General features: G+C 46.6%; 1 protein-coding gene across 1 annotated transcript; it reads left to right on the plus strand.

The window, feature by feature from the left end:
- The first annotated feature begins 829 nt into the window (after nt 1-829).
- LOC146177388 (endothelin-converting enzyme 2-like) lies at nt 830-44,377 on the plus strand. The gene is made up of 5 exons (XM_084581543.1): nt 830-904; nt 4,565-4,740; nt 7,139-8,204; nt 15,450-15,881; nt 44,189-44,377. The coding sequence occupies exons 1-5, from the start codon at nt 830-832 to the stop codon at nt 44,375-44,377; spliced, it is 1,938 nt and encodes a 645-aa protein (XP_084437669.1).
- The last annotated feature ends 27,712 nt before the right edge of the window (nt 44,378-72,089 follow it).

Here is a 72,089-nt window from a genome sequence, read left to right on the forward strand (position 1 = left end):
CAATAAAGCGATGTTGGCGACAACCCAACCTCGTGTTTTCATTGGTATTTACGTTGCATGGCATCTAATCTTTAAAATATTCACCAGAAAAAGCATCGCCCGTGGCGGTGGTGATAGGGCGCCATGTATTCTCTCAATTGCATCTGCGAACGTGATCAAGCAGCGCAGCCGTCATGGTGGTGCTGTAGCCCTTTAACACTACGCATGTATCACGACTGCCACAATCACGCCGCTATTGAAGGGATTATCGACATGACAGAAAGGAAACTGAAAGCTTGTTATACCGATTCCTGTGCATTATAACGAAACCCTCATTTTCCTTTAACGCAGTCTCGGTGGGTGAGCCTAATATCGCGATGAGATGCTTAGGCAACCTTTTAAACCTAAATTCCTGTACCAGGCACAGCTGCCTTAGCGCTTTACTTAATCACATGCTCTATGATTACTAAAGCTACAATTCACTGTTTCTTCACAGAGGTGGCTACTATTAAAGAAATTACCGAATGCGAGATTCTGAAATCCTACAATTTTGAATCTTTGCAACTCAGTTGTAGAAATCATTCTGGAAGCTTAAGACTCAAGGTCGCTATTGTATGCATAGGCTGCGAGCACGAGTTAGGACCCCTGCTTCCATGACTGCGGCATCATCCTACAGAGAACGCTCACCATCAGCTTGTTTTTGCAGGAGGTCAATAAAGCCGACCAGCAAGAGCAGCCTGCAGATCCGGGTGCCTGCGCTTCCGCAGGGACGTCCCCACAGCGCAAGCAGTCTACGGCCCGTCGGTCACGTGCGACATCAGTACAGTCCACTGCGTCGAAGGCAGCCAGCATGCAGATGAAGGAGGATTCCATAAAGGCACTGAACGAGCTGCTGACCGCAGGCAAAGAACCCGCATCCAACAAGGTTAGCTGATTTTGTTTGTGGAAGAGCGTGAATAGGGCGAGGGACAGAAGAAAGAGTAGACGACGCGGGCACTTGCTACCAACTGAAGGTTTACTTGAAAACTCATGAAGTAATAAGGAGAAAACACGCAAAACAATACATCAAGGATCAGGCTGCAAAAAAAAGCACTTATCAATTAACGTTATCTCGTTATTCTGTAACGTAATGGACGCCACACACGTGTCCGGGTTCTTAGATATGCAGTAAGCTTCAAAAATCTTCCTTTCTATCTGGTTTTTGCTGCAATATTGGATTGCTTGGTTCTTGGGCGGAAACGTGTGGTCTGTAGTGCATAAGAAACTGGAGACAGCATCGTTCAAGAGAGAAAGTTGTCATTGCTCTGTGTCACACGCAGGTGTCGTGTACAGGGTTCCTTTGGCATGTGGAAAGATATATTATGGTCCAACCGGGAGGTGTATAAATATCAGACTGAAAGTGGACGAAACTTCTCTTGCTGTGAAACAATCCACCTCTTATAACCTCTTGGTGTACTGTCGTGACTGCAATGAAGTAGTAGGCGAATATGTCTACTTAGGACAGGTAGTAACCGCAGATCCGGACCATGAAAAGGAAATAACAAGAAGAATAAAGTTGAGATGAGCGCATTTGGCAAGCACTCCAGACTATGACTAGCAGCTTACCGGTATCGCTAAGGAGGAAAGTATATAACAGTTGCATCTTACCTGTACCCACCTATGGGGCTCAAACGTGGAGGCTAACCAAGAGAGTTCTACTTAAGTTGAGGACAATCCAGAGGGCTATGGAACGAAAAATGGTAGGGGCAACATTAAGAGATAGGAAGCGTGCAGAGTGGGTCAGAGAAATAACTGAAGTTACCGACATTCTAGTGGAATTTAAGAAGAAGAAATGGGCATGGGCAGGACATGTAGTGCGAAGAGAGGATAACCGATGATCGCTTAGGGTAACAAACTGGATTCCAAGGGAAGGAATGCGTAGCACTGGGCGGCAGAAAGTTAGGTGGGCGGATGAGGTTAAGAAGTTCGCAGGGGTGAAGTGGATGCAGCTAGCACAGAACCGGGCTAAGTAGAGAAATATGGAAGAGGCCTTCGCCGTGCCGTGGGTATAGTCAGGCTGATGATGATAATGACTGCAATGATCTTAAAGATAAACCTTGCATGCCTGACTTTCATAACACAATTCAATACTGCAGAAACAACCAGATAGGCGGAGAGATTGTCGAAGCTTCATCATCATCAGCCTGAATACACCCACTGTAGGACGAAGGCCTCTCCCGTATTTGTCCAAGGGAAGCTTACTGCAAAGCTAAGAACCGGTACACGCGTGTAGCAAAAGCATCCGATAGGTTAAAGGATAATGAGAGAGCCTTCATTGATAAGTGCTTTTTTTTGCAGCGTAATCATTGGTGTTTTGGTCTGCGCGTTTTCTCCTTATATCGTTAGTGTTTTTCAATAAATCTACAGTTGTTAGAAAGCGCCCTTTGTTTTCTACTCTTTCTTCTTTCCGTTGTCTCGTTCGCGCTATTCCACAAAGAGAACTACTTCCAACTCGCCCAATACTGCTACTGTTGAAGGTGAGCTGACATTTGGCCGGTCGGGCACTTTGGAGCACCAAAACTGCGCCAAGAGTTTTTATTGCCATGGGTTGATGAAGACCTTCGCTAATGCAGTCGAAAAGAAGAAAGGAGGGAAGCGACTGTATGTTTTTTTCGGGAATGATGGTTAAAATTCCAGGCCTGGCGAATCGCTTGATTGGGCCTAGTTGTATGGCCTAACTAGAGTAACAAAGTTTGCAAAGTCTAACTGCGACTATCTGCGCTATTCGGACAGGCCGCCACAAATAGTGGCGCCTCAGCCACAAATGGCAAGCTAACAGTGATGTAGCAGCAGATCACATGGAAAGCAGTAAATCTTCATTAGCGAGGCTTCATGTAACCACTGCCATCGTGCTGTTCAAACAAGTAGCAGAAAACGGTCTTACAAACACGGTTGAAGCGCGGTGACTCTAGCGTTTATTCCCTCTCAAAAAAGGTAGCAGAAAACGGTCTTACAAACACGGTTGAAGCGCGCTGACTCTAGCGTTTATTCCCTCTCAAAAAAGGTAATACCTGGCTGAAAGAAAGCTGTGTATGATAGCCAGTGATAAACGAGGATCCCGTATATGGCATGAGCCTGGAAAATTAGGCTCAACACAATCATATACATTTTTGTTTAGAAAAACCCCAGGCTATCAGGATGCGATTTTTACCTGCTGTGACAGTTTTGGTGGTGGCAATTCACTGCCTCGCAGCAACAATTTAAGACAGGCAGGAGGGCTAGATATTTTACGATGAAGTTGAAAGAACATGAAGTTGTAATAGACAATGATAGTAATGATGTTAAGATTTTATAAGTTATTCTTGTGAGTTTTTAAGTGCAAACAATCTGAAGTTGCTAGTAAGAAGTCAGTATAATTGGCAGCACCCTGACAATTTGTCATAAATATTGCGCCATAATTGATGATTCTGTAAGTCAGTTCATAAACTCTCATAACGGAATATAAAAATTGGTTATTTTCCCCTCTTAGTGATACCTAAATTTTCATTCGGGACCTGTCAGTTGTCTCTCATCTTTTGCTTAACTGATATTTCGAGAGGCAGAAAACATAATGTTCCAAATTTTTTAAGCGTTTACCTTTGCCGGTGAGCCGAAAACAGTGAATAGAACGTGCAACTAATATTTTGCTCCTTTTTCTTTATTTTCCATCTTTTTATGATGTAGTGTATTTTTGTTCACTGTCTTATGAGACACCGTGAAGGAATAGTATTGTATTATTAGATCTTGCCATACTTTGTTTTTTGCACCTGATTGGCTATCGTACTGATATGGTTGTCAGCAAATATTACGCGGAAGCCTGCAGTGCTAGCTGAGACGAAAAGACTCGCCATCTCCAAAATCCAAAATTGAGAACACTTAACCAGAAGTATGTCAGAAACATGCATAATTTAATAAAATAAAATTTGAATACTTAGGCTCCGAACCAAAGCCCTCTACATTGAATGGGAAGGGATGCACAGGAACAAATTTATTGTTTATTGCCTGGTTCAACACATTTGCAGTACGTGCTTTTCGCGCAGGTAAGATTGTTTAGTGGTTAGTACCTTGCGTTGTTGCAACGGAGGGCCGTTGGTAACAAGCGTACTAGATAGCAGGTCGTACACGCGTTCGACTGCGCATGGCTAGCTAATGTATTTTAATGCGTTTGCTAATGTTACAGTGATTATAGTATAAAACACCTAATTATTATGTCAAACTGCAAAATATGGCAACCAAGATGCGGTGATGAGTGAATTCGTGTCTAATCTTAAGGAAAAGACTAAGCGTTTTCCTAATTTTTGCTCTGACTATTCCATGTATTTCACAAGCAGCAGTATTGTGTACTTTTCAATTTGTGTAAATAGTTAGCCTGAAGGTAAATTAATATTTGCGATATTACTGATTCATGGTACTAATACAGGCCTTGTTTAAAGAAAAAGAAATAAACAAGCGAGGCACTCCGTATGTATTATCCGTCAAATGTCTCTGTCGAATAACTTGTCTTACATGTCTAATTCAATCCGTGTCACATGGTTCTCGTTCTGAGATCTCTCAAACTCTACCGCAGAACGCGCCCTCGCCATCGGCAGCTTCTAAACGCCACTTAAAAGCGTCGATGGAGGCCAAGGTATTCGTCACCATTTTGGTTGTGGGCGCTGTGGTGGCATTCACGTTAATCCTGCGGCGTAGACCAGTCCCGATCTCAACTCTGCTCTGCACGACAGAGTCCTGCGCCCGGCACTGGTGAGTGAGGGTCAACTTCATTCAATCCTAGTTTTGCCGACTTACAGTTTGGCACACAAACTCTGGTCGATGAACAAGCAGGCAGAAATAGAAATATCAAGTGTCGTCAGGACAGGTGAGGTTCATGCAATGCTAATTGCGGGCACATGTTACACTGTCTTTGTTCAGAGACCCGGTTATAGTTCGCTATGAAATTGCAGATCAATGAGAATAGAGCTGGCAGCATTGAAAGGTTCCGCAACGTCACGACGAAGAATGGTAGCTTTCACAATAAAATGGGAGGGCTTCAACGCTGCTCAACACTGCTATGTCATTTTGCATCGGCTAATGCCTGAAACATCGCATGAGGCGATAACCTAGGGCACTTAAAAAGCAAATGCAAGTTATTGGATTGGAAGCGTTATATTATTTCGGCTCTGCACCAGCGACATAGGCACACATGAGTAAATGGGGCAAGATTTTTGAGAAATCGCCTCCCAACTACCTCCGCCTTCTATCGATTTCTTCCGACCTTAGTGAAACTCACAACTCCAGGCTTTAAAAAATATCCGACGTAATATCAGCGCCTGTCTCATTCCTCAAGTTTGAGGTCGCATTGCAGTCTGAGGTGACCGTAAAGCATTCTAGTATTTTGCACTTCTCGGTACAGTCAGTGTTGAGTCCTCAGGCAACGGGCAAGAACATAGGCTTAGCTCTCATAGAAATAAAGTAAAGCAAAACATTTCAAGGCTATGTTTTGAATTGCAGAGCGCGTGTGAAATATCTTGATATAATGGTAGGAAGCGCAAACCATAGAAAGGGGCAGACTCATGCTAAAGGAAAATGAATTACGCACTGAGCAGTAGACATCGTGGGCTATATCGATGGCCACCACTGGATACGCTGCCGCGAGAGCAACGTGTGTAAACACGGTGTTCGTCGTCATTACTACCTTCCGTTTAAAGCTTTGTGTTATTTGAACGGCAGTCCTTGCAAGGCAATGTAGCGTGCCTATCACAGTGGCACACTGTACGAAGAGCTCGCTAGATTCTGAGAGGCGCACAGAACATCCACCTTTTAGATGTGCATATCTCTTTACACTTTCTCATGGCCTTTTGATAATAGGCTATTATGCTGTAAAACAGGTGGGTGAAATTACAGGTATCTTTAAAGAACATTTCTGTACCAGTACAGAGAAAATCTGTTCTACTTCATTGACCGAAATACGTTCACGAAAAACACATTATTTTCTGTTATCCAGCCGAAACCTTAAATCGAAGGCAAACAATTCGATATATTTTGCCAGCTGTTCTATTTTGTACCGTAAACTTATTTTTACTTAAACAGTAGATAATGTTTCAGTAGAAAGCGAAATGGTATGACAGCACCGAAGACGCTGTCCGATGATCGGATTCGCAAGAAGTTCGATTCGAAAGAAGATAACTAGGGGTTTCACAATGAAGTCAGTTGTTGGTTCGCTCCCTACTAGAGTGGTATTTGTTACGAATTTTTCCACTTTCGGTGGCTAGATAAGGGCTTGCGAGGCCATCCTTATGGGTGCCATCGAGTATTGCCAGCGCCGAGAGATATTCGTGAGATGTAGGTGGGCAGGCGTTCACCTTAAAATAGGGTTCATTGAAAAATTTGGCGCTTAACGCAATTTTATTGTTGTTAGAGTCAGAAAACGTGACATAAAAGACATTAAAAATTGTATTTGCATCAATATATTCACTGCCACAGGAAAAAAAAACAGAAAAAGAAACAAAAAAACGCGATATGACGGAAACGTTTTGTCAATTTACAAAAATATTCTATCAGTAGTAAAAATAAAAACTGTAAAATCACAGAAAAGTTAAAAAACAGAAAACGTAGCAGAGCAGAACATTTCTGGCGAGGTAGCTGACAGAAAATATCTGTATTTTTAAACAAAATCTTTTTACAGTGGTGGTCTGACATAAGGAAAACGTTTCGGTATGTTTCCTTGTATGTTGTTCTAGGGTTCCTGCTTACAACTTGTTTCCAATGCATCTTGTGCTCTTATCTACTTCCCTTTAAAGTTACGTTCCATAGTTTTGATATCTTTCTTGGATTATTGGTGGTGTGTCTGCGGCAGGGGAGTACATGGGGCATTGTGGAGATCCAAAACTATGTTGAAACTTTGTGATTTTGTATGTTCCTAGGGGGCACTAAGCCTAATTTTGCCCCACTCAGGCGGGAGAAGTGGCACAGAATTTTACTTACGTCATGAATTCATATTCCCCTTTAAGGAGAGTAGCTAAAAACACCATTTCTGTACAATGTTTAACTTATCGAAGCTATTCTTCCTTTTTCTGGGAAGGGCAGCGCTCTAGAAATATAGTGCTTCTCAGCACAGGGAAAAATGCCCGAGTTGAGACGCAGATCTTTGTGTTTTTGGCAGGGCGCTAATCGAAAGCCAGCTGGACAAAAACATGGATCCATGTAAAGATTTTGATGCCTACGTCTGCGGCCACTGGACACCCCGTAAACAGTTCGCAGAGCTGTCCCGCTCTGCTCTGACAGACATGGTGATGACGTGGCAGGCAAATCTACCAGACACGCTACTCGGGGGTGTCGCCCGACTTCCAGCAGGGAGGAAAGCGCTTGCCATGTACAACAGCTGCGTGGCGCAGTCGGGCTCGCAAGTTGGCGTCTTCAAGGAGTTCATGAGCAAGCGCGGTCTCACATGGCCGGAGGATCTAGAAGATGTCGAAGGATTCTCTCCACTGGAAATTCTATTTGACCTTGCCTTCAACTGGAACGTCAACCTTTGGTTTTCGCTGAACCTGCTTCCACCGGCGGCGGATGACAGCCAGAAGCGACGTCTATTCTTCGCCCCGAACAACTTCATGCTGGAGTGGAGGACTGTCTTTAAACAAATACCCAGGCAGTTCTTTGACAAGGTCTACCGAGCAATGTTCAAGCTTTACGCTAACGACGCACATGCAACGCCTTCTGCTGATGAAATCACTGAAGCCTATAACATGCTTGGCTACATCTTCGACTTGTTTATTTCATCTAGTTCAGGCAAGGCTAGAGTGCCCGCGGTATTGCCACTGCAGAAATTGGACGACATCACGCAACTCACCAACACGACCTATTTAAAATGTGTCATCGACACCAAGCTTGCGATTAATCCGCCTTTCACAATGGAAGATCTGTGGCTCATGACTGACGTGACCCTGATGAATGCCACCCTGCAAATTTTTGGATCATTCAACGACAGCCGTATTCGCCGAAATTTGGCATGGCTGTTTCTGGAGGCATATGGAGCAGTAGCCAACCCTGAGACCATCCTGCTTGTTCTGCATGGAAGTCAGAGTCACGCTCAAGACATGCGACCTTTGTTCTGCGCCAGCCAGGTTGAGGCCAGCTACAAGCTTCTGGTGGCCGCTATGGTTGCTGTGATGCATTTCACTGATGAACAGCGTCGGAACATTGACTCCCAGTTGGCCAGCATTGTAGAGGTAAGGTTGGATACTTGTGAAATTTCCACGTTTTAATCGACGAATTTGCCGCGGAACGAAAAATAACCGAAGCACGCGCAACAACTGTCAAGATTGCCTTTTGTGCCCACACGAAGTTGCCAATAGTGTCTATGCCACTAAGGTTCTTATCACTAATTTCATTATAAGCGATTTCCTATTGAAATTTGTTGCCATTATTGTCCTTATCACCAATTTCTTATTTAAAATCTTTATCTGCCGCTAATGATCTAATCACTGCACATATTTTTGTTTCCTCTCTGGACACTTTATGCCCTCCGTTTTTGGCGACATAACATAACCTATTAAAGCTTTCGCTTTAAAATAATTATCAGTTGTGACAAGCACCTTGCGGATTGCTCCAATGGTAAGGTTACGCTTATTGAAAATGGGCCTTGTATAGTGGACGACCAGGTGCAGATGTGTCAAAAAGGCTAAAGTATGCAGGTGATGCCAGGAGGAAAATAACCTTCTTTTTTAAATTGCACACCGAAATCTTTCTGGTTAAAACATTTTTGAAGGTAAAGGGTTTATACCCTGGGAATCACACTGTTTGATTTGCAGGTAGCCAGGAACAATTCAGTTGAGTTCAGAATTGAAGGAACAATAGACAATGTTTTTTTACACATTTCGGAAGCGGTATATTTTTGGGATGATTGCAATGAATGCTAATGAAAGATTTTCCACTGGACCCGCATGGTATTCGGTACTTAAACGTAGAAAATGAGAATGGGGTACCTGTTGATTTAATTATGCTCTTGGGCCTGCACTGTAATGGCGTTCAAGAATGGCTGGTTGCCATTGTGATAAATACGCATGGCCTTCCCTAATTTATTTTCAGGAAAGCGTGGACAGGGTTTTGGCAATACAGAAAGCTGCTGGAGAATCTCCCAAGTGGATCTCTACAGCCTTTGTTCTGTATGCGTGAATTAAGGCGAAAGCATTTTATGGCTAATGCTGCTGTTGTGGCTGCAGAAAAAAGGAAAAGAAAATGCATGGGCCTGCTATTGGCTCTGTAGAGGAGCCACCTCCTCTGCCTTGTGCGGACAGAAGAGAGAAAGTAGAGAAGGAAGAAAAAGAAGAGAACGATGCTTGTCGCAACAGCCGCCGTCCACCACCTTAACGGTGGCGGGTGCAATGATGGCCTACAGCAGATAACGTCATTCCGAGGTGTGATGACGTCATAGAGATCTCGATCAATCACAGTGTGCGCGCGAATGTGTGCCTTATATGGTCACATGTCAACTAATGATCAAATACTAATACTAAATGAATATTTAATGAAACAAATGATTTATTACTAAATAATGGTTTAAAACTTATTTGATTGATTAACTAAATAATGAATAATTGTTTATTTAAAAAGTTAGCAATCTATTATTTATCGAATAACGACTAATAAATAATTAATCAACAATTCATACCAGTTGCGTAGTAGAATGCGGCACTCAGGTTTTCGCCTTTCATTAGTCGCTAAAGTTCCTCGTAGTGTTTTAGTGAGTCATATGTAAATAGCGCATGTAATCAGGGTATTTGTTAATTTTGTTGATTCTGTTCTCGTGGAAGGCAATGTGTGATGACCAGGCATTAAAGAAAAAAATTCTGGCGTGGTGCAGTTGGTAAAGCACTGGACGGGTGATGCAAAGGATGTAGGTTCGGTTTCCAGTGGAGACAGGACTTATCAATTTATTTTTAACACTCGCTCTGGAAAGCATGACACCTCTGCTGCCAACCTTTTAGTGACAACCTTCTGTCTACAATGATGACGCATTACCTTATAATCTGCAGTAGAGAAACGCGACAGCCTGACTGTTGTTGCTTCACATGGTACATCGCGCGCCCCTTAATGAACACAACGAGCGTTCGTTGAACGCATCAAACTTCACCGGCATTTTTTCTTTCACATGAGAGGACAGGCGAAATATCTGTCACTTGCGGATTTCCGCTACTATCCCCCTTACAGTATACTATCATCCTTACAGTAAACTATCACCCATACAGTAAACTATCACCCTTACAGTAAACTATCATCCTTACAGTAAACTATCACTCTTACAGTAAACTATCCCCCTTAGAGTAAACTATCACCCTTACAGTAAACTATCACCCATACAGTAAACTATCATCCTTACAGTAAACTATCACCCTTACAGTAAGCTATCATCCTTACAGTTAACTATCACCCTTACAGTAAACTATCACCCTTAAAGTAAACTATCATCCTTACAGTAAACTATCATCCTTACAGTAAACTCTCCCCCTTACAGTAAACTATCATCCTTACAGTAAACTATCACCCTTACAGTAAACTATCATCCTTACAGTAAACTATCACCCTTACAGTAAACTATCACCCTTACAGTAAACTATCACCCTTACAGTAAAGTATCATCCTTGCAGTAAACTATCATTCTTCCAGTAAAATATTTCCCTTGCAGTAAACTATCAACCTTACAGTAAACTATCACCCTTACAGTAAACTATCATCCTTAAAGTAAACAAAGAGAACTATGACATGCGTTTCATGATCCCGGGTATCGCGCTGCTGGTTAAAGCGCTCGGCTGGGGATCCGATGGATGGAGGTTCGATACCCGGTGGAGGCAGGTTTTTTTTCTGACAACGCAATCAGGATGATTTAAAAGTGTAATCCCGGGATATGATGTGGAATCTCGCAAAAGAGTCGGAAACTTCTCGCGGATGCACGGACGTACCCGCTGTCGAGTCACTAGCCATAAAAAGGTTTCGCCTTAAAAACCGTGGCACCGCCAATACTGATCAGAGTGTCGCAGAAAGAGTGACAAGCCCGCATGCCAGCGTTGGCCCTAGGCAACAATTACTGAAACAATGGGCTGCATCTTCCCGCATTGGATATTTGCTTTGACTACTTTAGAGGGAACTCATAACCGCAAAAATAAATAGGAATGAATTTTAGCATCAACACAACACGCGTAATGGGACTTGAGGCACACAACAAGCATTATGTTTGGACGCGGGCGGCACCGCTGCGATTCTTCCACGCCGTCGAAGATGACTTTGTTGTCGTTTTCCAACACGGCAGACATCGGCGGAACAGTTTTTCGCTCGCACGGCGACGCCATATCTGCGTCGAATCGGAGACTTATCTTCGATTTGTCATCCGCGTGGGTCGTCGTAAGTTGTAGCATAGCTCATCGGTGCGTTGTTAATCTTTAATGAGAAACCAGGCAAGCCGCCAGGCTTTGCGGTTCAGGTATATAGCTTTGTCATGTATTTCGGTGTCAGACATGCGACAGCACTGCTGGGAGTGTCATAGTGATCTCTAAACAAGCCGGAATGGAATTAACCGGGTGAGCGTCTGACGCCGGGGTTATAGGCAAAGGCCATGTACATAGGGATAATATCGCATGTCTTGTCGGCATCGAGGAATAGAAACCCTGTCCACGATAGTTATATGAAGACAAATCTTAAGTCCTTTGGTCTGGAAATGGTAAGCTGTTGCTCAAGTGTGGCTTGGATGACCGCAGTCTAAGAATGGATGAGCCTAGTCATTGAAGGTTAGGTTTGGTTTTCGGTAGTCTAACGTCTGGGCGACAAAGCTATGAGAGACAACGCATTGGGGAGCTGCAGATATGAAGACCACCCGATGTTCTGTAATGTGCAATGAAATCACACGTTAGGTTTCAGCTGGTCGAAATTTTCGAAGCCCTCCACTACGGCCTCTGATAGGCTGAGTCGCTTTTGGACATTAAACCCCCCTTCTGAACCAAACAATTTACGGGTAGGCTCAAATTTTTTTGCTCTGTCCGTGATTAGAATTTCTTGTATGTCGAGAATCAAAGCGAAATGTTCAACGAAGGATGTCGTCTCTCTTCCTCAAGTACCATAGAAAGGACTTTTGCGTCCGCATACCAGGTCGATGACCACAGTGATCCGCTTTTTTACGTTGACGAAGTTGGGAATGGGCCGATGACATCCATCCCGTTTAGTTGCAAGGGCATAGTTTAGTGGTTCAACTTGTCAAATCGTGGCCGTCTTACGTCTCTAAATCATGACACGATTACGCATAACTTCTCACGTGACCGATAAAACGTTTTCAGAATCTGTACAACGTTCGTGGTACCCAGAGTCTATTTGAGCTCTTCATGGAAAGCCTGCAGAATATAAGTGTAGATGCTTTATCGCCAGACGACGCGTCACCACGTTGGGCCCGAGATTTTTCACGAGTACTTCGTATTTTAAGGAGAATGTGTACAACTGTGATGTTCGAGCACTGTAGGAGGCGAACGGCTTGGTATCTCAGGAAATGAACTGGATGTCGCTAGTCGCTGTCTGAGCACTGCAGATATGCGAAAGGAATGGTGGTTTCAATTACGAGAGGTATCGTTGTTCTCTTCGTTCGGCGGCGCATCCACATCACTTTACAACGAGCAATCTGCGTAGGATAGCTCGCAGAGGTGTAGACCAAAGTGGCGTTGAATTACTGAGGATTCAGGGTTCATTGAGCAAGCTGGGCTTGGTAGTTTTCAAATTTGCGACCCAGTAGGGCGTATGATCGCTTATCGTCTTGAATGGTCGCCCGCATAGGCATGGACTTCAACTTCGAATTGGCATTCTTTCTCGGTTTTCGAATTGCTGGTTTTGGCCATCGTACTTGATAACATAGTGCAGTCTACCACTATTCTGTACGAGGGATGTAGTACCTAGGTTCAAGATTCTTGCGTCAGCATTAGTTTCTCGAGAGCGCCGGGGGGGGGGGGGGGCGGGAGGGGGCGGGAGGGGGAAGTGGTGTCAGCGGCGATTTGGTTCTTGAAATGTTTCGGTTGCAGCGATTCACAGTGAAATGAATGTCCTGACTGTTTAGGGGGCAGATGTTCTACCATGCGTCAGCAACTTAATTTCTTACAAAGCGCTTGGAATAGGCACACTATCAGATGATCTGCGTGTCGTTAGTCGGGGGAACTCGACGACAGTGGCTGTATGCAGGGGATAGGGATAGATACCGTCTTTTTAATGATAAGGAAGTAATTATCGAAAGTCGTGGTGAAGAAAGCAGTCTTCTAGATACACTGCACAGCTTTGCCATTTTATGCCCGTCGAAATACGCACATTATTCAGTGACCCTCGTACGGGCCAAAGAAAAAATTGCATTACCTAAAAGTCCTAGATTCCATCAGGCTTGATAAATGCTTTCTTTTTTCGATCTCTTCATCGATGGAAAAGAACAACGCAAAGAAGGATTTTCCATCATGAATAACCGATACGCCCAAACCGCAAGAGTACTGCTACTCGTCGAGTTCTAATAACTATATAGTAGCCGCTCGTTCGGTCCGCCGCTGAGCATTACTAACTTTGCAGAGTCGTCCCGGCATACCATCATCGCGCAATATCGGGCGAATTGATTCTTCCTATGGTTGCTCGATTAGCTGTAATCCACATTGTATCGAAGTATGCCGTCATTCTTCTTCACCAAAGTGACTGAAGCACAAGGACTTTTCGATGTAAGGATGAGTATGTAACGAAGCATATTTTCCTATTCGATTTCAATTTCTTTGCGTTCTCGCGATGAAACGTGGTTACAGCCTTTTGCCCAGTGTCCTGCTCTTCTCATTTGTTCAATTTCGATGTTTAGAAATTTGGCTTGGGAGTGTACAAAGAATAGAAGATCTTCGCGACATTAAAAAGATCGCTCAGCTTGTTAATTCCTTATTAAGCCGCACCCATGCTCCTTTCTGCAGCAACTAATAGATTGCACTAATGTATGTCAAAATGAAGCGCCGCTTTAACCTGTTCAATTGGTCTTACCTGTTTCGGTTGGGAGTAGCAACCTTCCAAATACGCCTTCCAAATTTGTCATATGATGTGATGTAGTTATATAACATAACAAATCGAAGGTTCTGCGCTCAATTTTGTAACTTGTCAGCACCCGCTTGCCAGAGCCATGCGACAGGTATCCCGAGAGCATAGGTATAAGAGGCGAGGACACTTTAAGAGATGCGTGAACGCATTCGGGTCAAACCACTTCTCAAAAACATGCAAGCGGATCACCACGAAATTCAGAGGAGGGCCAGAGCGAAGACGTTAGGCAAAAAATATCAGGGGGATGATATTGCCGTCTATGTTGATGCAGCAAAATGCAACATTATAAAGCAGGCTTTCGTTGTTACCGCGATGAGCATCTCCCATAGGGTAGCTGCTACGGTGACCGCGGGCTGAGGGGAAGAGGCAGAAGAGGCCGCAACACTCCTAGGTATTGTTCGAAACAAACCAGGTCCATTCTCAGTGATTCCAAAATGGCCCTTCGCAACTTCACTAGAGGTATCTCCGCCGCTGCATTCAAAATTGTTATCGCGCTGCCAAAAGATAGGAACATAGTGGATGTCGTGTGGGTCCCGCTCACTCGGGCGTCCCGGTGAACGAAGCCGCTCAATAATGTGCTCGACGTTTTGTCAGCCGAGATGGTGAGGGGATCTGAAACGAGGATGTCCGACGCGGTGAGTCACTAGATACGTATTAGGCCATTACGACGTATTACAAGGAGCTCAGGGCGAGCCTTTCTCCTCCGTATGCTCGGCTTAGCCGAGAGCACGCTAACACGGGGCGGCGGCTGCAAGCGCGGTAGCCGCCAAACCACTTGACGTATGCCAAAATCCTTCCCGACTTAGTAACTCCGTGCTGCCAGCTGTGCGGTGAGCCTGCCACCTTAGGCCATATCACCTGGGAGCGGAGGATGCGCCTCCAGCAGATCTTGTATCATCTCCCTCGCTGGAACACTGGGAAGCTGTTCTCGCAAGCCGGGACTCCGACGCCCAGTCCCGGGGCTCGGCAAGAGCGCAAGAGGTCGCTGACAGACTTAATTTGCCAACCATCTGGAGGAGCTGAATGCAACCCAAAGCAAAATCTATCTAAACCGCTGACAAATAAAGTTTTTTCCCCTCTTTCTCTACAGCGGCAATGCCGGAATTTCGACAGGGCACGAATTTCAACGTTATTGCGTAAGAACTAACATTCATCATTTGTTTTTACGTGATCCCAGAGCGAGTACAAGAGGCTGTACGGAAGCTCTGGCGAAGATATCTGTCTCCTTTGCAGTCGTTGTGTAGGAGTCATCCTCGTCTATTGAGATTCTAGATAGTTTCACACGTGTACAGAAGATTGCATACCAAAAACGTTGCTTAGACTACACGTTATCGCGTTCTGCCGCCTCGTATACGCAGTAAATCATACATGTGTGCTTTGTTTTTCCGCAGACAGCTGCCGAGAAGGCTTCGGCCGCACCATGGCTGGACAATAAAACTCAACATGTTGCGGCCGCGAAGCTCCGGACTGTGCACAGCGTGCTATGGCCGGACAAAAAATTTCTCACCGCTGAGGGTCTCGAGAAGGCGTACGCCAAGTTTCCCGAGAGGGCCCCATCCTTTGCCCATTTCTGGATCGAGACTCGTCAGAGCCTGCGCGGCCTCATTGGCTCCGACGCCGGCTTGGAGCAGCTGCGAATCGCGGAAGGTGTAGCCCAGCCATACGTCCAGTACGTGCATGTCCTGAACCAGCTGTCCCTGTCCTTGGGAGCTCTGGCCCCGCCTTTCTATTACAAGAACGGCACAAAGGCAATGTTCTATGGTGGCCTGGGCTACCTCTACGCGAAGGAGCTAGTCCGCGCTGTGGACAGAGAAGGCGTAAAAGTAAGTCAGCCAGCAAATGCTTCCTGGTGTTCCTTTTCGTGATGTGTCTGATTCCGCTCTCAGTGTCATTTTCTATTAATATTTTGCATAAAATGTTATCATAAAGCTTTTGTAAATTCGTTTTCGCCGTATACGTGACCCCTTATTAACACACACTATAAAAAAAAAGGTGTGATCTTAGTCTTTTTGGGGGGTAAACTGCTTGTCCCTGAGCTGACACCTTTTTGGGGGTAAGGTTACGCTGTTTCTTGGAGACTAAGTATTTATACCATTGCATGTAGTGTAACATTACGCTTCTGGTAGCATAAACTTGCACCTTCACAAGCAGTGTAACTGTATTCTACGTAGGCATAGCGTTGCACCTTTCATAAAGGCCTATGTTTTAGTCTGTCGATGGCATAAACATACCGTTCCATCAAAGGAGCAAACTTGCACCTTGACAACGTAAACTTATCCTGTATGTACAAGTGCAAAGTTACCATTTTAGAGTATAAATTTATTGAGTTTTGCACCTTTAGGGTGCAAGCTTATACCACCAGGAGAAGGATAACGTTGCACTTCAAGCAGTTTAAAGTAATGCCATATTACATATATAGGGTATCTAAGCATCATCTTGTGGTATATATATGCTATCCACACAAGAGTACTATTACCAATCTGCATCGTAAACTTGGTCACTGGAAGCAGGAATAAAGCTAACCAATACATTTCAAATTTTTCTGGAAGGAAAGATAATGTTGAAACATTGCAATATCTTTGTGTCGTCTGGAGTGTGACAGCGATGTTTCAGGTGAGGTAGGCTGTGTCATGTTGTGTTCAAGCCGTAAGTTATCTTGCAGAATGAACAAAAAGAATTTACAGAACAATCAGTTAAAATAACATACCATGGTGTTTATTTCACCTCATTATACACCGAAGTTGCAGCAACGGACTGGATAATCTTCTCTGCACAGTCAGGGCAGGGATGTGCCACCTATTTGACCTGTACAGAAAGGAGAACTTGTAATTGGTTACTCACGAAGAAAGTCTCACAAAACATGCTTATGGAGTAATTAATTCACATATAAAAATAAAACTGCACAAAGGGCAAGTAAAAAGGAAGACAGATGGAAATAGTGCACCAGTACAGGCTTCCAAGTGTTTATATAATGAGAATTGTGAGCTCACACAATATATAGATGATTGAAAATTCTCCAAATCTGAGCTATACCTGTGCCACTAACACACACATACACAACTAGCACATTGCAATCTCAGAAAAAATTGACAATATGCTCAATAAGAAACAATATACAATGAGACGTATTCTTGTTAGGAGCAGGGTCAAGCCATAGGCATCACTGATGTTGGACTACCCAGAGGGTTATTTAAAGAAATATGAATGAAAACATATTGATAAAATATAAGCTAGCCTAATAAAGGCAAAAGATGTGATTTAAAAACCCCTCCCTCTACTCGTTCATATGTGCAGTTCTTTTTTTTATCATTAGCATTTTATGTTAAACTTTGTTTTATAACCTTCACTTTCACCTTTGTTGTTTGCTGGTTTCCACTCCAACACCCAAACATTATAGTTTGCTTTCACACCTGACTATACCCGTGGTCTTGTTTCTAGTCACTATGGTCTCACCCTGCTAGAAAACACTGTGTCTGGTCCTTCATGACATTATCTTATATTGCCTGTAGTGTTAATTTTTTCCTGAGACTACACTGTCTTTAGTCATCTGATCATCCGTCACAGGTGACAACTGCAAATCTCTTCTTTTTTGGGGGGAGGGGGGAGGTTCTTTTGTTCTTGCATTCGTTATCATTTCCCACGAATATAAAGAATGAAGCTTGTTCCTGCAGGGGTATGTCTAAGGCCATTCTATTGTTTCTGCCTTTAGTGCAGTTTACATTCCTAGAAAAAGGCATGAATATACCACAGAGGCTATGCCTTATGAAATGCGGGATACCTCTTCTGAAAGATGAAACCTTTCATGCTAAAAGCACCTTCTGCAGATGTGCATTACTGCAGTGATGTCACAGATGCAGAATTATGTAAAGTATGGCAATAAAATACAACTTTTACATAAGTTTGTTGCTAGTTTCACACCACACATCAGCTTATGCCAATGCCAAAAACTTCTCAAGACTGCCGTTTCACTTCAAAACTACATTATCTTGCTCAAGAGGCAAAAAACAATACACTTCAATACCCCTATAATTTCTTGAACAAACTACAAAGCTTGAGATTCCATGTATTGCTGCTTAATGTAATGCTCGCAGCACATGCAGCAGGAATAAAATTTCTCATAAACTGCAATTTGCCACAACTGTCCACTGCTTATCTCTTTAGATGCCTAACTAACGAAATTGTAAATGCTGACCAATATTATACAAGAATGATTATTAAAATGTGTTTACAACAAATTTCTCTAAGATTATGTTCTTTACCTTTACAAATTGCAAATCATAAACTATGAAGAGATACCCGTGCAGTCTCTGCCGGTGGGTTGTGCAGCAATGTGGACTTTGGGTACCTGGTACAGCTTCAGGATTAGACTTAATTATCTTTTTTTTGTTTATAAGAGGTAATATGAAAACTGCAAAATTGAAGGTTGTTAATGAGTGAGCCTAGGTCTATATCCCTCCTAATCATCTATGTGGTCTAACATAATGAGCATCAAAAATATTCCTTTAAAAGCTTTGTAACTTGGTTTTCCCACATTACATAACTAAAAAAGGGTGTTGCTGACATTTCTTATTCAGAGAATGTAGACATATTTTGTGTTTTTGATGATGCAGAAGAAGCTAACATGATGCTGGCAGCTATACCAAGTGCAGCAACATTTTTTACATGCAATGTGGGAAAGCAAGACTACAATAGTTTTCAAATATGCCTTTCCTTGTTCAATATTCTGAACTACATTGCTCTTTAAAAGAACTCGGCTCACCTATAATATTGGGGACCCTCAGTTCCGGTATGTAATACTGTCCCCTAAAATTAAAATGCAAAAGCTAAGTTAATTTTGGTTGATTAGCCATTCAACCATTATCCTCTACCACAGACATGTCCACTGTGCTGCCCAATCCAGTTCTAATTGTACTGCAAATTTCATTTCATTTATTCTTCCTTTATAGGCCCATAGACATGACAAAGGGGGTGGGGGCATATATATATATATATATATATATATATATATATATATATATATATATATATATATATATATATATATATTAGTTAAATGGTAGTGCTGGAACACAAAGAAAATACGCTGAGTACAAATGGCACAAAACAATATAAACGACACAAAAGAAACAATAAAGCTGAAAGTGCTAAAATATCGTCCATTACATATTACCTGCAGTACTTCATTTTTAGTTTCATTCTGTTGTGGACATACCTAGCAACATAAGAGCATGTGAGTTGTTGAAAATTATACCCATCAGAGAACATAACCTTACTGCTGAGAACCAAGTGCAAACAATTTAAATAGTAGGTTTTGAAGAAAACAAGAAAAGAGGCATACATTAACAGCTCACTCAATAAAAAGAAGTCACCATGTTCACATCGATTACATACTGAAAAAATTCCTCCCTTGCTAACTTGCTCAATAGCACTGAATGGCTCCAAAATCATTGCTCCTCAGCTCTTTGATAGACATAAAGCAATAATGAACAGACCACAATATCACAGCTATATATACATACCACACAAATCTTGCCGTAAGTAGTCGTCCAGCTCTGAAGAAAGCAGGTTGGTCTTTAGCAGCAGGAGTAACAGCTCTTCTACACCGTATTCCTCCTACTGGCAGTTACGCTGCAGCAAAGGTATCATTCATAACAATAGCATGATACTCGTAACTAGCAAATACATAACTATAGTACAAAAAAAATTTGGAGGACGCTTAAGCTTCGCCTTCAAGAGTGGAACGCGATAGCGTTATTGCACCTCGTCGAGAAAACTTACTAAACGCAAAGGAATTGGGGCATCCTCGCACCGGTACCCGCGCGGCCCGAAGGGGAGAAGCGGATGAGCGAAGATAGTGATCTAAAGAAAGGAAAGACGCTTGATTCTACAACCTGTGAAGGTGCACGGCGAAACGTCAGGGGCGAGTGGCGCGCCACGTGTCGGGGCAGCGCCGCACATTGCAAGGAGGGGTTCTTCTGTGTTTGCCGTAAGATGGCTCTGCATGTGCGCAGAGCGCAGAAGAAATGTAGCGGAAACGTACTTCGCTACTCGTGTAACTGCGACTTCTGTAAGTAACATGCTCATAATTACCGATATACACTGCAGTATAACGTTCTACGGCATGTTTCTAATGCAACACCGCATTCACTAGAAGCGCTTTTGTACCGCTGTCAAGCATCGATCTCGTGGCTGAGTGGTAGCGTCTCCGTCTCACACTCCGGAGACCCTGGTTCGATTCCCACCCAGCCCATCTTGGAACTTGCTTTTTATTTATGAAGTGCATGTTTGTTTATAAAGTGCATGCCGGAATTTATCGCTCACTGGACGCCGACGACACCGGCTTTTCTGCGACACGAGCTCCTTAACGCTACCGCGTTAATAATGGCACCACACATGCCAAAACGACTCAAACATTTTGACAATGAGCTTAAAAGCTACAACTCCTGCTCCTAGATATACCTGTAACAATATCTGCCACCTCTCTACAGTTGAAATAACTGCTGAAATAAACTAGAATAGCAGATTTATGACAAACTGCTAGCACAATGACAATACACATTAACTTCAATGAGGGAATGTCTCAGTACCAGTGAATTGTAGTAATGAGTATAACACAATGTCTGACAACAGAAAGTACAGAAGGAAAAGAATTTGTTGTTATTGGTCAGGAGGCTCAAAAGTTCAGAATGGAAATAGCGGAGTAGAAACTATAGCAAATCACAAAATGAAAAATATTAGTGATATAAAAATTTTCCTTAGCTCTCTAACCAAAATTAACACATTTAATAAAAATAGCTTCATACTTAGCACACTAAAAGACCAGTGAAAAGAAAAAAAAAACGAAAACGGGTACAAAGGAACACAAAACGTATCTCAGCGCCCATCCTGTCATTTTTGTTCCTTTGACCCCGTAATTATTATTTTTTTTTTGCGCTGTTCTTTTTATGTACCAATTACAAAAAGGAAGTCAGTCTTAAAGCAGAGAAGGGGTGACACATAGTTTGCTTCAATGCTGAAGACATCTGTTCACCAGCTAACCCAGACTTTTCGCCTGTTAAGTGATTTGATCGAGTCCAATATTTATTATCAGTTCTTAACATAAGTGATCAGCAAGTTAAATAACACGATTTACTCGCACACGTCCTCAAATACAATGAAACTCAATTGATAAGTCACTGTCTGGGCGTGCACCATATTGCACGGCATGAGCGAAAATGGCAACACGCAAGGAGACACACACATGGCACGCGACATGAATATTCCCCGACGAGAATTCCAAGCAGTATACATTGAGGCAGATGTCAGTGATCAGCAATATGTGCCACAAAAGTGCGCGTGTCAATTTAAACACCCCTTTCCGAACGGAAACAATGCTTTGGACTTACCAGCACGGATAGCAGCGACCAGGTGCAAATTCTTTGAAGAAACGACAGTCTACGTTCTTGCGCAGACGAGACGAAGGACTTGAGCCTGCAGCGAAAAAAAAAAGCGTGAGAAATGTCTTTCCTGCACATTGCGTCACTGCGACAGTATGTACACGAATCGGCTCGGTCCCACCTCCGGTCACGACGCCAATAGCTCAAAACTGCGGGGTTAAATCGGCGTTCTGAAAGCGTGGCTTTAGGATATCAAGCGCGCTGCCTTCGATCGTACAGATTGCTGGCAAAAGAACCGTAAACTTAACCCATCACCCTGCATGCTCTCCCGCATTTATGGCAACGTTTCCGTAAAGCAGCAACAACAGACGATCAAAATCGTTTGTAGGCAGCGAGCTAAAATAATGCGGCATACAAACACGTCAATACGTATCATCGGGACTGGATTTGCGCTCTTCGACGCATACTTTCGACCGCAAAATATGCTTGTGAGCACCGTAGACGACTAGAAATGCACCATTAACATCCTGCAAAAAGGCCGTGACCATCTGAATTTTGGGATGCGTCGCTCCTCCAGTCTGAACTGAGGGAGTGGTATGCTCAGGTTGGGATCCAAGACGTCGTGCTCAGAGGCCGTTTCACAAACAGCAGTAATAAGCAGCGTCGCGGACTTAAGCAATAACAAAACATGCTCAGGCCAAGTTAAATAGTACAGAAAAACACGCAAGACGAAATGTAAAACGTCACTTACATGCGCGGCTGAAATTTGGCGCCAAGGATCCGTTGGAACACCACCACCGCGACGACCAGCCATCCGCCGTTTCATTCCGAAGTTCACACTTTCACGAAGTCGTTTCAGAGTGAGGCATCGATGAGCGCACTCGATTAAATAATCGATGAGAGCTACGGAACTTTTCTGAAAACAGAGATGAGTACCAACGACAAAGGGAACGACCGCTGATTCGTGCGGCAATAGCCGTCGTCGTCTTCTCCGACTCGCAGAGTCGCAAGGAACGCAGGCAGGCTCAAACAACTACGAACACGTGACACTGTATTGAGAATAAAAGCAACAAAACTAAAAAGCAACTGCTTGGCTTCTCTCCTCACCACCACTCCCCCCTCACCTCCCCTTTCTCCCTGTTTTGCAGCGTACACACTTGTCTGTCCGCTATTGTTCTGAGTTCGGCCTTGCTCCCTCCACGGTCAAGCTCGCGTAGGAGTCAAAAGACCGGACGACCAAGGGGTGTCTGTGTGTGTAAGGGGGGGGGCGGGGAGGGGGTAGAGAGGAGAAGGGGGGAGGCACCACTTTTTGTAAGAAGATAAGATGCTCCCAACTTTCGACAGTTCCCCACCTCCTCCGGGGAAAAACGGAAGGGTCCTTTTGTGGTAGCTCTTGAAAGGACATCGGACTGAAAGAAGAAACATAGCCGCACCCAGCTTGAAACCGGTTACCATCATAAAAAAAAAAGAAACAAGCGCCAAACATTTTTTTGTTTCTTGACTTGCAGGCACCTGAGAAAGAGACTAACGTCTTCCGTGCGGGTGATTGCGCAGGGTATATTTAAGCCATGCGGTTTAAGATAGCATAAATCCCAAAGTTACCCTCCTTTTACACTCTTTTTTTTTAGTGTGTAGACTTGTAAGGCGATCAAATTGACGGGAAAATACTTCTCAAAGCATTGATGCTATGTGACAGCTGTCGTAACGGCGTCAGAAAGTTTTTCATTGCACGAGGAAGTAATTTGATCATTTTAGTTGTCTTTGTGACATTTTTTGCATGTTTGGCGTATACTGCACGAGACATGTGCGGTCATCTCGGATCGGAAGCTCCGCCGCGCCCAAGAACGATGTTCTAACATGCGATCACCCTTTGACACATATGCGATCAGTTGCAAACAATGCCAGGGCCACAACTACACTAAAGTTGCTCCAACTGGGCAGTCGCTCCCTGTACCACTCCCCAGCGTGCTGTATGGTCAGTCAGCATCGACCTATTAGGTCCATTTCCAAAACCTTGCTTTGGAAACCGCTGGATTGTCGTTTGAGCATATCTTCTTGCTCGGTCCTGCGAACCAGCCGCTATCACACCGTTTACAGCTTATCAAGTGCCCCTATTTCCGCTCCGCTCTGTCATCTCACGCCACGAACCCCTGCGGGTCAAATCGGTGACCGGAGATATCAGTTTCCTGCAGATGTAGCTGAGGAGTTTTGGGTCTATGTGCCACGAATTTTCGCCACTTCACACCCTATCATCCGCAACGAATGACTTGACGGAGCGCATAAATATCACGTTTACCAATGTGTCTTCAGTGTACGTGACTGCAGCTCACAACTGAGGCATCATGCTGCGTTTTACTTATGCTTTTATTACTGTGAAGCATGCGACACGAGCTGCAGCCCTTTCTTTCTTTTGTATGTCAATCCACCTTTATACATCCTGGACAACTTGCCGTTTTCATCAAGCGATGATGTTTCCGTTCCGGAGACCTTGCTCTTTGTCAAAGAAGCAGCGGACAATTGCTTTGCATGAATGCTTTAAGGCATGCTGCGATGAGCGCCTTCGGCACGTCACCTATGCTTGGAGCGAAGTTCTCTGGCTTTGGCGACTGCTGCGACGACGTTGCCTTCACGAGCTGATTGCTGAATGCATCTGAATGCAATTACTCAGTTATGGAAAAAGAGTGTTTGGCCATTGTGGTGGGCACTAACAAATTGCCGGCCCTGCCTGCATGGTTATTAGTTTGACGTCGTCGCGGATCACAACGCGTTATGTTGGCTGGCCTCTCTTAAAGACCCGTCCTGTTCCCTCGCTCAATTGGCTCTCCGCTTTTAGCAATTTGACATCCGCTTATATATTGCTCTGGTCGTAAACACATGGACGCCGACGCTCTGTATCTTTCTTCCCTATCCAGCGACACTTCTTGCTCCACGGCGACTGATTCCGCCCTCTCATGTCTAACCATCGCTGATATGCCTGCGGGGTAGCGCAAGGACATGTGGCTCGCATCTATTATTGACATCATGTCCTCTTCCCCGTACACTGCGCCTTCTCGATCTTACGCCATCAAGAACCACACTTTGCCATACGAGACGGACTTCTCTGCCGCCGCATCTATATTCCTGATGGCCGATAGTGGCTTTTCGTTATTCCCCGCCATTTACATTATGAAACTAGGGCCTCTTCGTGCCGACCTTCAGTGGGCCAATCCTGGTAGGGTGAAAACGTTTCGAAGAATGTCTCAACGCTTCTAGCGGCGTGACACGCATGATTATACTCGCAAATACGTCCTATCCTGCACCGCCTGTCAGCGCCACAGGTCGTCCACATCCCCTGCTTCTGGCCACTTCAAACCACTTTCATGCCCGGCCAATACTTTTGATCGTGTTGGCGTTGACTTTTACGGGCAACTTATCTGCATGGTCTCCGAGAACCGCTGGATTATTGTCGGCATCGACCACCTCACCCGGTACGCCGGGACCGTCGCCCTATCCTCCTATACTGCCCGTGATGTTGCCCTGTTCTTGCTACATCATTTTGTTCTTCGTCACGGAGCGCCGCATGAGCTGCTGAGTGACAGAAGCCGCTGCTTCCTTTCCAACGTCATTGAAGTTCCACTGGCTGAATGTCTCATCATACATCAAACCACCAAAGCCTATCACACTTAAACTAACTGGCTGACTGAGCGCTTCAATCGCACTGTCGGAAATATGCTCACGACGTAAGTTGACGCTGATCAGACCAACTGGGACGCTGTTCTTCCTTTCGGGACGTACGCACAGAATACCGCCACTATGTCAACAACCATCTTTAGCCCTTTCTTTCTCCTTTATGGATGTGAGGTGTTCACGATGGACACTATCTTACTATATCGTACTAACTCCTCCGAGTGGACTCCCTTTTCAGACATTGCTAAGCAGGCGGATGAAATGTCGCTAGTTGGCCCGCAGTTTTACATTGGACTGCCAAAAGCATCTTCACGACAATAAGACGACACACGGTTTTTTTACAGGATCCCTTGTTTGGCTCTGGTTTCTTGGCACCCCACCAGGATTGTCATCAAAATTTCGAACCGGACCCCTACCTCATCTTTACTATACCTCCCCTGTAAATTATATCATGGAGCCACTCACTCCCTCTTCGGACATGCTTCATCGAGGTCGCGGAACTGTACACGCGAGCCACCTCAAAACGTACTACCACCTGCCCCTCTTGCGCTCGCCATAGGTCGCCAGGGTGGCTACTCTTCGCTCTTGCGAAATCGTAGTGAAGAATGTGAGGATATCACGAAGACGAGGATGAAAACGACAAAGTGCCCCTGCTCGAGCTCGCATGTGTGTGCCTAGACTGACTGTGTTCGTTTGTTTGCTGTGCAATTTACGGAGGGTTACAATCCCTGCTAAACCATTGACTAAAACCCCTTTCACTACTAATGAGATAATTACTCAGCGCTACATAGGAAGAAATACTTAGTGAAAATGCGTATGTTTTATAAGGTTATACTATTGTATACACTCCTAATTGCTTCCACCTCCTTTACGAAGACTGCAGGCACAACCAGTCATCTGCTCGATTTTATTTGGCATTGCTTGCAAATGATTCTCGATAGCCTGTTTGGCTCCAATTGTTCGATGACGCTACTCTTCTTCTTATCAATACCATCATTTACCACACTGCGCCACTACGTAAATCTGGAAGTCATTTATCTCTTTCTAATCGCTAAAAGCTGAAGTTGTGCAAAATAGGCTACGTGTGATAGTGCTTAACATTGTATTACCACCAATCAGACGGTAATAAGGGCCAGTGATTGGGGATAAAATGAAATCATACATTCTCTTGCAGGTGGACCATAAGGGCAACATTGTGTCGTCGTGGTTAAGCGACGCTGTGAAGGCTATCTTTGAAGATCGCGTGCTGGGCTGCCTCCCCGGTGGCAATCCCGACTTGTTTACAGAAGTTCCCGCGATGGAGGTGGCCTTCGCTGCTTGGAAGCGGAACTTCAAACATGATGACGTCCGCCTATCCGAAGTAAGTAGCTTCCAAATTGGACTCACAAGGGCGCTGGAATGCATTGGAACAGATTGTACATTATCTGCTTGTGCATGATTTTACGAATCCTTGTGAAGCGAGGAATTTTGGAATTAGGTTTTCTGAAAAGTGGCTTTACTTTGTCACAGTACAAAAACAAGAGGAAATTATTGGCTGTCTAAAAAGTAGCAATTACTTATATTGTAAGGTGAACCAGAAGTTGAATACTGTCAGTGCTATTTTTGTCTAAATAAAGGCCATTATCAAACAACAGCAAGCAGAAAGCGGAGTGCGTGGCACACTCTTGGCCGCCTCCAATACCGAATATCGGCTACATTTATCTATCAATTTTTACTCGGCAGTACGCCATATTCTTCCGTAGGCAAATGTTTGGCAGGGATGCAAGAATGATTCTCTTTCCTGTTCTTTCTTACTACTGTTCTGAAGCCTAAAATCTACTGTATCAATTGAAAATATCAGGTGCATTGGGATAGCCGGCGGTTATGTCGTTCTTTCGGCTGTATCATTAGACCGATCCCAACTGCCGGTTTCACGATGCCACCGCTGTCGCCGTGCATGCTGGTACATTTAGTCAACCGGTCGCTCCAGCCGCCTGGACAGCCTGCGCGCCGTGTTTCCGAACAATTTTAGCTCGTGTGTATGCCGGAGCTCATTGAGAAAATTCGCCTGTCTTGATCCTAGGCACTATAACAACACATAGGACATACATTACTCTACCTTTATGTATTTAGGGGATAGCCTATACAGCGCGTTCAGCCGAAAAGCCGTCGATGTTGTTGAAGTGTAGTCGAAGTAACAGTTGTCGGCACCGCTTGTTGGAAATAAGGGGAGTGCGTAAAAAAAACTATACCATGGTAACTTGTTATACTAGTTGGTGTGAGATAGGCGATGACGAACTAATTGGAATCAATGTGATTATTTTAATAAATAAGTAAATAAAATTTTGGAAAATGGGTGGTTCAATTGTGTGAAAACCAACATAATGAAAAGCCAATTTGGTGATGCTCACTTAAACAATTTAGCGTAATTAGCCACATAATAGGTTGAAACAACTGAAAATTGAAAACTTGTGTGTCCTAATCTTTGAATGAAAAGCCAGTGCGTGATGTTGAAAATTTGAAAATGAAAATTCAGAATGTGTAATTGAAAAAGAAAAGCGAAAATTCGAAAAAGGGGGCTTCAATGGCAGCGAAATTCTCAGAATGAAAAGTCAATGCCTGATCATGCTAATTAATAAGATGTATTGTGTAATTGATTAAAATGTTTAACAGTTGAAAAGAGTACAAAATTAAAAAAAACCGGGGTTATTTTTATTTTCAAGGGGCTCAAATTCTGTGACTTTTTGCTATACCATGCTAAGGAAGAAAATTGAGTGTGTAATTGGTCAATTCAGGAACTGGAATATTTTAAAGTGCATGAATTAGAAAAAGTGGCTTAAAAGGTGTCAAACACTCGGAATGAAAAGCCAACGCTGATGATGGTAATTAAAAAATTTAAAGTCTGTAATTAGTTAATCATCATCATCATCATCAGCCTGATTATACCCACTGCAGGGCGAAGGCCTCTCCCATATTTCTCCACTTAACCCGGTTCTGTGCTAGCTGCATCCACTTGACCCCTGCGAACTTCTTAATCTCATCCGCCCACCTAACTTTCTGCCGCCCCCTGCTACGCTTTCCTTCCCTTGGAATCCAGTTTGTTACCCTCAGCGACCATCGGTTATCCTCTCTTCGCACTACATGTCCTGCCCATGTCCATTTCTTCTTCTTAATTTGGGTGGTTCATACAATTAGTTAATACAATGAAATAAATAAAAAGTAAAAATCCTGAAAAGCGGGTCAAGTGTTAAAATGAGGTTATTTCTTATTGGCGCTAAATACAAAATTAGAGTGTGTAATTGGTAAAATATTTATTTAAATAATTGAAAATATTGTGGTATTAGAAAAGGCAGTTCAGTGGTGTCAAACTCAGTTTGACAGCGTTGAACGCGTGTTTTCCTGTCATACAATTATTAAAATGTTTAGTTGATCGCTTACACTAATTTTTTTCATTATCGTCATCAAGCACTGACCTTTCATTAGAGTATTTAACCTTTTTCATACTTTTCTCAGTTTTTCTTTTATTTCGAATAAATAAGCATTGAATTTTTGTCATATACATTTTAGCACGTTTGAACACCATTTTTATATTTTTCATTTTTATTTCATTTGTTTGGCCAATTAAGCACTTTAAATTTTTGTTATTAGATCATCAGGCATTGGATTGTTGTGTTTTTTTTGACATTTTCAACCCTTTTTTCCAGTTTCTCATTTTATAATTGGTTCTTGTAATTGTTTGATCAGCGACATAATCTAAAATTTTTATTAGCATTATCATGCATCGAATTTCATTCTGAGAATTTTGACACCTTTGAACTCCTCTTGATCTAATTAGTTCATTTTTTTTCATCATATAACAACAATAACTAAATAAATAATTTCTTTAACTCGACATCGCCTATCGTACACCAATCAACCATCAATCACCAGAACCACAAATTACGATCATACGATTTTTTGTACGTAGCCGTCGATTATTTCAGACACACGCTTCGCAAATGATCGAGGCTATTGGTTAAAAAACTCTGAAAAAAGGACACTTAAAAGGCTTGCTTTGCATGTAACAGTCACTGTAAATTTGTGAAATAAAGACAATAAATTTTTTCCGGTGGTGAAGTATGAGAAATGTGCTTTGAATGCCTGCAGAACGGTGATTGCAATAGGGCAGTTGCATGTGGGCGCGCTGACTAGCCGACAGCCGACAACAAACATGGCGGTGGTGCAAATTCCGGAAAACTGGCGCATGCGCAGATCGATCGATGGGTTCGGTCAGTTGATTATATCAGGTGTTTCGGAACAGTCGGCTCCTCTTATTTAGGAACATACATTTATGGTGTAGGGAGTACTCAGCACCATATTTCCAGTACTCGTGGAGAGCAGACAATGGATGATGTTAAGTAGTGAACGTTTTAGATAATATTCGAAATTGCCTGTATAATAATTGGGCGTCTGTTTCCGCTGAACATTTGTAGCAATCTGCCGGCAACATGCATGACAGTGGTATTCATTTACATTTAACGGACGACTTCAGCATCGGTACATTAAACTGTGACTCGACCAGCTATGCATAGATTGACTTACTGAAAAACCATGGCCTTCAGAAGGTGAGTAATGCTCCCAGGAATTGTTCAGTGACTAGCAATAGAAAATTAGGTCATATTAATAATAAATCCCAAAGCTTTTAATTCATAACCGGAACCGTAGCATGTGACATTTGAGATCTCCGCTATTTTTGTTCTTGAACTAAGGTCACCCCCACAAGTCAGAGCAGATGGCCGTCTATGTATTGTCCTTATCACAGTATTCCTGGGAAGATATTGATACTCTTAAATCAGTCAGTACCAAATGCATATCATTCGCATATGCCTTGGTAGAGCTTATTAAAGCAGGAAAAGCTCTAATGCGTTTTTACTTAAAAGGGACTAAAATCAAGCTGTGGATAATCCATAGTTTTTTGGAGTCATTCCCGCACAAGAACAATATATTTAAGAAAACAAAACAACTTCATAACAATGCATTGCTGGAGGGATACATAGCGTAGAAAAACATCAGCTAAGCTTTTAATCCAACTCAAGAAATGTTATTTTGAAGCTAAGGTAACACACTCCGCGAATAAGAGCGCTACGACGGGGAAAGTTATCAGGCAGTCTTCAGATAATGACTCCCGACCAAAAAATATATGGTGGCAGTAGTCTTCTGAGCACCGTAACAAACAATGGTAATAATAAGCTACATTGCCCATAAAATAGGTGCAGTTCATCTTCATTGTTTCTCAGCCTCATCAATGAAGCAGCTGTAGCCTCGATTTTAACACTACAACACACTTAATCACTCAGTCACGCTGATATTTTAGTTAAAATTCTCGATACAATTTTAGGTCACGTAACGCCATCAATATGCCATATAAATAATGTTTTCTTCTAGACAGGCGGCTTCCATTCAGCCCTAAACATTTCGAAATAGTACCGACATTTCATAAATATGATAAGCTAAAAGTAGAGAATTACCATCCAGTATCTAATATATCACCTACGTTTAATGTTATGGAAAAGTTTCTTTAGAGACGTCTAAATATTTTTTTCTGCAGAATGATATTGTTAAAGTTTATTTACAAAGTGGTTCTGCCCCTTAGCCTGATGTGCTAACCAAGATATAGTGAGCTTCCTCTTCTTCCACATCTATTCGGGAGAGCCTCTTTTTGCACTTCCTTGTTCTCTTCTGTTCGCATGCCTGACATTTCCCCCTTGAAGCCCCTGGGCGAGAGTGGTAGCGCTTCATTCTTGCGACATGAACTACCTGTGTTTTCCGAGAGGGGCGACATTGGGAACATTGGCGAGACACGACGTAGTTCAATTCATTGATGCGTTTGAGTACAATAAATGGGCCTGTGCAGTGCGACAACAGCTTCTGGGACAAGCCACGCTTGCGGAGAGGTGTCCAGAGCCAGACTAAGTCGCCGGGAATGTAAGAGACATCCTGACGCCGACGATCGTAGCGCTGCATAGAGCGGTCCTGCGAGGCCAGAGTGCGTAATCGGGCGACCCGACGAGCCTCTTCAGGGCGGCAAAGGGTGCTCGAAACAGACGGCTCGGTGTCGGGAGAGAACGGCAAAATGGTGTCAAGAGAAAGTCGAGGCGGACGGGCGTAGAGGAGGAAAAATGGACTATAGGAAGTTGTCTCATGCTTCGAGGTGTTATAGGCGTAAGTAATGAAAGGAAGCACGTCATCCCAGTTCTTGTTCAGCTAATCAACATACATCGCAAGCATGTTCGTCAGTGTCCAGTTTGTACGTTCGACGAGGCCATTTGTCTGGGGATGGTACGGCGTAGAGTGGCGCAACTGGCAAGTACAATAGCACAGAAGCTGCTCCACAAAATCTGCCGCAAACTGGCGGCCTCGGTCACTGATAATTACACGAGGAGGCCCATGACGGAGGACGACAGCGTGGAGAAGAAAGAACGAGACGTCAGCGGCGGTGGCGGAAGGGATGGCGGCAGTTTCACAGTAACGCGTGAGATGATCAACGCACACGATGACCCAGCGATTGCCTTGGACGAGCGGGGAAACGGGCCTATGAGGTCAACACCCACTTGCTCATATGGTGTGGTCGGTGGTGTCACCGGATGTAAGTGGCCCGGCGGAGAAGTCGTGGGGAGCTTGAACCGCTGGCACTGCACGCAGGAGTTCACGTAACGCTGAGTCGCATATTTGGCATTCGACGCATATTTGGCCAGTAGAAACGTTCCTTAATGCGCGTAAAAGTCCTGGCAAACCCCAAGTGCCCAGCTGTAACGTCATCGTGCATAGATTGTAGAGCAGAGGAGTAGAGGCTAGCCGGAACGACTAGCAGAAAGCGTGCACCGCCAGACGAGTAATTTTTTCGATACAGCAAACCATCGCGAATGCAGAAAGGGTTCGCAGATGCCGGATCACGAGCTTTTTCAAAAAGTGATACCAAGTCTTGATCTTCTCGTTGTTCTCGCTGGAAAGTGGCAAGATCCGGAAACTGTACGGGAACGCCGGCAAGATAGTCGTCAAAGTTGTCATCGCAGAGGGTAGTTGCGAGAGGCAGCCGCGAGAGGCAGTCAGCGTCAGCGTGTTGGCGGCCACTTTTGTACGACACTGTAAAGTTGAACTCCTGAAGGCGTAATGCCCAGCGGGCCAACCGACCGCAGGGGTCGCGTAGATTCACCAGCCAGCAAAGTGAATGATGATCGGTGATGATTGTAAAGGAACGTCCATAAAGGTACGAGCGAAACCGCTGTACGCCAAAAACGACGGCAAGGCACTCTTGCTCCGTCACAGTATCGTTGCGTTCACTTGCTAAGGGTGAGACTTGCATAAGCGACAACGTGTTGGTTTCCGTCATGCCGTTGTATGAGCACAGTACCCACGCCGATGCCACTTGCGTCAGTGTGGAGTTCAGTGGGAGCTGTCGGGCTGAAATGACGCAGTATGGGCCGCGAGGTAAGAAGAAACTTGAGCTGACGAAACGCAGAATCACATTCAGGAGTCCATTTGAAAGGAATATCTTTCTGCAAGAGGCATGTGAGGGGGTAGGCTACGTCAGCAAACTTAGGGATGAAGCGTCGAAAGTAAGAGCAAAGTCCCAGGAAGCTCCTGAGTTCTTTCACAGACTTGGGCTCTTTGACGCAGCTGGCAGCTTCAGTATTCTGTAGGTCAGGCCTAACACCGTCTTTATCAACCAAATACCCAAGCACAACGATTTGGCGTTCACCGAAGCGGCACTACTTAGAGTTCAGCACGTGACCCGCTTTCTCCATGCAGTTAAGGACCACAGCTAAACGGCTGTTATGCTCGGCGAAGGTCCTCCCGAAAATCACTACGTAATCTAGGTAACACATGCAAATTTGCCACTTCAGTCCACGCAGAAGAGTGTCCATAAATCTTTCAAAGGTAGCCGGAGCGTTGCATAGGCCGAAAGGCATCACGTTAAATTCATATAACCCATCAGGAGTCACGAATGCCGTCTTCTCCTTGTCTTTCGGATGCATCGGTATCTGCCAGTATCCGGACCGTAAATCAACCGATGAAAAGTTGGAAGCTGAATGGAGGCAGTCAATGGCATCATCAACACGCGGGAGCCGGTAAACATCCTTCTTGGTGACAGTACTGAGGCGGCGATAGTCGACACAAAATTGCCAGGTGCCATCTTTCTTTTTCACCAGAATCACAGGGGCGGCCCTTGGGCTAGATGATTCCTGAATGATTCCTCTTTGCATCATATCACGGACCTGTTCGTCAATTATCTTACGTTCTGAAGGTGAAACACGGTATGGTGTCTGTCTAATCGGGTGTGCAGACCCAGTGTCGATCATGTGATGGGTGCGGGAAGGCGGAATCGGTGGTTGCTGATCTCGAGCAAAGTAGAACATGTCCGCATGTTTCATAAGAACCTCCATCAATATTCGGCGGTCGTTGGTGGGTAGCGATTCATTTATCATAGACTGAAACTGGGAATCAGTATGATCAAGACGTCTAGTTGAACGAGCAACGCTGTCACTGAACGCGGCGATGTGCATAGAAAGGCGTTCTTCAAAGTCGGCCAGTTTCAAACCACGCGGTAATACGGCAGGTTCATTGGTATGGTTGACAGTCCAAAGCGTTGCACGGCCCTCGTTCACTCGAACAACGCTGCGGGGCACCAACACACTCTTTTTGTCACCAGAAAGGGAAGCGGGTTCCACCAGAGCGTCGAAGGCATTGGGAACCGCACCTGAAGACACAACTGGGACGAAGATGGCGGACATCGCAGGAACGACGGTATCCTCGAAGACAGAAAACACTTGGACCGCCTGCGGCGGTTCTTCTATGAGGGTCGATCGAAGGCTGGGGCTTATTGATATCTCGCAACTGTTGAAGTCGAGAGTTGCGCCACACTGCTGTAAAAAGTCAACTCCTAGAATAACGTCGTGCGTAGAGCGAGGGATCACAGTAAATTCAGTTCCAAACTCGTGTCCAGCCACCGCTACATTTACATAACAAATACCAAGCGGAAGCAACGATTCTTCCCCAACACCTCGAAATATGACATTCTATCCCAGCCAAACATAATTTTGCGGCCGAGACGATTCTTAAAGTCTAAGCTCATCACGGAAACTGTAATAACACTTCCAAGCGGTTCTTCAGCATAACGACCGATAGAGGAATTGGCAATATCGATGACCTGGCGACCGCACCTCCATCGGCCGCACACGCTAGTTTCCCGGTGGCGGAGAAGAACGGCTGGGAGAAGGCGATTGTCGGGAGCGGCGGGCAGGAGGAGTCAGGCTGCGATCAGAAACTGGTGAGTCGTTGCGTGGTGGTACGCAGCGGTAGGAGCCCGTAGGAGGGGGATAGGTCGGGTCACGGACTTCTGGACTCACGGTAGTACGGCGATTCCACCATTGGCGCTGGTAGCGTGGTCGCGGGTTCCGGCGGCGGCAGAATCTGGATATGTGGCCAAGCATACCACAGCGGTAAAGACGGGTGGTTCACGAGCACGGTCCAAAGAATAGTCCTCGGTAACAGGATCGAAGCGATCAGCAAAGTCCAGCCGCTGGGGTTGTTGCGGAGGAGGTGGCGCCCTGTAGTGGGTACGAGCTGGGGGAGCAGGACCATATGAGTCGTTTCGGTGGTCACGGACGGGAGGAGGAGTGATAGAACGCCAAGAAGAGCGCTGGATGGGAGCTGCCTGCAGGGAGCAGCTATCACAGGGGATTGCACTGCGGTTCACATCTTGATGGCGGGAGAGCTCATCACGGACAATTTGGCGAATCATGTCGGCCAAATGCGGAGGCTCATATGGATGCTCGTGAGAATCCACGCTTGCAACAGTGCTCACGTTAGGCAGACGGCCGAATTTCGGGGTTATGCGACGCAGCTTTAGAGTTTCGAACGTACGACAGTGCTTGATCACGGCCGTGGGAGAATCTAAGTTTTCTTTTGTAATTAAAAATTTATATACGTTCACCGCGATGCCCTTTAAGAGGTGGCCAACTCTGCCTTCATCAGATAAGCTCGGATTCACCGCTTTGCAGTGTTTTAGGACCTCTTCTATGTACATTGTGCATGTTTCACCAAGCCCTTGGGCTCGCTGGAATAAAGTCTGCTCAGCGCATTTCCGTTTTGCCGTGGTATCCCCGAAACAATTTCAAATCTCCTCTTCAAAACGCTCCCAGCTCGTTAAGGACGCTTCATGGTTCTCAAACCATGTCAGGGCTGTGGAGTCCAAGAAAAAAAAAACATTTGCCAGCATTACAGTGGCATCCAAGCGATTGTGCTTGCTCACCCGCTGGTAATTGGTGAGCCAGTCGTCCACGTCTTCGCCAGCCTTGCCAGAAAAGATCCGCGGCTCACGGTAATGCTGCCATGCGTGTGCCGCTGGACCTGGCTGCCGTGCATCGCCGTCTTGAATCATTGTGGGTGTCAAAGGGGGGAGCCCAGCGAGTCGTCGGCTCGAACGAGGTAGAGAGGAATCCGTGGTGATCTTTCAGCACCCTCCACCACACTGTTAAGGTTTATTTACAAAGTGGTTCTGCCCCTTAGCCTGATGTGCTAACCAAAATATAGTGAGCTGCCTTTTCTTCCACTTCTATTCGGGAGAGCCTCTTTTTGCACTTGCTTGTTCTCTTCTATTCGCATGCCTGACAATATATTAAATGGCTCTCAATATGGGTACACATAGGGAAGATCGACTGAACCCGTTTTGGTAAAGGTCACATAAAATAACCCTTCAAAATGCGGAAACATTCTTTCCACCATTGGCATATTCATTGATGTTACCAAAAATTTTGATTAGTCAAGTCACATGACTGTATTAAGATATGATGAACCTACTAAGAGTTTCTTTACTGACAGCAGGATGTGGTCTTCAAAAGAAATGCATCAGAACGATTGAGCGCCAATACTGGAGCGCCCTAGAATTAATAATAGCCCGCTTCTATTCTTGACATATATTAATGACTTTTCCATGATATCTCAAGTAAACTTTAACCCTATACTCCTGAAAATGAAACTGTGCTTGACGGAATGGCTGAAGAAGCATTGTCCAAATTGTCTTCATGATTATATGCCAAACCCAACCAACAGCAATTGTATGATCTTTTGTGCAAACAACACTCGTCTGTCTAAAAAGTGCAACCTTTTCTGAATACCTCGTGTCCAGAAAAGGTAATGAAACAAACTTTCTTGCAGTTACCATCGACCAGCAGTTAACATGGCACTCACATGTGCAGCAAGTATAGTGAGAAGTTTGTAAAAATTTACCAGTTCTAACGTCTTTGTTAATTCATTTATCGTTTATGCACTTGCTGTTAGGTTAACGTACAGAAATAAGCTTTTTCCACTAAAAGTTGTGCAGAACACTGCACTGCTTAGGATATTGAAGCAGATGGGTAGGTTGTGAAAAGTCCGCCATTCTTCTGGGTTGTGGCAGCGTCGGGTAGATTCGGGGTATCGCGTCGGGAAGGGCGCAGTCGGAGCTGCAGCAGCTACCACCGGAACGGTGGGCTGGACAGATGGCTGTGCGGACGGCTGACCAGAGCTGAGGCTTACGCTCGCATTAAGGCCCACGTTCGCGAATTCTTGGCGAACGACAGCTTGGATCAGTGCTATAGTAGCATCCGCCGGCTGAGGTGTGAATGCGACGGGGGCCATTGCCTCGAGCTCTCTGCGAACGATCCTGGTCAAGTTTGGCTCGCGGGACGGCTGCTACAGTGTTGGCAGAACTTCGCACGAAGACGTAGCAACTGTGTTTGGCAAGCGGTCGAAGCGGGGAGCAATACGACAACGTTTAGCTTGCTCAAACCACCGGCATACCTCGAGGACGGAGTCGACCGTCGTACAATCTTTGCAAAATAGAAGGTTAAAAGCGTCGTCAGCAATGCCCTTTAAGATGTGGCCCACCTTGTCACAAACGGGCATGGCGCTGTTCACTTGGCGGCATAGAGCTAGTACGTCTTGTACGCACGACAGATATGATTCGGTCGACGACTGTGCTCGCGATGTCAGGTCCTTTTTAGCGCCGAGCTTGCGTCCGATTGGCTTGCCAAAGAGATCCCGAAGCTTCTCTTTGCACATGCCCCAGGATGTTAGATCTTCTTCGTGCGTCTCGAACCAGACGCGCGCCGTACCAGCCAGGTAGAAAATGACATTTGCAAGCATCAACGTTGCGTCCCATCGGTTGTGCTTACTGACTCGCTCGTACATAGCGAGCCAGTCTTCGACGTCGGTGTCATCGGTGCCGCAAAAGGTTCCCGGATCACGAGGCTGCGCAACGACGACAGTGGGCGCTGGTTGTGCCGCTGTAGAGGTAGCTGCGTCGGACTGCATAGTTCTAGCACCAAGTTGGCGGCCACTACGGAGATCCAGCTTGTGGCATTGGTGTCTTACCCAGCAGCTCCACCAAGATGTTACGAGGCACGTGGAGATATTAGGAGGCAATGGTACGTCGTAGCCGCAACAGTTCACCGTCGGGGACACACTCACAGCAGAACCAGACGTAGCTGCAGCGTCGTCTTTCTCTACTAGCCCAGCACTTCGTCATCGTCTCTTTCACTGCGTACCGTAACAATATTTTTGAATGAACGCCCATTTTCATTTCGCATATCCACTACTGAATGTTATACCCTTTGAACACAGCACTCATCACCGCGTTCCCTGTCTAATGTTTCAAAATACTGAGAAACATATTCAATTTTCTGTCAGTATCAATTCAGCAACATAGTATTATTTAGACTACACGCTCACTGGCAGCTGCGTTACAATCATAGATTAGAACTAATTACAATGTGTTCCCATTTACATATACTGCTCTTAAACATTGTAATGCTCTGCGGCCAGGAATAGAAATAATCAATATTATTGTTGGCTCGCGCAAAGAACACCGAAACGAGCCGGAAGTCTCGGTGCCAACTGATTTACTTTTTTTATGCACCGGCCCCTTCACGAATGGCCGGTCGTCTTCGGCCGGCCATGCTTGGCTATGTTCCACTTGCAGCGCCGTGGGCTAGCTGGGGCCTACTGCGGGAACACTAAGCTATTAAGGTTGTCAAGGCGCATTTAAACATAATCTTGTTATTAACATGATTCTATAACTTTTACTTTGTTAATGTATAATTTCTACTCCCGAAGTCCATCCCCACTCACTGCTGACAGCTTGCATTTATTTATGGAGACAATAATAATCCGAACCCTTCTCACATGTATGAGTTCCGTTAGGGGGGTAAAAAAGACTATCAATCATGTTTTATATTGCTACGAAGATGACGAAGCGGGCAGTGGCGCGGGGCGGAGTGCTCGCGCCAGGCCCGCGGGCTATTAAAGCATAATTCATCGTCACGTCATTATGTCGTTCTATTTCTGTTGTGTTGCCGTGTTACGTCGCTTGTCATGCCACCTCGTAACATTTGGTTGGAGGTGCGGTTCATCACCATCCTCGCCTTGGACCGTTGAAGCCAACCAACCGTACGCCGGGCCCATCTGCCCAAAGCCTATGGAGATCGCCGCCCAGCTCTGCCGCAGCCCTTTTTGCTCAGACCCGACCAGCCGCTCTCCCCAGCCTCGTCCCCAGCCCTTACCACAACACACGATGACCATGAAGAGCCCAAAGCCGACCCTACCGACCCTACCAACCCCACGACGAAGCGACCTCACGACCACTCGAGTGAAGACAGCACCCCCGCCCAAGCCGTTCAGCGCGTCCATGAGCCTTGGCTTTCGGCAAACGGGGAAGATTGGACTTGATGCTCCGGTGCAAGCATTCTTCCCATCTTCGCATTCATTGTGGTGTCTAGCATTTCATGTCCCAATCCTGAGTCTGTGTTCATCGTCACGTCATGCATTGGATTTCTAGCAATCGATCGGGATGATCGCTCGGTGCCCTCGGGTAGTGCTACAAAGATGACGAAGCGGCCAGTGGCGCGGGGCGGAATGCTCGCGCCAGGCCCGCTGGCCATTAAAGCATAATTCAACGACATGTCATCATGTCGTTCTGTTTCTGTTGTGTCGCCGTGTTACATAGCTTGTCATGCCACCTCGTAACAATATATACGAGTAGTTTGTAGAATTATGAAAACGTAATTTTCTTCGAAACTATGGCTTAATGAATTATGACTATCTTTCACTAGAAAATATATATTAGAAAAACCCGTGCTCTAAACAACGGCCCCGCCCCCCTAGCACACGGGAGTTTCTCTGTCAGGATTGTCTCCAGCAGCGTGCAGAGACGAGCGCCGTAGCGCGAGGGGGGGGTGGGGGGTGGGGAAGGGGGCGTTGCAGCCCAACCTTTGATCACTGTATCAGAAGACCTCTCTTTAGAAAGTAAGGACAGCCGTTCATAAGATGCTTTATACATTGCAGCAGCTGCATTACATTTCATGACATTATGTCCAAATAAGGGCTTGGTCTTTGAAAATCCTCAGAAAGGCCGTGGGCACCCATCTGCAGCACGGTTTTAGATGAGTAATATGATATCTGGTTTGCGAAAATATATTTCCGAAAGTAAACTTAGGAGCAGTTGACAAGCGGCAAGTAATCATCAGCGCTCAATATGCTATGCATTGCCATCTTATTCGGTGTGCCAATAAGAAATGACACCTTTATACGGCGACATATAGAAGGTTTGTGGCGTTCATTAGATATTTCTTGTCTAGAAACAGGAGACACGTGGGGCTCACAACAGCCATGTGTTGCGAAAGTCGTGTTCGACAAACGCTACCGCACCGGTTGCGTTTCAATGCAAGCAAAACGACAGGTTCTTGTGTGCTCTGGTGTTTAGAGTGCGCTAACACCTGCAGTGGTCGTAAATACGCAAAGCCCAGCACTACGTTATTCTTCATGGCCAGAGTTAAATTCGGACGTTGGCCAAAAAAACATGTTTCACTAGGTGCATTTATGTTAACCAGACCGCTAGCGCCCCGGAGCAAATATGCATGCGATCATGGATTTGCGCGTGGCCATTGTACTTGAATCTCAATTTAGTTCAATTTCAACTAGGTTAAATTTTGCGTGACTCGGGCTATCTTCATTGAGACCATCAATCTGGGCACGATCTCTTATTTTGAGCAAGAAAAACCGACATCATCTGCCATGCATCTTTCGCGTAAACAAGCCAGCTGCTGCAGAGAGGCGCGCGGCATTGCGAATCATCAAACATACAGCGCTGTCAACGAAGGCGCATTCTTCTGACAGTATGCGCCAACACGGCAACTGAAGTGCTCTTTTCACACTCCCATTGTCGTTTCATCTCCCCGTCTCTCTCCCTGTCAAATGCTTTCTGATGCCTCTCGGCTGAACGCACGGCAATTTTGCTAACCCTTGCATTTCCAGATTGAGCCTCTCTGTTTACGTCTGTTTACTTTCGTCATAACAGTGCCTGTAGCTGAGCGGTTATGATGTGAAATATTTGCGCCTTTTTGCAAAGTGCATATATTAGGAACTCTTACCAATGAGCTAAACTGTGACCTTTGTTTTAGTATTTGCTATTCGCATATTTTGAAGGGGTAAAACAACCAACGGAAAAACACGCGCGGAAGGAAGCAAACGACAGGACAAGCGCTAACGCATGTATTTTATTGCAGGCAAACCAGCAAATATATATGCAAACGAACATATGCACAGAAAAAAAAACGTCAAACACAGCAGCTTCTCGCAAAACAAGCTGAAGATAATCAATTTCTTCCTTAACACGTTTTATTGACGTGTCACTGTCACACTTTTTCCTCCTCTTCGGGCCAGATTTTGTGGTACTTTGCTTGGTTTGGGAATAGCCTACCTGTATGCTCCTCCAGGCTACTGAATTCAAAAATAACACATGTACTGCATACGATGAAATCTCGGGTATCCTGCACATGATATGGAACTGCGAAGGGCACTCAGCCAAGCGGAATGGGAGGCAGAGCTGGCCCACACGGGTCTCTGAGCAGCGCAGCCTGCTCACCAGGGCCCGGGAGGCAGCCCAAGCAAATGGTATCCTGAACTGAGGAAATCGCCTGCGCAATTCCATTAACGAATTAGAGTTTGCTCTCCCCTCCCCCCACCTCTTCCTCACCTCTTCTACTAGTTCTCGCTCCGTCTTGATACGACCCCTGTCCAGTATCTTAATCTCATTCAGCCATGGCTCACACGCCCCGCAGTTCGCGCGACGCTCAGCTAAATTGGTTCCTCCAGCTCATAGCACCTGCAAATTACTTCCTATTCTGTGGGTAAAGCAACAAGCAGTTTGTCTTATATAGGCCTTCCTGCACGTCAATGGAATCGCATGAATAATTCGTACACCTGTTGACAAAGTATAGTTAGCATGCTTCTCATTGCAGCCACACTTTTTTGGTTACCACACGAACTCGGTAACCAAAGTCAGGAAAGCTTCTTTGTTACTGAGAATGGCACTGATACGCCATCTCGGCTCTCTACCTTCTTCATATTATAAGCAACCACAGCAGGCTTGAAGGGGTGCCTTCTAGTGAGTTTGCTCTCAAAACCATGGCGGGCCTCGTTTTTCGAAGATGGTCCTCCGTCAGAGATACAATGACCTCTCAGGGCTGCCCGGTGGACGTGCATATCAAAACTAGACTCCAGAACATTCGAGCACCACTTCGTAAGAGCATATCCCTTTCACAGACTCGCGACAGACCTCTTCAGCGTTTTGAGTGCGGAGACTCGTAGCGCAGAACGTCTTTCTTTGCTCGCCGAGCCTACTCCCGACATACATGTGCCTCCTTAAATAAAACATCTGACACTACATCGAACCCTGTTAAAAGAGTTCGTGTGTAAACTCCAGTCCCTCCCCATACTGCGTAAGACTGTCCGAAATGCTATCCACGGTGTCCAAGTACCTAATGCAATCAAATATTCTAGCTAACAAACGTTTTCAACACGTCCTTCATAGAAAACTAATGAAGAAGTCTACAAGCCGCCTTAGCAATTGGCGCTCCAAAGATGGGTTGGAAAAGAGCGCTACCTTTTCTAACATAACCTACAACTGCTTCATTACTACAAGGAAGGATGCTACGTCATGCTGGCGTGAGGGAATTGCAGAGAAGGGCGGAAGATTCTATCCACAGAAATTTTAGCGCAGTGAAATCTAGTGCAGAGTGAAATACCCAAGTTTGCTACAGGCCCATGACCTTTTCAAAGGCAATAATTCAAAAAGAACGTGTGTATCGTCTAGGGCGATGCTCCAGTGGATATATATTCTATGTTGATGTAAATTTGTTTTATTCCCTGCCTACTGATTGTAGTCAGGTGTGCTATAGGAGAAGGCAGAGCGGTAAATTTTATGAATTCTTTGGGGTTTATTGTGGACAACTTACTGAGTATTCCTTAATTGCATCTTGGAGCTACTTTCATCTTTTTTTTAGATAAATGTTATCTACGGAGACACAGTATATGTATTGGATCCTGCGTAGTATATATTTGTGTGAACTTCTTTTAGCTTCTGTTGGCCATGCGCTTAAATAATGTTTTATTGGCAAGGTAGTGTTGAACGGTTTTTCTTGGGTAGAAGATTTTGTTTTCTTCTATACAAAATAAATAAACTCAGGTACACTCAAACAGTGGGCAGTATTTTTACACCTTTCAGCAGAGAGTGAATGAAATGGCTTCTACTCACGCATTTTTTTTACACGGGTCGATGCAGTTTTTAGAGGTTGTTTTACTTTAGTGTTGTAATATCTATTTTGTGATTAGGCTCCATGGCCACAAAAGGGCTTATCCTCTAGGAGTCTGCGGCCTAAAAAACAGCGGAGAGGTCTGTCGCGAGCTTGTCCGAGATCCGCTCTCAGGAATTCGTGTCTCCATACTATGCAGTCTAGTTTTGATAAGCAAGCGGACCTGTTAGTTACGGCCGGATACTCCTGCGCGTTCACTGTGTCTGTGACGAAGGCCCTGCTTCGAAAAAAACAGCATGTTCAAACTTGTTGTTTCCGTAGATCCCAAGGTTGCTCACAATGCGAAGGTGCAAAGCCGACATGGCATTGCATTGGTGATTTTAGCCCCAAAGGAGTTATTCCGACTTTGCTCACACATTTTGTTCGCAGAAAAAAAAGAGTGGCTGCATAAGAAGCATGCTAAGCAGTTTGTCAGCTTCTGTACGGAAGATGCCTATGAGATTCCATTGGCATACGGGAGAGCTTATATAGGCCGAACTGGGCGTTGTGTTAATGAACGGGCAGGGGATCATTTGCAGGCGCTACGGGAGAGAGGGAGCAATTTAGCGGCGCATAGCGTAAACTGCGGGGCGTGTGAGCCACGGCTGAACACGATTAAGATACTGAGCAGGGATCGAGGCACGTGACAACTATTAGAAGGGTATCACATGAGCTAGAAGGGGAAAGTGAGTCGCGGAGACATCTATATAGCTTTTGAGGGCAGCAATTGATTATCTTTTGTTATTGCTCAGGAATCCAGACAAAAGGAGGTATTGAACCTCTTGAGGGGATCGTGATCTCGCAGTGGTACATACAGCATTAGATTGCGTTTTATCAAAAGCCTGTGGATTCGACGTCTTTTTCTTCGCATGTCTCAGTTTACCAATATATTTGCTTGCGTGGCGTCAATTAGATAAGCTAAAATTTGGCGCTTGTCCCGTCGTTTCCTCTCATGTGTGTTTTACAGTGTACTTGTTTTTCTCTCTCCAAATAAATTTACCATCTAGTATAGATACAAATTTTGCTAAGTTACTATTCACGAAGGTAGGACGCTGTACTATATGTCCTATCTGTGAAGTCAACACAAGGTATGTTGTTGTGACCTTGGGTCAAGAACGCTCGGGGGTTTTACTATAGCTTAAATTTTGTCTCCTATCTCAAATTCGCTTCCATTCTTGATTGAGACATAAATTCAGGCGCCGGAATGTTGCGATCTCCGTAACGCTCCCACAGAAAACTATGTCTGCAGATATCGCTGTAGCGTTGCCAAAGCACGAACAACTGATTCTAGAGGGCTATATAAAGCATATTCTTTGTTATTCTGATTGACAGAATAACGACAAAATACAGCTAGAAACGACAAGTGTTTGGCATGTTATGAGCATAAGCCTGAACATTTTATTTGCCTTTACTCCAGCTGAGTACCTGAGTTTAGCTGAGTGTAATTCCTGTCTGTCGCAGACCATGACCGAAGAGCAGGTCTTCTTCATCACCGCGTGCCTCCTAAGCTGTTCGCAGACGCCCGCTGACAACCTGTACGGCGGCGACTGCAACAAAGCGGTGGCCAATTTCGCACCATTCGCGGAAGCCTTCCAGTGCCGTCCAGGATCCAACATGAACCCAATTACCAAGTGCACCTTTTTCGACTAACCGCCAAGCTGCCAGCGTCCTCTAGCGCTTCATCTTTTTTTTTTCTTCACGCATTATTTGATAGAATATTGGCAATGTAGCGTGTATTTGGGATGGTGAATATCACGCGTACATTTAAGTTTTTTGCAATATTTTTGATATGAACCATCATAACCTCAACAGACATCGTCATATAACGCTGAATCTTCACGAAGTGTTGTTTCTCAGCCACTTCGCACTACGCGGATTTCCGATGTTCATTTTAGGATCGTTTTCGTAGCACGTGGCGTTGGGTTAGCAACGCATTTTTATTGTCTATAATCTCGTCGCAGCGGCCGCGCCTGATTTTATGCGAAGGACTACGCACCAACTGATGTGTTTAGCATGAATTTCTTTTATGCCATTTATTGCAAAACTTTCCAGATAGCTCTCATATGTAGGTATTGAAGTGTGAAAGTGCCAACATGTTGACCAGCCTGTAGTTGAACCTTTAATGAAGAGGCGGGCGCGGAGTTATGTTATTGCATTCCAGGCAAATGTTTTGCTTCTCATATTGCATGTGTAGTGAATACGCATTTTGTACGAAGGCTGCTCCCAAGAGTCGGAACAATTTTAGCAACGGCTTTTGAAACGTTCATACTAGATCCGCTGCAGCTGGACGATTGAAGGACTCTTTGACTATTCGTGCTGCTGCGGTTAGGGTTGAGAACATTGCTATCTGTTCATTGGTGAGACTTCAACGCTGACTGCGATCAAGACAATGCAGGAGTGAATGCAGCTTTGGGAGATGCCTGCACAGGATGATAGCGCCTAATGAGATGCTTCCGCTTTGAAGCCTGATAAAAACAGTTGACCTCGGCGTGCCGCACTATGCCAGTAACTTTATAGGGGCAGCCTATTTTGCCATTACACTGAAGAAGGTTTCATCCTCTTAAATGCATAATGTTTGGCTTGATTGTTCACTTGCTTCTTGACGCAATAAAATAACATACAAAAATAGTGAGATGTACAAATTGTTGGGAAGTAATTTAAATAAACAGCAGCTCGTATTGCACTCTTTTCTGTAGCGCTGTGGTAATACCGGATGCACAGCAGCCACGACGTCGTGCTCGCAATCGATGACGTACATGTACTAGCCTCGGCGTCACTCTGGATTGGCAGATGGGGCACCCAGGGTGTGGATACCAATGTTGAAATTGAGGCCACTTTCTGATCACTGCCGGTGTTAGGGCCACCTAAAATCTTATCCTCCGAAGCGCCACCTCCTCTGCACGGGTTAGACTGCGGGGGAGGCTTACTCCCCGGAGGTATCAGAGCATGTGTATAGCGTCGGAGGTGTTCCTTTCCTGTCAAAAGTAGTGTAGCATTGTTCTATATTATGAGGTTCGGCGATGTCGAAGTTGAGGGCGACCAGCCGGTCGCAGAATCCGCCTGGCTTTGAGCACTTAAAAGGTCGCGCGGAGTTCTTTCAATACGAATTGGCTGTGGTATGCATGCCGCTAGACTGTGTATGTTTTGGCAGACTTCTGTGCTACCTCTAACGCGTCTAAGTGGCTTTGCCACCTGGGCATCAGTGTGTATAACAATACGGGCCGTGGGAGGTATGGGAATGACGGTCGCAGAGCGAATCGCGTCTTGCACTGCAAGCAGTTCCGCATAAAAAGAAGACGGAGTTTCCGGTAATTGAAATTTTGATATCCTGTTCAGTGAAGGCTTGCTGGGGCAGTGAACTGCAGTTGTAACTTCGCATGCTTGGATGCTCGCGTTGGCGTAAATTTTAATGAATACTTGTAGCAAGCGGGTGTCTTCTTCCATAAAACGCTCTCGAAGGGAAAACGCCGTTTCCTGTGCTCTAGGCCGTCGTAAATCTGTTGGCTTGTTATCGCTCAACTGTGCAAAACGCCAAGGCGGAAGAATTGGCACTGGCGGTGGTAGAAGTGAATGTGATTAAGCATAAGCCCTCAAAACACACGTTGCATAAAGGAGGATGGCCTTAAGCCTGCTTGCATCACGTCGTTGGTGCACAAGTTCACATATTGTGTTGAGCTGCGAGTTTTCGTGGAGTGGTACGATTGGTGTGATGCGCGGGAGGCAGGTGATGACCCTCATTTCCTCTCGGTTTATAGCTTCAAGGCGATCCCATTTTGCCCTTGTTGAGTGCTGGGATTGGGTTTGATAAAGCGCGGCTGCACAACTACCGGCGCCAACTGTCTTGCAACATCTGAGGGAGCGCCACCCGTTTTTGGAGCAATGCGTCTGATCAGACCCAGAGTCTGTAACGCCTGTTTTTTAGCCGGAAACACCCATGAAGTTCCAGTTCCTCTACTCCTGAATTGTTAAACGCAATATTTACTGCTGAACTTTCCTGAAGTGGGGTTCCGGACAGATGTAGACGAATAGATGTTGCCGTTGGTTTACTACGCCCCCAGCGGTTGGCGACTGATAAGAATGTAGTTTTACTGGAGGAAAGTTCAAGGCCAATGAAAGATGCATATGTAGACGTAATATCTAAAGCTGATTGCAGGGCAGCGGATTGAGTCAGTAGGTCGTTGTATGTGCTCCACACCGTGATGTCATCAGCGTATATTACGCATTTAACATTTGAAATTCCATGTAACAAGCCATGGAAGGGCGACAATTGTAATATTCAATAATGTTGGTGACAACACTGATCCCTGGGGTACGCCGCGAAGAGGGACTAATAATCGTATGGCATCACCACTTAGGAGTATTGCAAATTATCTACATTCAAGGAAAGACTTTACAAACGTTCCCTATGTGGTAAATGGAGCATGTCAATACTGGTAAATGGGTGGATGATAGTACTGAGGACGCCAAGACAGCTAACCCGTCTTCTGTGTCTATATATTTTCTAAAGCCAGTTTGGACTGGGTGATAGAAACCCTGATGTTCAAGCCAACACGAGATTCGTGTGATGAGCATTTTATCAGCAAGCTTGCAAATTGTTGGCGTTAATGATATAGGTCGAAAGTTGCTAAGGTCTGTTGGCGTTTTCCCCGGCTTTGGAATAGGGATTACAGTAGCCGATTTCCAGCTCGCTGGTACATCGCCGTCTAGCCATACCTTGTTAATGGTGTCAAGGAGTTGAGAAAGTGCATCACCACTGAGGTTCTTGTAAAGAAGGTATGTAATGGAGTCTGGACCAGGCGCTATCTTTTGGTTGGCTTCATATATAGCTGCAATAAATTCGGGCATGGAGCATGGGATCGCGTGTCCCTTAGCGTTGGCAGCGGATGGAAGCTTATCGATATCGGCTGACGTGCCCCAGAAATTAGTTCTTGTAACTGGTGCAGGCAACACGTCGTACTTGGGGAAAAACTTGCGAGCTGCTTGTCTTGTGAAATTATCTGGAGGCAAGTTTGCTGCAAAGCATGCTGTGACCGCTGCGTCAGGATGACAACCATCCTCCATGGCATGGAAAGTTCGCCAGAGATAAGCATTCGATGAATCTGTGGACAACTGCTCGTACCATAGGTGCCATTGCCGTTGGGAGAGATTACGCGCATACCTTTGCGCCTTATTACCGTAATTCAGTCTTGTACGTGCTTGCGCAGAAGTTGGGCTTCTAGTTGCAGTCGATTCTGCTTGTCGACGAGCAGCCCACAAGTTGAGCAGATGCACATCCGGTGTTGGTCGACCAACCTCCACCTAGGTAATGGTTTTAGCCTCATTTAGTGTGTTTTTATGGTGTCGACTCCGCAGAGTAATTTTGAAGAATGGCGCGGAAATTATCCCAGTCGACAACTGAACACTTGCGGCGTGATTGTCCGGCCTGTGATGGATAGACGCCGATGACGATAGGATCATGGTCACTCCCCTAAGAGTCCAGCTCCAAGTGCCACGAGGGAGTGCCGGGTCCTGACCACCACGTAAGATCTGCAGCGTATGTTCCACTTCGAGTATGAAACACAGCCATCGTCGGTGTATCGGAATGGTTCAGTAGAATAAACAACGCATTCATAAAGGCGTCCCGCACTCGTATGGGAAGGAAGGTAGGGTCATTCGCTGAGACGCGAATGTCTAAAGTTAAATAAAGTTAAATTGGTTCACAGGAAGGGAAAGGCGCAGTAACTGTCACACTTGCTCTGTGGACACCCGAACCACGCCGCAAGGGAAGGGAGGGAGGTGGGAATGAAAGTTGAAAGAGAGAAAGAGGAGCCGTAGTGGAGGGCTACGGAGTAATTTCGACCACCTGGGGATCTTTAACGTGCGCTGACATCGCACAGCACACGGACGCCACTTCGTTTCGCCTCCATCGAAACGCAGCCGCCGCGGTCTAAAGTCTCCAGGATATGGCGACCGGTGAAGGTCTTGGTGAGACGCAAGTATTGGGCTTGACGATACTTTAGACCGGTGAAGGTCTTGGCGAGACGCAAGTATTGGGCTTGACGATGGAATACCGCCAGTCCGGGTGAGGTGCATTGAAGTCACCACCAATTAAAACTGGACATCTTGGGTATTGTTGTCTAACATTCAATAAACGTCCCATGTTTATGTGGGAGGGAGAGCCACCGCCAGGTCGGACAGACTGATACAACTACCACATTTCTCTTACTAAACTTGACTGAAACTGCAACTACTTCCTCATACGGAGTACACCAGTTTTCCAGAGCAAGGCGGACCTGAGAAAACCGTAATTCAACATACACGGCCACCTTTCACGGAGGAGTATCCGTGTGCTCATGTCAATCGCTCATGGAAGAAGACACGTATCCGCTCAAACCAGGAGTGGCTGGCAACGCGTTGGTCTCCTGCAGTAGCAGGGCCCATATGTGAAGCTTGTTCATGCGGAGACGAGATTTGAGCTCTCCGACCTTTGTGGAGAGCCCTCTACAGTTCCATTGAAGCACACCTCGATACCTTGTAGTCGCCATCTTGAGAGTCCAGGTGTCGCAAAAGCACAGATATCAGGTTAGATAACTGGGCGACCATAAACCTCAGTAATGATGTCGAAGAGCTATCAGACAGGGCAGCAGAAGACTTGTGGAAATCAGTGAACGGCACAAGAGTATGGGACATTATCGCTGGCGAGGCAGAATTTATATTGGTGGTGTCGGATTCCATTGCTTTCCTCCGACGAGCAAGCAATTCACAATGTTTGCGGAGTAAGCTTAGAGATTTCCGCTAAAAGCCTTCAATTTGATCGTCAACTGCAGTCACATCATGCCGAGGATCCGACATGTTCCTCACGTTTGTACCCTGTTTGTGACGGCGTTGTTTGCTCACTTTAGGGCTGTAAGCATGTGGCGTAGAAATCGCCGGTGGCTCGGTACCGGATAGCTGCGGCCATTCATTGTCGTCCCACTGGAGAGCCTTAAATCTGTTGGATATCTGAAGCGGTGGTGAATTAACATGTTGAGACCATTGCTTCTGTATCCCACGACGGACCTTTTGAGTTGCTTGCTGTTTTGTTGGGCAAGTTGGACAGGTGAACCCATGGTCATTAGCCTTGCAAAGTCCGCACCGGTATGATACTGTTTCTTCTCGCATAGCTTCATCTGGTGTTGTAAAAGGGCAGTACCTGTGCATATGACCAGGTCGGAAACAGCTATAACAGTAGACAATAGTTGGTTTATATGGTTGAGGGCGCAGAATGTAGCCGTAATAGAATAGGCGAATTGGGAGGTGTCGGAGTGCCTCGCAAAGTTACGAAGCAAGAGCGCCTCTTTCCAATGCGACGAGCTTGGACCACACGATGGGTAGGATAGTAAAGCTCCTGCTGAAGGGCAGCCTGGTCCTCGTGAACGTCTACGTTGTCGATAATACAGCGTTGTAGGTCAGAACCATGAACAAGCTAAACCTGGACAGGAACCGAAACTTCGCTTGTGACTGAAATACACTTAAGTTTTTGCAGACACTTAACAGCAGAGAAACTCGGGAACCACACAGCAATGGTATCCGACTTGATTGATGATTGATTGATTAAAACTAATTTCCACCGATTTAGGAGGCCCCCTGGCACGCACGCAGGCCTTCCTGGCTGTGAAGTCACGGAAATCCTTGGTTCCAAGACATGCGTCCAGATTCGCCTGAATAACTCTATTTGGTATCTCCGTAAGGTACCTCGTTGTCAAAGCCTTAATGGTCACTTTATAGTATGCTGATCCGGGTGTCGAAATACCGGGGATCAGTCGTTTTACGAGAACGCTTGCCTTTTGAATTGTCGTTTGCGGAAGATGATCCCGGTGCACTGTCTTCTGAACAATGAACCTGAACACCGCTCTGAACCACCCATCTAGATGGTTGCGCTAAGGACATGTCCATTGGCGTGCTCGGCTGCTCACGCACATTGATGGGAACTCCATCACCAAGTGGAGTCTCGTTAGCCATTTCCGGGCTCCGCCCTGAGGACAGATCACTCACGGTTTGATGTGCATTTTGAGATGCAGGATATATGCTGCAGCCGGTGGACGAGACGCAGGAACCAGGAGTTCAGAAGCAGGCTCGAATATCAATATTTGTGCGATCGGTAATGCCGTCGACACAGGCCGCGCCGACGAAGGTACCACCACCAGCGTGCCACCGTAGGCACTAGGCCTAGTCTCGGAGCACAGTTCAGGTGCAGGAATTGTGATGAATTCCACACAGCCAGACGATAGATGAGCTCTTGGAGCTTCCTTGGACTCTAAGTCAATACTCTTGATGCAAGGATTGTATTTACCCGAAAGGTAGGATTCTCACTCCAGCGATGAGAAGCCATCTCATACTTAACCAGCTCAGTCGTCAACCTTGTTGAAGCCATCTCAGCAGGGGCACTTATTCCATGCATGGGACTTCTACTGGCTCAGTAGCTGAGCCACCTCCGCTGCCTATAAATATTGGTTCAGAGGAAGTGAAAGGCGCAGTATCTGTCCCACTTGTTGCTGTGGACACCTGAACCGCGCCGTAAGGGAAGGGAGAAAGTGGGAATGAAAGTGGAAAGAGGAGCCGCAGTGGAGGGCTACGCAGTAATTTCGACCACCTGGGGATCTTGTGCGAATAGAAGATAATATAGAGAAGAAAAGCAGAGGGAGAGAAACACGCGCGTCGCAAAAGCCGTCGTCCACCACCGAAGTGGTGGCGGGTGCAATGACGACCTACAACTAATAAACATTCGATGGCAGGCAAGCACCCGCCGCAAGCGGCATTGACCAATCAGTCCCAGCCCCGTATGGCCCGGAAGCGTATTTGGGTTTGCTCGGTACGGTGGCTCCGCAAGAGAAAAAATGACAGAAGAGATGAAGAAAGTGCGGCTGTTCCGACTAGCATCTACAGCCCCCACCAGGAAGCAGCGCAAGCGGTTGGGGTGTCCAGAGAAACAAGTGTGACAGATACAGCGCCTTCCCTTCCTGTGAACCAATTGATAATAATAATAATATTATTATTGTAGTGAACTACACGAGGATATACGAAGACGAGGATTAAGTAGGTGAGAATATCACGAAGACGAGGATAAGGACGACGAAGTTCCGCTCTGCTGCTCGTGCTCGCTCGTGGAGACTGAGACTGGCTGTGTTCTTGTGTGGTTCGCCGTGAAACTTCGACAGGGCTATTATCCCTGTTAAAGCGCAGTAAAAACCCCTTTCACTTGGTGGAGGTGAGCATTTCCTGCCGCCCTGGAGCTCCGCAGCCGCACACTCCCGACACAAGCAATGACCGACGCTACTACCCCCAGTCCAACCAGCCCCTCATCCGCGGTGTTCTGAGCTGGAGCTTTGCGCCAGCGTGATCCTCCTATCTTCAGCGGAACCGGCGACCATGACGTGGAAGACTGGCTGGCCTCATATGAGCGGATCAGTATTCACAACCACTGGGACGACAACCAAAAGCTCAATAACGTCATTTTCTACCTAATGGACGTTGCAAACCTATGGTTCCGCAACCACGAGGCCGATATCACATCGTGGTCTACTTTCAAAGCTAGTTTTGCCGATATTTTCGGCCGGCCTGCAGTGCGCAAATTGCGCGCTGAGCAACGCCTGCGCGGCCGTGCACAGCTTCCTGGTGAGAATTTTACCAGCTATATTGAAGATGTCGTAGACCTCTGCAAGCGCGTGGACGCTTCAATGTCAGAGAGCACCAAGATAGATCACATTATGCAAGGCATTGATGATGACGCGTTCCAGATGCTTCTGGCTAAAAATCCAGCCACCGTCGTCGACGTTATCAACGCATGCCACAACTTTGATGAATTACGCAAGCGCCGTAACATCACTCGCTCTTCGCTCTCAAACCCCGCGCCGCTTGCAGCTTTAACACCTGAAGCAGACCAGTCCACCTTGCTGCCACAAATACAGCAGTTCGTTCGAGAAGAAGTTGCCCGTCAACTATCCCTCGTTCGCCAACGTCCTGACGCTCCCACTCCTTTAGTGCCAAAGCTGCAGCAAGTCATCCGCCAACAAGTTGCGGAAGCACTTCCCACGCTTCCTGAAGCTCCTTCTGTTGCTCCTTTGACATACGTCGAAGCACCAGTCCAGTATAGTCAACCTGCTGTTCCAGCCCCTTTGACCTACGCGGCTGTTGCTGCGCGGCCACCGCCTGAGCCGTCACAACCCATGCAGCCTGTTCTACGCCCTGCACCGCTTCCTCAAACGGCCCCGCTTCATCCGCCTACTGCGCGCTATTACAACCCTTGGCGTACTTCGGACAATCGTCCTATTTGCTACTACTGTGGTTTTGCTGGACATGTGGCCCGCCGATGTCGTCGTCGCATGGCCTAGCCTGCGTCTTCTGATTACTCGCCACCGCTGCTTCGTTCTGCCCACTCTCCGCCTGCGTATGCCCCAGAACAGCGTTCATATACAACGCGTCGTTCTCCTTCTCCGCGTCGCCGGTCACTGTCACCAATGCGCCGGCGACCACCACCTGCTGACGAGGGAAACTAAGCTCCGCGGTTCCTGAGGCAAGAACTGCGTACTCTGCGAAAAGCTCAAGGCCTCATATTCCGCCCACGAACATTATAATGATTTCTATTGATGGTCGGTCCGTATATGCGCTGGTCGATACGGGTGCTGCAGTGTCAGCGATTCATGAGCAACTCTGCCGACGATTACGAAAAGTTACGACATCATTTAACGGTTTGTCGCTCCGCACTGCCAGTGAAGAGAGGATTGCACCTTTAGCAGCATGTACAGCGCGTGTCGTCATTGAAGGTATTTTGTACAGTGTCGAGTTCGTAGTTTTGTCATCTTGTTCTCACGACGTGATCTTCGGATGGGACTTCTTGTCTAAAAATAACGCCGTGATCAATTGCGCCCGAGCTGAAGTAGAATTTTCTGCGCTGTGCGACGCACTGCCCGACGACAACCGTTCAGTGTGTCCTCAAAAGCTGACCATCGCTGAAGATGTCGACGTAGCACCAGAGGCTTGTGCCCTTGTGCCTCTTTCGTGTGCTGCCGCGTCAGACGTTAGTGTTTTATTTACACTGTCTGCATCCTTCATCCACCGCAAGCACCTGCCGCTGCCATCTGCTGTTCTCGATGTTCACGGTGGCTTCACGAAGCTACTCATCTACAATCCGTCCCCGCGCCCGATTACTCTGCTACGTGGGGAATCTCCCGGTTCCATTCAACCAGCCCACCTTCTCTCTGACCTGGATGCCTCCGAGACCTACCGCAGTAACTACATTGATGCTCTGCAGTCCGATCCGACGCCTGATACGTTGCCAGACGACTTCTTCCGAACCGCCATCGATGACGCTCTTCCTTCCACCTACCGGACTCAGCTCGTGGCCCTTTTAGAGACATTTCGCTTTGCTTTCGACGCCGCCCACACACCTCTCGGCCGCACTTCCACAGTCGCGCATTACATTCAGACCGGCTCTAACTCGCCTTTTCGACAGCGCCCCTATCGTGTGTCAGCGGCAGAGCGTCGCGTGATCAATGAACAAGTTGAGGACATGCTACAACGTGCTGTAATTCGTCCATCACAAAGCCCCTGGTCTTCACCAGTGGTGCTAGTGAAAAAGAAAGATGGCTCGTTTCGCTTTTGTATTGATTACCGACACCTCAACAAAATTACCCACAAGGACAATTACCCCCTTCCGCGTATAGACGACGCTCTTGATTGCCTCCAAGGTGCCGAGTACTTTTCATCTCTTGATTTACGTTCAGGTTACTGGCAAGTACCAATGGCCGCCTGTGACAGAGAGAAGACCGCATTTGTGACGCCGGATGGCCTCTATGAATTTAATGTGATGCCCTTCGGTCTGTGCAATGCGCCCGCCACATTCGAGAGGATGATGGATAACATCTTGCGGAAGTTCAAGTGGCACATCTGCCTCTGCTACTTGGACGACATTGTTGTCTTTTCCGCCGACTTCGCTACGCACCTAGAGCGCTTGCGGCAAGTTTTGGTTTGCCTTACTGACGCCGGCCTGCAACTGAATCTCAAGAAGTGTCACTTCGGTGCCAGGGAGTTGACTATTTTGGGGCACATCGTCTCTAAGGAAGGTGTTCGCCCTGATCCGGCCAAGCTGCGCGCAGTGGCGGAGTTTCCTAAGCTGGTTTCTCTCAAGCAACTTCGAAGCTTCATAGGTCTATGCTCTTATTTTCGGCGCTTCGTGCAGAATTTTGTTTCGGTAATTGCACCCCTGACGAAACTACTCGGAGGAAACAGTGACTTAACTGCGTGGTCGGTCGAGTGCGACGAAGCGTTCAACGCATTGCGCCGTCTTTTGACTTCGCCACCAATCCTTCGCCACTACGACCCGACAGCACCCACCGAGGTCCATACTGATGCGAGTGGCGTTGGCCTCGGAGCTGTCTTGGCACAACGGAAAAAACGGTTTTCACGAATACGTCGTCGCGTACGCGAGTCGTATCCTCTCTAAAGCTGAACGCAACTACTCAGTTACAGAAAAGGAGTGTTTGGCAATTGTGTGGGCATTAACAAAATTCTTTACGGTCGCCAGTTTGACGTCGTCACGGACCACCACGCCTTATGTTGGCTGTCCTCTCTTAAAGACCCGTCCGGCCGCCTCGCTCGATGGGCTCTCCGCCTACAGGAATTTGACATCCGCGTTATATATCGCTCTGGCCGTAAACACATGGACGCCGACGCACTATCTCGTTCTCCCGTCTCCAACGAACCTGATTGCTCTACGGCGGCTGATCCCGTCCTCTCCTCTCTAACCATCGCTGACATGCCTGCGGAGCAGCGAAAAGACCCGTGGCTCGCATCTCTTATCGAGATCGTGTCCACTTCTCCTAACGCTGCTGCGCCTTCTCGGGCTTTACGCCGTCAAGCACCACACTTTGCCCTACGAGATGGTCTTCTCTACCGCCGCAATTATATGACTGATGGTCGACGGTGGCTTCTCGTCATTCCCCGCCATTTACGACATGAAATTTGCACCTCTTTTCATGCCGACCCTCAGTGTGCCCATCCTGGTGTAGTGAAGACGTTTCAAGGGATCTCTCAACGCTACTATTGGCGCGGCATGTACGGGTATATTCGCAAATACGTCCGCTCCTGCATCGCCTGTCAGCGCCGAAAGTCATCCACACCTCGTGCTTCTGGCCCCTTACAACCACTTCCATGCCTGGCCCGCCCTTTTGACCGCATTGGCGTTGACCTTTACGGGCCACTTCCCTGCACGGTTTCTGGGAACCGGTGGATTATCGTCGGCATCGACCACCTCACCCGGTATGCCGAGACCGCCGCTTTACCCGCCGCTACTGCCCGTGAAGTTGCCCTGTTCTTGCTACATCATTTTGTTCTTCGCCACGGCGCGCCTCGAGAGCTGCTGAGTGACCGAGGACGCGTCTTTCTTTCCAACGTCGTTGAATCTCTACTAGCTGAATGTCGCATCATACACCGGACCACAACAGCCTACCACCCTCAAACAAACGGGTTGACTGAGCGCTTCAATCGCACTCTCGGAAATATGCTGACGATGTATGTTGCCGCCGATCAGACTAACTGGGACGCTGTCCTTCCTTTCGTGACATACGCTTATAACACCGCCACGCAGTCAACTACTGGATTTAGCCCTTTCTTCCTCCTTTATGGGCGTGAGGCGTCGTCCACGATGGACACTATTTTACCATATCGTCCCGACTCCTCCGAGTGTACTCTCCTTTCAGACGTTGCCAAACATGCGGAGGAATGTCGCCAGTTGGCCCGGTGTTTTACATCGGAATCTCAAGGCCGCCAAAAGCATCACCGCGACAAAGATCAGACGCCACACGTTTTTCCTGCAGGATCCCTTTTTTGGGTTTGGGTTCCCGGCACCCCACCGGGATTGTCATCAAAATTTCGAACCGAGTATCACGGCCCCTACCGCATTGTCCGTCAAACCTCCCCTGTGAATTATATCGTGGAGCCACTCACTACCTCTTCGGACATGCGTCATCGCGGCCGCGAAACTGTGCACGTGAGCCGCCTCAAAACCTACTACGATCCGCTCCTCTTGCCCTCACCATAGGTCGCCAGGATGGCTCCTCCTCGCTCCGGGGGAAATTGTAGTGAACTACACGAGGATATACGAAGACGAGGATTAAGTAGGTGAGAATATCACGAAGACGAGGATAAGGACGACGAAGTTCCGCTCTGCTGCTCGTGCTCGCTTGTGGAGACTGAGACTGGCTGTGTTCTTGTGTGGTTCGCCGTGAAACTTCGACAGGGCTATTATCCCTGTTAAAGCACAGTAAAAACCCCTTTCACTATTAATAATAATTATTATTATTATTACCATTATTATTAATATTAGTATTATTATTATAGGCTCTCTCAAACTAGTGCCGCGTCCAAAATGACGCCCATTGAAAAATCATGCGCCTCGAATCGCTAGGCTGCTCGGCTCCTGGGGGCTATAGATGCTAGCCGGAACAGCCGCGCTTTCTTACTCCCTTCTGTCGTTTTCTCTCTTGCGGAGCTACCGCACCAAGCAAACCCAAATACGCGGCCCGGAACAGCCACCCTTCACCTACTGCTGTGCGGTGCCATTGCAGGTTCAAGGCCTTGTTGAAGGTTTTCAGCAGGAGAAATTACTCCGTAGCCCTCAATAAGGCATCTCCGTCTGTCTTTCCACTTTCACTTCAACCTTACTCTCTTCACTTACAGCGCAGTGCAGGTGTTTAGAGAAAAGCCCCGCCGGGGTGGTGCAGAGGTAAGACGCCCGACTACTGTGCCGGAGTACCCGGGTTCGAACCCGACCTCGGCGGCTGCGTTTCGATGGAGGCGAAACGAAGAAGCGTCCATGTTCTGTGCGATGTCAGCGCACATTAAACATCCCCAGGTGGTCGAAATTACTCCTTAGCCCACTACGGCTCCTCTTTCTGTCTTTCCACTTTCACTCCCATCTTCCTCCCTTCACTTACGGCGCGGTTGAGGTGTCCACAGAAAACAAGTGAGATACCGCACCGTTCTCTTCTTATAAATCAAACAAACTACAGAAAAAACTAGTTGTGGTTTGACTCTGGTTAACCCAGTTGAATTGCGATAGCCACAGAGGAAGCTTCTTTTGACTGTTGCTTTATTCCCCTATCACGCCTTATCAGTGTAAGGTGCTACATTATTGGGGAAACGTAACCTCATCTTTTCAGCGTATGCAGCGAAAGCGTGTCACCAGCCTTCTTTTTCTTTTTCCTCCTTAATCGCCTTGTATTGTCATGACCTCTTGAGCGTACCTCTTCAGCGTACCTCTTGAGCGCCCTTGTCGAACACTACCAGTATTTGATTGAAAGGATTAAAGTTCCCCGCCGTTCTATAATTTGGCTACAGGAAAGGAAAGGCGTAGTATCTGCCTCTCACGGAATCTCGCTATCATTCTCACTGTAGACAAGGGGATTATGAAGGACGTTTCATGATCCGGGGCGGGGCGCAGTGGTAAAGCGCTTGGCTAGGTGTCCAAGGGATGGAGGTTTCGTTCCTCGGTGGGAGACAAGCTTTATTTATTAATGCGAAAGCATTACTTCACTATGTTCACTGATTTCTGCCCGAAGAGCGTGTCCGCAAAGTCGTGTCCGCAGCAGTTGTAATTGAGACGTGGTAGAGGTTGAGCGGTGTCCATCGATAGATGATGACGTAATGTGGTTGCTGAAAAAAATAAATTAATTATTAGGTTAATTAGGTAAATAGTTAGAATAACTGGTTCACAGGAAAGGAAAAGCGAAGTACCTGCCACACACGTTCTGTGGACATCTGAACCGCTCGTAAGCGAAAGGAGGAAGGTAGGAGTGAAAGCAGAATGAGAGAAAGAGGTGCCGGTAGTGGATATGACATCAAAGATGTGACTTCACGCAAGTGGAAGTAGAGCTGAAAAAGGGCGCGAGAAGGGATTGGCGCGCAAGTTACAAACACGAAACATTAGAATGGGCAAACAAGATTTCAATTAAGCAACTGGAAGCAACCAGAAACAACCAACAGCAGCATCCGTGCTTTCGCATTACTCCAATGCAGATGTCAAAAGCTTTTGACAACGTGAAGCACTCGGCTATTCTGCAGAATCTCAGTGCATTAGATGTTGGAGTTCGCACGTACAACTACATACGCGACTTCCTCAGCGATAGAACGGCAACTATCAGTATGGGGGACACACAGTAGAAGGTATTCGACTGGGAAACAAAGTCACACCACAGGGGTCGGTGTTGTCCCCGACGCTGTTTAATATCGCCATGATTGGTCTCCCCCCAAAACTAGACGAAATCCAAGGGCTACACCATACATTATATGCAGATGACCTGACTCTGTGGATGTGCAGGGGCAGTGACGGTGAAATTGAACAGACACTCCAGTGGGCAATCGAAGTTATAGAAAGGTACTTAGAACCAATCGGGCTCAGATGTTCGGCCGAGAAATCGGAAGCGCTCGTTCTCACGTCAATGCGATCGCCCCATCGTCGGCGTATAAAGCAGGATAATCTGGAAATAACACTCAGGGTCAACGGTAACGTTATACCAACGGTGGAAACCATTAGAGTTCTAGGATTACGAATTCAGGCCAACGGCAGGAACTCGGAAACGATACAGAGGCTAGACGCTAGCACCAGTCAAACCTGTAGACTCCTGAAGCGGATCGCAAACAAACATGCGGGAATGAAAGAAGCTAACCTCCTTAGGCTAGTGCAGTCTTTTATAATCAGTAGGATAGTCTACGTGGCGCCGTATTTACGGCTTCACAAGGCAGAAAAGGAGAAACTTGATGTTCTCATTCGTAAAGAGATAAAAACGGCACCAGGTTTACCACCAAATACATCGACAAACAAGATTATGAGACTAGGGGTCCCCAATACCCTCGAAGAGCTCATTGAAGCTGCAAGGAGTTCACAATACCAGAGACTGCTGCGCAGTCGTACTGGTCGGAGCATTTTGGAAAAACTGGGGTATGAGCCGCAAGCATGCTCCAGACGTACAGAAAGAGTACCTAGACAGGCTAGAGACAAATTAAAAATACCTCAGCTCCCCCAAAACATGCACCCCGTTTACCATGAGAGCCGGAGGAGTGATAGAGCAACAGCGCTGCAAGCCCGTTTTGAGGGGAGACAGGACGTCTTATATACAGATGCCGCACAATGCGCGAACGGTAGGGGACGTGTTTCAGTAGCAACTAGAGAAGACGGGGGCTCGGTAGTATGCTGCAGCACCAGAACTTCGACCACAACGGAGGCGGAAGAGGTGGCCATAGCGCTAGCTCTAACACAACAACAGGTCAAAATTATAGTTACAGACTCGAAATCAGCGATTAGAAACTTTGACGCGGGCCGCATTTCGGCCATAGCAGCAAGAGTGTTGGCCAGTGGTTCACCACCGGCAGAGCAGGTCGCGCTCATTTGGACACCGGCGCACCAGGGGTTGAGGGGGAACGAGAAAGCGCACGTACTGGCCCGAGGATTAGCTACATTCCGGGATCCCAGTGACGACTTATGCACAACCCCGTACCCCTTGCGCGATGAGGAACCCCTGCAGTTCGACGATGACCTTAACACCTACCAAGATATCCTAAATCATTAAGAATTAGGCAGATCAGTACTACCAAAAGCGTGTAAGCAACTCACCAAAAGCGAGGAGGTTATGTGGCGTAAGCTACAGACTGGAGTATTCCCGAACCCCCAGCTTTACAGCAAGTGGCACCCGGGAATTTTTAGCCCCAGGTGCAAACGTTGCGATGGCATAACGGACATGATCCATATGATATGGACGTGTCCTAGATTTGGAGAACCTGACTGAACAGATGAGTCCTAGGAGGCACTACTTCTCAAGCAGGACGAAAAAGGGCAACGAGAAGTCATCCGTCTTGCCCTGGCCGCTGCTAAGACCCAAGGGATCCAGGTCGACGGCTGAGGGGGAGGACATGGTTGGGACAGAGCTTCGCCTCGGATCCTCACCAACCTTTTGACGGGTACAATAAATGTTATTTCTCTCTCTCTCTCTCCAATGCAGATCCTTCACTGCTCTTTATTTGTGTTTTAGGTATCATCGCTGCAAAAGTTTCTCCTCCTCTTCCTTGGCGCCCCGCCGGGGTGGTGCAGTGGTAAGACGCCCGACTACTGTGCCGGAGTACCCGGGTTTGAACCCGGCGTCGGCGGCTTCGTTTCGATGGAGGCGAAACGGAGTGGCGTCCGTGTGCTGTACGAATTTAGTGCACGTTAAAGAACCCCAGGTAGTCGAAATTTTCGGAGTCCTCCACTACGGCGTCTCTCATAGTCTTAGTCGCTTTGGGACGTTAAATATTACAAACCAAACCAATCTTCCTTCGCTGTTCAAGGTCAAGCGTGGTGTCTGCCGGCTGCGTTTCGATGGAGGCGAAACGAAGAGGCGTCCGTGTGCTGTGCGATGTCAGCGCACGTTAAAGATCCCCAGGTGGTCGAAATTACTCCGTAGCCCTCCACTACGGCTCCTCTTTCTCTCTTTCCACTTTCACTCCCACCTTCATCCCTTCCCTTACGGCGCGGGTTAGGTATCCAGAGAAACCAAGTGAGACAGTTACTGCGCCTTTCCCTTCCTATAAATCAATCAGTGGCGTCTGCCGGGGATACACGACGGATCGAAATCTGGTGCAGTATTGCTATCGCAATAAAAATTCGCAGTGGCTTAGCTCGGCTGTGCCACTCAGGTTATACGTAACGAGAAATATGTTTCTTGGCTGAGCTTATTGTGGTAACTGTAGGTTTAGTATAAAGACATTGGGCATACACATATTTTAATCGTTTCGCTGAATATAGCAAAGACTACAAATGACCTATTGTGCCATAGTCTCGCACACACTACACATTCGCACAAATAAATTGTTCACAAAATCTTCTTTCGGAAACTCGAATGGTGTGATCAGTCACAGGACGGGCCTTCACATCGCTTTCAGCTGGTTCCCGTTGACTGACGCCTTCCATATGCTCCATCTCAGCGTTTATGAGCTGTCTCGGCGGGGAGCCGTTCCTCTGTTAGGGCGTCTCCTCGACTATTTTTGCCTCGCTCTTTCTCTCTCTTGAGTCGCCAGGCGCCTCGCAACAACCTCACGATCGGAACGGTATCCTTTTGGTGCTTATACCGCCGTTTAGCAGTGACCAGACTCCCATTTGCATCCATTTCAAAACAATGTGAAACACCAGCCTACTTATTTTCCGCCTGTTATCCTCAATCCTGCGCATGCGACGCGCGGTTCGGGTGGTGATGAGGGGCTGGCGAAGAAGCGGTGACGGAGCGCGCGACGCACCAAAGGAGTATCTGGTTACCATGTAATTGGCGCATGCGCACAATTGCCGAATCACTTTGCTACACGCGCGGTTCCGAGGAAGTTATAGGAGGCGTTGGGGTGGAGCAGGTGCGCGGCCAGCCGATGGCGAAGCGCACGCCGCACCTTCTGCTCCTCCCCGGTTTCCGTGGTAACAGCGCATGCGCACAAGTGGCCTTTTCACGCCACCGCGAACTGTAGTACAGTGGTAAGATGCCCGACTACTGAGCCAGAGTTCCTGGGTTGCGTGTTAGCAAACTATACTTCGTAGGAGCACTCGAGCAGACGACGCTTTGGCGCGATTCTTCTGAGCAGCGTCACCTGGTGACAAATAGTGTATATATTGTCTAAAACGAATAAGAACGCATTTAAAGGCACGCATTTCCGGCGTTTTGTTGGCGCAATTTCATGACCAAAGCATGGAATTGCGCTAACAAACTGTACATAACAGTACATAACCACGTGTAATAAATACCATGTCAGAAAAAAAAACGTTTTGTTAGCGCAATGGATCAACATCACCCATCTATTCACTGATGCCACTTAACATCTGTTCGGCTCCTGTGTTGTACTTTTTTTCTGAATATTTTTTTTTGCAAGTGCCTTCACCACAATTATATACTGGCTTCAGTGAGTGTATGTTACCTTTAGGTTAAGTTCAGAGAGACTTTCAGCAACAATCGGCTTGACAACAGTTACACTAAGCAATTACATTCCACATTATCATTTCCTGCGTCAGTGAGTGTATGTATTACCTTTAGATTGCATTCAGAGATGTCTCAGCAACAATCACCGTTTACAGTGAGTGTATATGTTACCTTTAGGTTGCGTTCTGAGAGAGCTTTCAGCAACAATCGCCGTTTAACTCGCTGAGAGGTCGTCTGCTCCAGGGCGCCTACGGGATATGGTTTGGCAATACGCTTCCGGGTTCGATCCCGACCGCCGGTGGCTGCGTTTCTGTGGAGGCGAAACGAAGAGGCGCCCATGTGCTGTGCCATGTTCTGGCTGTAGGAAGAAGGAAAAAAAATGCACGGCCTGCTACTGGCTCTGTAGCAGGGCCACCTGATTGATTTACTGATTTATAGAAAGGGAAAGGCACAGTAACTGTCTCACTTGTTTCCTGTGGACACCTCAATCGTTCCTGTAAAGAAAGAGAGGAAGGTGGGAGTGAAAGTGAAAAGAGAGAAAGAGAAGCCTTAGTGGAGGGCTACGGAGTAATTTCGACTACCTGGGGATCTTTAACGCGGGCTGTCGATCCCCAGGTGGTCGAAAGTACCTCCTGGGAAACCTCTGCTAATTTCAAACCTTAGGCCCATCTCTCTCACCTCTTCGATCGGCAAACTGATGGAGCATGTACTCCAGACTAGAATTTCTCAATATCTAGAAGGCAAAAATCTCATGACCACCTGCATGTTTGGACTTCGTCCTGGCCTTTCTACACAGGATGTCTTCTGGCAGCTAAAGCATCATATTCTCGACTGTCAAACTTATGACTCCAAAGCCATCCTAGGTGTGGATCTTACCAAAGCATTTGATAATGTTACACATTCATTAATCCTACAGAATCTTACAACCCTGTGAGTCGGCGGCAAGTTGTATAATTACGTCTGAGGCTTCCTCAGCCAGCGCACAGCCACACTTACCTTTGGCGACCACTGCCTTCCAGAGATCACGCTAGGTGCACAAGGTACACCCCAGGGCGCCGTCCTCTCCCCTATACTATTCAACATAGCACTTCTCCACCTACCCGAAAAATTATCCCAAATCCCCGACATTCATTTCAGCCTCTACGCCGACGACATCACTGTCTGGGCTAACCGCGGCAGTGATTCCGAAATAGAGGGACATCTACAATTGGCACTAAACACCATCGACACCTATGAACGTGGCCTAACGTGCTTCCCTTCAAAATCACAACTATTTCTCTACCGCCCCAAACAATACGATTCAGGCAGTCCGCCTATTTCCCTCAAGCTAGGTACCCATTTGTTCCCACTAGTATCCACAATCCGTGTACTGGGTCTAGTTATTCACACCCATGGTGCGCACGGAAAAGCTATACTCTCCATACACAAAGTCGGATCCAAGGTCGCCCTTTCAACATAACAGTTATCCAAGTCTATGCACCGACCACTACTGCTGAAAAACCTGACGTTGAGAGGTTTTATGCGGACCTACAATGCCTTTTATACCACACCCCATCATCAGACGTCGTTTTTCTCATAGGAGACTGGAATGCTAAGGTCGGGAGTGAAGCAATATCCGGAATTATAGGCAAGTTCGGTCTTGGGGAGCCAAATGAAACTGGGCAGAGGCTAGCAGAGTTTTGTCAAGAAAACAACCTGACCATAGCGAATACTCATTTTCAAAAGCACAAGAGGCGCCTGTACACAGGGACTTCACCGGACGGTCTGTACAGGAATCAGATCGATTATATTCTTTGCCGGCAGAAATGGAGAAGCGCTATACAAGCCGTAAAAACAAGGCCTGGGGCCGATTGTGGCACCGATCATCAGCTTCTTGTTGCCAAAATTAAGCTTCGATTGAGGAAAACGCAGAAAACTAGAAGGCATTTCAGGTATGATCTGGATCAAATTCCATTAGAATATGCTGTGGAAGTGAGGAATCGATTTCAAGAATTAGATCTAGAAGACAGAGGGCCCCCTAAGCGATGTGGACTGATGTTCGTGATAGAATACAAGAAGTTGCTACTAAGGTAGTTCCAAAGCAAAAGAAATGCAAGAAAGCAAACTGGTTATATGAAGAGGCTTTGCAAATAGCTGAGGAAAGGAGGATGGCAAAAGTTATGGGGGAAGAAGAAAGATACAAGGCTCTCAATGAGGATTTTCAAAAAATAGCAAGGTGAGATAAGAATGCCTTCCTGAACATACAGTGCCAAGCAGTTGAAGACAACAGCCAATTAAGGAACACAAGAGCTCTGTATAAGACAATCAAAGATATCAAAGGAAGCTTCTGTGCTAAGCTGGGCGTGATAAAGGACAAACGAGACAAGGACCTCACTGAAGCCTCAGAGATAAAGAAGAGGTGGCAGGAATACACAGAACTGTACAAGAAGGACCCGGATGTGCAAACCCAACATAGGACGGTTGTGATTACTGATCTCGAGCTGGGCATCCTGAAGAGTGAAGTTGAATGGGCCTTAGCCAGCCTTGCTAAGAACAAAGCTAGCGGAATTGATGGCATTCCGGCTTAGTTGCTTCAAAACCTCAACCATGACGCTGTTAACATTCTGCATACGTTATGTCAGAAGATTTGGACAACCCTGCAGTGGCCACAGAATTAGAGGAGGTCAGTTTATATCCCCATTCCAAAGAAAGTCAGTGCCAAAGATTGTTCCAACTACCGCACGATCGCGCTTATTTAGCATGCTAACAAGGTCATGTTGAAAATCCCCCAAGGAAGGCTGCAGCAGTATGTGGATCGGTAGCTTCCAGACATGCAAGCAGGGTTTCGCAAGGGCAGAGGAACTAGAGACCAAATCGCCAACCTTCGCTGGATCATGGAAAAAGCAAAAGAGTTCCAGAAACCCATCTACTTCTGCTTTATGGATTATGCGAAAGCGTTTGACTGCGTAGATCATAGCAGATTGTGGCAAGCTCTCCAAGAGATGGGAGTTCCAATTCACCTCATCTGTCTCCTCAGGAACCTGTATGAATCACAAGAGGCCACAGTCAGAACTGGGCATGGTCTTACTGATTGGTTTCCGATTGAGTGAGTCAAGGCTGCATACTGACGCCCTGCCTATTTAACCTATATGTATAGTGCATCATGAGGAAGGCAGGTCTGGATGAGTCTTCAGCTGGAGTAAAGATTGCTGGAAAACGTATCAACAACCTTAGATATACGGATGATACCACTTTAATGGCAGAAAATGAAGTGGAACTCAAGACACTTCTGATGCGCGTACAAAAAGAGAGTGAGAAGTTTGGGCTTAAACTGAACATTAAAAAGAGAAAGATCATGGCGTCTTGCCCTATCAAGTCCTGGAGCATCAATGGACAAGAAGTGGAAGCTGTGACAGATTTTCTCTTCTTGGGCTACAAGATTACCTCGGAAGGAGACTGCAGCCATGAAATTAGGAGACGCCTGCTTCGGGGAAAGAGAGCAATGGTTAGCCTTGACCGCCTAGTAAAGAGCAGATACATTAGTCTGCCAACCAAGATCCGTATAACTCGTGCTATGGTCTTTCCAGTTGTGATGTATGGATGCGAGAGTTGGACTGTGAAAAAGGCTGACCGCCGAAGAATTGACGCGTTTGAATTGTGGTGCTGGCGAAGACTTTTGAGAGTCCCTTGGACTGCCAGAAGATCAAATCAGTCGATATTGTCGAACATAAACCCTGACTGCTCATTGGAGGGTAAAATTCTAAAGTTAAAGCTCAGATACTTTGGTCATCTGAAGAGAAGGGAGGAGTCGCTGGAGAAAGATTTGATGTTGGGAAAGGTTGAGAGTCGCCGGAGAAGGGGTAGGCAGCGAACGCGATGGTTAGATGGCATCCTCGAGGCACTGCAGATGAAGTTATGTGATGTTAGGAAGATAGTGAGAGACCGGAAAGCGTGGCGTGACATGGTCTATAGGGTCACGAAGAGTCGGACACGACGGAACGACTGAACTGAACTGACACAAAGTCAACAGACCACCCGACTAATTCATCGCATAGCCAACCGTTGGGATGGCTTACGGAAGCGAAACACACTTCGCCTCACCCAGGCTTACATTATAAGCCGCGCCACATATGTCCTCCCATACCTCCCCCTCAAACAAAAGGCGAGAGACCGGGTGAACGCGCTCCTACGAAGTTGCACGAAAACGGCTCTACGCCTTCCCCGCAGCACATTTATTGCCCGACTCCTTAAACTCGGTGTACACAACACTTTCGAGGATTTTAGAGAGAATACATTTAACGGCACAAATAGCCCGCCTATCGAACTCGGCGGCTGGCCGCACCTTATTATCCCACCTAAACCTAAGCCCAGTTGCACTCCCCATTGACGGTGTACCCCTTTCTACCTAACCTCCGCTCTAATCTCGTCATATCTCCAATCCCTAAAACCATGCACCCTGAGCGAGATCAGGGCCGCAGAATAGCGAGGGCTGATGCCCTTCATGACAATATAGCGAGGACCAAGGGGTGGTCTACGTGGACGCAACAGAGTATACTCCAGGCTCCCGTATGGCCCTGGCTCTAGCCGACAATCAAGCAAAGCTTCTTATTTCCAGCTCTATAATCACCAATTCTACCACAGAGGCAGAGAAGGCAGCCATCGCGCTTGCTCTCATCTCTACATCTGCCACAAAAATTATCTCTGACCCCAAATCTGCGATTGTAAATTATGCCAACGGCTATATATCCCGCACCGCTGATCGCATATTACGCTTCTGGCAGCCCCGGCGCACCATAAGCCTCATTTGGACGCCAGCACATGCCGGCCTCCCTGGCAACGAAGAGGGTAATTCCCTAGCCCGAGGTCTTACATGTCGAGCTAGTGAAACGGAGCCCTCTTTACAGGCCGGGGAGCGCCTTCTCTCTTTCCGTGATATTCTCTTGTACTACCGGGACAAGCGAAAGGAATATACACCCCCAGCCCCCTCTCTCACCATAGTGCAGGCCGTACACTGGTGAAGTTTGCAGACTCGGACGGCTCCATACCCAACACTTCTACATGCCCGATACCCAGACCAGTATTCCTCATCATGCAGACTCTGCGGCAAACCAGGACACTTTATACACATCCTTCTTACATGCCCCACCTTTCCTCATCCCTCATCACCGAACGTCGCAGAGTCCTACTGAGAGTCTCTCATGTAGAGCACTTGAAGTCAAGAACAACGGAAGATTATCTCCAGTGCTATGAGGAGGATTGTTTTTCAAGAACTTTCTTTTGCTTAATAAGGGTGTCTCCCACATAGTAAGGGAGCACCCAAGTGCCATGCAGGGGGCTTGGCCCCCACTATTTGTTAAATGGCAATAAAATGTTTCTACCATCACCACCATCCGCTGCCTCGTGCACACAGAAGAGAAAATAGAGAAGAAAGAAAAAGAAGAGGGAGAGAAAGACGCGCGCCGAAACAGCCGTTGTCCACCCCCGAAGCGGTGGCGGGTACAATGACGGCCTACAACAGATAAAAATTTGGTTCCAGGCAAGCCCCCGCCGCAAGCGGCGGTGACGTATACCTGTCCCAGCCCCATCAGGGGAGACTGTTTTACCTCGAGCGAAGGGAGGCTGCGGTGACCAGTTCAGACCCGGCTGCCCAACGGCAACTGACGGACTGGGCTTTGGAAGTCGCTGGGAAGCATCACCTGCCGGCCACGACACGCATCTAAGAGCCATCCTATTACTAGGATCTTACAACTAAGGCTTGCCTAAATGAAGTTTGTCACCACCACCCTCGTGTGGAAGTTCCACTGTGCGATATCAGCGCACGTTAAAGATCCCCAGGTGGTCGAAATTACTCCGTAGCCCTCCACTTCGGCTCCCCTTTCTCTCTTTCCACTTTCACTCCCACCCTCATCCCTTCCCCTACGGCGCAGTTCGGTGTCCACAGAGCAAATGTGACAGATACTGCGCCTTTGCCTTCCTGTGAACCAATTATTATTAACATTATTATTATTATTACTAACTCACTCAAATGCTATTTACAGACGCTATTTACATATGACACTAAAATTTCACGCATGCACAACAAAGGCTCTAGTCTTGAGAGCCACTCGGGAGGTTCTGCTGTAGCTTTCTGGATTGCCAAATACCTGTCCACGCTTTCCTGAGGAGGAGGAGGAGGAGGAGGAGGAGGAAAAACGTTATTTAGCCCATATTACTTGGCGGGTTTTGGGACGTCTTCGGAGATGTCTGCTTGTTGAATCCACAAGAGCCTTCTCTGTCGACTTCATCTACTTTTTCACAATGGTTGGTTGCCCTCAGTCCAGGGCTCCGCTGGCTACTACCGCCCGTTGAGCTCGCTGTACCAGACCTGGCTGGTCTTCGCAGCGGTCGCTGGAAAATAAATTCTGGCAGGCCGTGCATCTTTATCGCAATGGTAACCCGCCATTCTTGAGCGCCATATACAGTGGAGGCCCATGAGCATAATTAAATCAAATGGTACCCCATCTTCACTTTCTACGCATAAGTACCGAATGCCATGCCGGTCTAGCGGAAAATCTTTCATTAGCGTTCGTTGGATTACGTCCCAAAAATATACTCCTTCCCAACAGTGTAGAAAAACTTGGTCTATGGTTTTTCGCTTCCTGCAAATTAAACAGTGTGATCCTCAGGGTATGAATAATTCCTTTTTTTCCAAACATGTTTTCACCGGCAAGGTTCCGGTGTGCAATTTAAAAAAGATGGTTTTTGCCCCTGGTGTCATCTGCATTCTTTTTACCCTTTTAAAACATCTGCACCTGGGCCTCCATCGTACAAGGCCCTGTACAAAGGCATAGGGAACATAATGTCAAACATTGCACGATATAATTTCTTTCGTTTTACTGTAGACAAATAATCCCTTGAGAACCGCGCTGAAAGGAACGGAACACTTGCTACGACTTCTCTATAAAAGCCCTTAATCCCTGCGGAAAAATATTCCGTTGAAACCACGTACTCCGGTAGCAGCCGTCTCAGCCTGACTTGGCATACGGTGCATAAGAACGGGTCGGTCATGTCTCTAAGAAACAAAAAAGAAAACGACTGACCAGCTGTCGCAAAAACAGGTGGCCCAATCTTAGCCCACCATCTTTTACTCGTCTGAAAATGTTAGTCCAGCTGCAGCGCTCCCATTCAGATGCCCAGACAAATACAGCGAAATTCCTATGCAGTTTCTGAATATTTAACCGAGAACAGTGCAACACCTGCATAACATACCAGAGCTTACTGATAAAGATCAAATTGCAAACTGTGGCCCTTGCAAAAATAGATAGGTTGGTCCCTCTCCACTTTTCAGCCTTATCCTTTATCTCTTTAGCCTGCACTCTCCAGTACTGTTCACTGTCATGGTAAGCCATAAGCGGCACTCCCAGGTACCTGTCTGGAGTCGTCGTCCAAGGCACACTGGCAAACCGTTCAGGCGTAGATGGCCACCTTTCATGCCAAAGTCCGAGGCATTTCGACCAGAACCACCACGGAAGAGGTTGCCACCGCGTTAGCTCTGACCGACCCCTCTACCAAAGTAGTAGTTAGGGATTCCCAACAGGCAATTCGTAACTTCGATGCAGGTCGCATATCCCGGCAGGCACACACTATCCTCGGATTGCTCCCCTTACCGTCTACACCTCTTCTTCTAATAATGGGCCCTAGCCCATGAGGCGCTCAGCGGGAACGCACAGGCGCATGCTCTAGCCCGAGAACTCAGCTACCGGGCTGAGCACCCTCCTCAGCCCGCCGCTTCCTCTGACCCTCCCCAAGGCACTCATTTACGCCTTGTAGCATACACGGAAATCCTCCATCATTATTGGCTCTAACGGTGTCTATACCCCCCTGCACACCGGGAACTATCCCTGCGCGAGGCCGTCCATTGGCGCAAAATACAAACAGGGACATTTCCAAACCCATGGCTATATAGCAAATTTTCCAAAATCTTATTTCACCTATGTACAATTAGATCGTTACTTATCTCCACACTCACAATATAATTGTAGAAAATGTTAGTATGTTAACGTTGAAGACTTTTTTTGCATCATAAGAGAGATGGTACCTTCGTTAAGAATTGTATAATGATGACGATTTTTTTTCCTTTTTTTTGTCCATATTGTATATATGTATTGTGTTCATTACACTCATTCAGCAATTTTTTAACATGCAAATGTAGCTTTTTTTTAAATGTGCAAGGACATTGCATTAACTATGCAATGTCCTTGCACATTTATTTTTTCTATAAAAGGTTGTCCTGGAGATTACGCACTACATATGTAAACATTTGCAACCGTTGTACGCTGTATTGTACGACCGCTGTATGCCTTGTACACAGGGGCTTGAGACTCGTCAAGTGAAGTTTTTTTCACTTTTGTTCGAGCTCCTGCCGCTTTCACGGAAATAAATTGAAGAGAATTGAACACTGCTCACAACCGGCCACATTCATTCACATGGTGTGGACATGTAGACGACACAACGCAGACAATACAGCTACAGTGGATGCGTGGGAGTCCCTCCTGCGTACCACCGAGCTCGCCCAACAGCGCCAGCTCATTTTGCGCGCACTGGAGCCAGCAGAGTCCCAAGGGATCCCTGCTGACCTTCTCTAAGCACTGCAACCAGTCTTTCGGCTGGTTCCCCTTCTTTGGGAGTAAATAAAGAGCTTATCATCATCATCATCATCATCCACTACCGGTGACGCGACTTAATTCGCGCAAACACTTCACAGCTTGGCTTATGCCCCCCTCATCATCGATAAAAACAGCGATGTCGTCTGCATACGCTAACAGCTTTACTTCGGCTACTTGTTCATTGAATCCCTGAATGCTATTATTCTTGAGTAATTTCAAACAAAGGGTCTCTATATAGATGTTAAATAAAAGAGCGCTGAGAGGACAGCCCTGGCGTACGGAACGCTGTACACTGATGAGGTCCCCTAAACATTTGTTAACAATCAAGCTTGTCGTGCAGCTCTAGTACCCCAAAGCCACGCCCGCACGGACAACAGAACCGACACTCACATGGTCTAAAATGGCCAACAACAGTTCGTGAGCGACAGAGCCAAATGCCTTTGCTAAGTCAATCTGGAGAAAGACAACCAGACCATTACTGTCATCACAGTATTCTAATACGCTCCGCGCTTTATGGATATTGGTGAAAATGAAGCGCCCTTTGATCCCAATGAGGCCCAATTATGTCTCCAATCAAGGTCTGCAACCTTCACCCTAGAACCGTCATAAAAATTTTGTACTCCACGTTTGTGAGCGCTATTGGCCGGTATGCAATCCCCAGTCTTAACTTACTTATTTCATTTGTTTTCGGAATGAGCACATTGTGGGACGACCCATATGACGGAGGAAGAGCCTTTTGTTTGAAGGCTTCGTTTAAGATTACAGTTAGGACAGGGGCTTTTTCGTGTTTAA

The sequence above is a fragment of the Amblyomma maculatum genome, chromosome 10 (assembly GCF_055883805.1).
Source record: "Amblyomma maculatum isolate TAMU_Amacu chromosome 10, ASM5588380v1, whole genome shotgun sequence".
Taxonomy (NCBI): Eukaryota; Metazoa; Arthropoda; class Arachnida; order Ixodida; family Ixodidae; genus Amblyomma; species Amblyomma maculatum.

Coding starts and splice junctions, on each gene's coding strand:
- LOC146177388 (XM_084581543.1), top strand. CDS start 830: ATGCAGATGAAGGAGGATTCCATAAAGGCACTGAACGAGCTGCTGACC. Junction 8,205..15,449: donor AGTTGGCCAGCATTGTAGAG/GTAAGGTTGGAT, acceptor GTTTTTCCGCAG/ACAGCTGCCGAGAAGGCTTC. Junction 15,882..44,188: donor TGGACAGAGAAGGCGTAAAA/GTAAGTCAGCCA, acceptor TGTCTGTCGCAG/ACCATGACCGAAGAGCAGGT.